General features: G+C 31.3%; 4 protein-coding genes across 8 annotated transcripts; 2 read left to right on the forward strand and 2 right to left on the reverse strand.

Moving 5' to 3' along the window:
* The first annotated feature begins 21,424 nt into the window (after window positions 1-21,424).
* On the forward strand, window positions 21,425-23,566 carry LOC137807099 (polyubiquitin). Its single transcript, XM_068607555.2, has 2 exons — window positions 21,425-21,678; window positions 21,966-23,566. The coding sequence occupies exon 2, from the start codon at window positions 21,966-21,968 to the stop codon at window positions 23,337-23,339; it is 1,374 nt and encodes a 457-aa protein (XP_068463656.1). The 5' UTR covers window positions 21,425-21,678; the 3' UTR covers window positions 23,340-23,566.
* Window positions 23,567-29,846: 6,280 nt separating this feature from the next.
* On the reverse strand, window positions 29,847-34,234 carry LOC137807103 (putative WRKY transcription factor 47). 2 transcript variants are annotated; one of them, XM_068607559.2, is made up of 7 exons: window positions 33,833-34,234; window positions 33,560-33,637; window positions 33,296-33,463; window positions 32,838-32,901; window positions 32,646-32,758; window positions 30,868-30,978; window positions 29,847-30,700 (listed from the first exon to the last, which is right to left on the reverse strand). In XM_068607559.2, exons 1-7 carry the CDS (start codon window positions 33,938-33,940, stop codon window positions 30,146-30,148), a joined length of 1,197 nt encoding a protein of 398 aa, XP_068463660.1. In that variant the 5' UTR covers window positions 33,941-34,234; the 3' UTR covers window positions 29,847-30,145. The 2 variants fall into 2 exon arrangements, with proteins under 2 accessions (XP_068463660.1, XP_068463659.1); XM_068607558.1 differs by having other exon boundaries at window positions 30,868-30,981; window positions 33,833-34,211.
* A 12,818-nt stretch (window positions 34,235-47,052) lies between these two features.
* Window positions 47,053-49,753, reverse strand: LOC137807097 (guanosine deaminase). 4 transcript variants are annotated; one of them, XM_068607554.2, is made up of 5 exons: window positions 49,706-49,753; window positions 49,103-49,162; window positions 48,538-48,728; window positions 47,526-47,630; window positions 47,053-47,429 (listed from the first exon to the last, which is right to left on the reverse strand). In XM_068607554.2, exons 3-5 carry the CDS (start codon window positions 48,592-48,594, stop codon window positions 47,241-47,243), a joined length of 351 nt encoding a protein of 116 aa, XP_068463655.1. In that variant the 5' UTR covers window positions 48,595-48,728; window positions 49,103-49,162; window positions 49,706-49,753; the 3' UTR covers window positions 47,053-47,240. The 4 variants fall into 4 exon arrangements, with proteins under 4 accessions (XP_068463655.1, XP_068463654.1, XP_068463652.1 ...); XM_068607553.2 differs by having other exon boundaries at window positions 48,538-48,720; window positions 49,706-49,751; XM_068607551.2 differs by having other exon boundaries at window positions 49,586-49,740.
* Window positions 49,754-67,401: 17,648 nt separating this feature from the next.
* On the forward strand, window positions 67,402-68,327 carry LOC150028798 (uncharacterized). The gene has a single exon (XM_090300447.1). It carries the CDS (start codon window positions 67,756-67,758, stop codon window positions 67,993-67,995), a length of 240 nt encoding a protein of 79 aa, XP_090156573.1. The 5' UTR covers window positions 67,402-67,755; the 3' UTR covers window positions 67,996-68,327.
* The last annotated feature ends 3,762 nt before the right edge of the window (window positions 68,328-72,089 follow it).

Raw genomic sequence — 72,089 nt, forward strand, 5'->3', positions numbered from 1 at the left:
TCCTAAAGAATCACACTACAATGCTGTCAAAAGGATTTTGAAGTATTTGCAAGGAACTAAAGAAGTTGGCTTGTGGTATCCAGGTAATATTTCATTAAGCTTAACTGGTTATTCTGATTCAGATTTTGCAGGTTGCAAAATTGATAGGAAGAGCACAAGTGGAACCTGTCATTTGCTTGGATCAAGCTTGATCTCATGGCAATGCAAAAAGCAGGCTTGTGTAGCTCTTTCCACTGCTGAAGCAGAATACATTGCAGCAGGGAGTTGTTGTGCTCAAACTATATGGTTAAGACAACAATTGAATGATTTTGGTATCTTACTTAACCATATACCTCTGCTGTGTGATAATACAAGTGCAATCAACTTAACTAAAAATCCTGTTATGCATTCAAGAACCAAACACATTGAAATTAGGCATCATTTTCTAAGGGAACACATATCTAATGGAACATGTGATATTAAATTCATTGGTACTGATTTACAACTTGCTGATTTGTTCACAAAACCATTAGCCAAAGATAGGTTTAATTTTCTGCTTAATGAATTGGGTATTATAAATGTCAATTGTGCCTAGCAGTGAAAAATTAAATCTGTTTATTCGTAATTGAATGTGTTTATTTTCTGCACTGATATGCATTGATGACTAGGAAAGAGAATCTCTGATCTTTGACTGCTTGACTGCTTGACTGACTTAGTGGGCATTAACCTTTGTACCTTTGACGGTTTTGGTCATGGTTATGTAATCGATTTGATGGTTTGGGTGCTCAATAAGAGTTTGAGTGTATGCATCGTGACCCTAAATATTTGGTGCATATTTTCAAAGATTCTCTGCACAAATTCAGAGCAAAAAATCTTCATGCATATCCACTCATAACTGCCATATCAATCCATTTATTCTACTATAAATCTGTGTGAATATTTGCTACCCACATTGGCTGCCTCTCTTTGATTCTCACCATTAGAAACAAGAAATATTTTCTGGTTCAAACATGGCTTCGTCTTCAAGACAAAAACAGAAAAGCAAGGGAAAGCAAACCACTTCTCAAGGTGTACTAGAAAGTTGGTTCGCTGGAAACGAAGAAGGCATCAATGCCTACATTCACGAGACAAGCAGGAAGCAGATCAACATACCCAAGGTGCTAGATTTCAACTGGCTGAAATCTGAAAAACTGGTAGAAACAAGGGCTGTGTTGAAGCACTAGAAACTGAAAAAGCTGCTAGAATTAACGGGTAATGTATATCCTGACTTGGTTAAGGTGTTTTACACTAACCTCACATTGGATGGGAAGAATGTTGTCTCTTATGTGAAAGGAATTAAGATGAAGATCACAAGTGAGGTGTGGAACTCTGTGGCTGGAATAAAATATGTTGGATTGAAAGTAGGAAAGGGAAATACCAGTGGAATTTCAGAATTCAACAAGCTGCAATATTATAAGAGTTGCATGAGGAATCCTATAGAGAGTATAAACAGGTTCCATGCTGGGCATTTGAACCTCACTCCACGCCTAGTTGCATACATCATAGCATGGCAACTGATTCCTAGAGGGACAAACCATGCTGTCTTACATGAAGAGGATCTCATTCTCCTATATTGCATCATGAACCAGATTAAGGTAAACTGGGTGTTCATTGTCAATGAACACATGCTCAAGTCAAAAAGGTTGGCTGATTACCGATTTCCCTATGCTATTCTTGTTTCCAAATTAATTGATTACTTTGGTGTTGATGTTACAAATGAGAGAAACGACCCTATCAAAGTTGTAAGTGAGATTGATAATTCAACTCTCACCAAAATGGGTTTTCACAAAATTGAAGACAAGTGGGTGGTTCTCAAGGAGAAGGACCCTCAAGCAGAACATGAGGATGAGGATGAAGCTGTTCCTATGGATGATGACTCACCTACTACCCAATCTGAACATGAAGAAGTTGCTGCAAATGCCATTGTTGCCTATCAAGCTCCAGAATACCGAGGAGAACCAATGTCTATGTTTGAGAGGCAAGTGTTGTATCGTCTTGATGTAATGTCAGCAGAACAAAGGGCGTACTTTGAGACTACTCATGCAAGGTTTCAACACCTTGATGATCAGATTGAAGGGGTTCAGGCACAACTTGCAGAGCTTTACTACAAGGATCAGTAGTTTTATGCTTTTAATGCTTTCTTTATCAGTTTTCAAGTTTCTTTAATGCTGAACAATTTGGTTTTCTGTTTCTGAACTATTATGATTATGGTTTCTGCTTTATATCCCTTTACTCCCTATGCTTATATGTTGTTTGATGAATCCAAAGGGGGAGAAAAATAGCTCACCATGCTAGGTGAAGCTAGCTGAAACAGGGAGTTAATTATGCACCTTAAAACCATGTCTTATGCTATGCAATACTGCTGTTTTTTTTTTTTGGTTTAAAATCTGGTGCAGTGCAGGTACTTAAAGCAACAAAGCTATGAGGTTAGCTATGGGGATTTGTCTCCATCAAACAGGGGGAGATTGTTGAAGATGGTAGCAGCCCCTTCAAGATTGTGTTTGATGAAGGCTTATATGTAGTGTTTGATGAAGACCTATATGTACATTTCATTTGTTTTTTGCTTTGCTTTAAGTATGTCTTAGGTAGTGCTTAGAGGTTGTCTAAGAGTGGGCTTTTTGCTGAGTAACTCACCTCATAACCACTGGCCATGTGATAAGAACAAGCATAAGTTTTCTTAAACTGTTTTTCACATGTTTTACAAAAAACACGTTTACTGCATAAAAATAAATCTGTTCTTTCCTAAATAAACAGATTCATTTTTACACTGATGCCTTGGCTAAGTCTTGTGAAAATTGGATTTTGTGCATCAGGTATTTTGACTAAGTCTTCTTCCTTTCAAAACGACTGAGTTTTAAATAGTTAAACTTTCTCTGTTTTCGTTTTGAAAAATAAATCTGTTCATCTGTAAATGAATAGATTCTTTTTGTCTCTGGTGCCATGACAAGCTTAAACGTTTTCAGTTTTATCTCTGCACCAGAATGGTTGACTAAGTCTCCTCACTTAACAGATTCTCTAACTGTTTTTTGAAAATAAATCTGTTCATTTTATTTTCAATTTGTTCATTTTATAACAGCTTTAACTGTTTTTCAAAAATCTGTTATAAGTTGGTTTTCTATAAAATGCAAACTTGTTTTCTGAGTTTAACAACAATTCAATCAGTTCATACATTTGCAAAAACGAGTTTAACAGCAGAGAATCAAAAGTTTACAAAGGATTAGCATTTGTTCTTCAAAGATTTCAAAAATCACAAAGTGCTTGTTCTTGGTTTGGTTCCAAAAGCTTGGTGTGAGGTGCTGCTACTGTTCTAGCAATCTTGCCTACTGGTTTAAGGCAGATCTGTGTATCCTCAATCAGGTGTAGTCGTTTCACTTCTCATTTCTTGTAATTGTTTGGTTGAACACTTTTCTTGATAGGTGTTCTTGAAGAGTGGGTGTGTGTGTGCTGAAATAGGTTTTTTCAGCAAGAGTACCTAAGTTCTTGTAGGTTTCAAGAACAGTGGTAATTGTACTTGGTTGTACTGTGTGTTAGTGATTTCCACCTGTTGTTGGTGAAGACTGGATGTAGCTCAGTTGAGTGAACCAGTATAACTGCTTGTGTTCATTCTCTCTCACTCTCTGCAATTTCGTTTCTGCATAATTGATAAAACAACAAAGAAATAAATATGTTCAATTGAAAATAAATCTGTTCTTTCTGGGCACTGTGCATACTGTTCTTAATTTCTGAAAAAGTTGTTTGAATCTGATAAGAACATATATAATCTGCTAAAAGCCATTGGAACAGATTGGCTGTGATAGGTTACTCAAGAAATTGTCAAAGCTATTAATTGAACCTTAAACAATTGCTTAAAGTTGAAGCTTGCTGTTATGGGATTCATTGTTCTTGATTTCTGAAAAACTGTTTGGTTTCAATAAGAACACTGATAATCTGTTAAAGGCTAATAAAACAGGTTGTGTGTAATAGATTGTCTCACTAATTGTCAAGCCCTTAATTGAACCTAAATCACACGAATTGGAATTAAGGTTTGCTGTTTTTGTGTTACACTGCATTTCAATCTGATATCTGTGTGTGTGCATCTGGAAATTCTATCTGCATAATCTTGTGATTAACCTTGCTGAATTAAAAGCTTTTCAAACAAAAACAGTGCTGAAATAAATCTGTTCATTTTCACATAAATCGATTTATTTTCTGTAAAACTGTGTTAAACACTGTTTCTGCGAGAAAGTTTTAAAAGGTCAATTCACCCCCCCCCCCCCCTCTTGAACTTTGGCACTATTAAACCCAACACAACCTCCCTACTTTGCTAGATTGGAATCATTCAAAATAAAAATGGGTTTTAATAGCAATATGACATCTAAATATGAAGTAAATACGGTTCTGGAATACTTAGTACAAAATTGTGAATCAACAAGTGTTAATGAGATAGAGTGCTAAAAGTCTTGTCCATGTCCATGTTATGCTCTCTTCGTAGCTTTATATTGTAATTGTCTTGTCTATGGTGTTTTTGACACATTGGCTTTGACCGATGATAAATTTTAAGAAAAAAACCATCAATATGGAGACTGCATTTGGAACACACAATTTGCAGTATTTAATGGAATCTTTTTTGTCCTGTTATTCAATTTTTACTTCATTTTTTTTCATTACCTTCTTTCTTCTTTCTTGAAGTGTTCTTGTATAAAGGTTTGAAAATTTTAAATGCAAGTAAAAATAGAAAGTGAATGATTGGAAGATACTACATTACATGCGATGATTTCAAAACATATATGAATAACTAAAGAAATAAAAACAAAATTTATTGATAAAATTTTGGAAAATTAAAAAATAATTTTTTTTCCTAATTAATAAAGATATGAAATATAAACTAATTTAAGAGACAAAAATAATTAGTTACTATATTTACTAAATTAAAGACCATTTTATAAACTAAAAAAATTATTGGTGTCTAAAGTAGTTTCTATTATTAATAAAAATTTATAAAGTAGTTTCTAAATTGGTATCTAATCATTAGCTATTAAGGTTTTATCTACTAATTAGTTATATTCTAAATTAGTCCCTATTAGAGACTAATTTAGAATCTAAAATATTAGTAGCTAAAATCTTGGTAGCTAATTTAGATATTGATATGATTTCAAATAGAACTAAGAGTATAATGTGAAATTTAGGGTTACGGAATGGAATCAATTAAAAATAGTAACAATGAAAATTTGGATTCCCTTTGTATTTCTGTACTGATGTTGCCAAGAAGTGTTGAGTGATCTTGAGAGGATCAAGATTAACATTCTTAGTGTGATTTTTGTCAAGGAATGGTGTGTGTTCTTGAGGGGTTCATGATGAGAATAAAAAAGATGCTATTAATAGGAGGAATGGACAAGGGCCAAAACATTTAAAGTTCTTCTAATTAGTCTTTTCAAAAGATGAGGCTCAAGCCCAAGAAGCCCAAGCCCAACACATGAGGAGCAATTAAAAATATTAGTAGCTAAAATCTTGGTAGCTAATTTAGATATTGATATGATTTCAAATAGAACTAAGAGTATAATGCGAAATTTAGGGTTACGGAATGGAATCAATTAAAAATAGTAACAATGAAAATTTGGATTCCCTTTGTATTTCTGTACTGATGTTGCCAAGAAGTGTTGTGTGATCTTGAGAGGATCAAGATTAACATTCTTAGTGTAATTTTTGCCAAGGATGGTGTGTGTTCTTGAGGGGTTCATGATGAGAATAAAAAAGATGCTATTAATAGGAGGAATGGACAAGGGCCAAAACATTTAAAGTTCTTCTAACTAGTCTTTTCAAAAGATGAGGCTCAAGCCCAAGAAGCCCAAGCCCAACACATGAGGAGCAAGGCCAAGCATTAATAAATGAGCATCAATGGATGTCTCTTTTTGTAATTACTTTTGTGTAGTTTTTAGTAGAACTTTAAAAGGAAGGTGTAGATATTAAATAAAGGGTGCTAATGTACAAAACAAAGTCACACCTTCCATGTGACATAAAAGAGTAGGTGTAGATATAGTTTTAGGAGGTGCCAAAGTAGGAAAGCAAGTCACACTTCTCATGTGCCTTTTGTTGTTTCGGTTCATTGTGGAATGGCACTCAATCTTGAGTTTGGTTCATCTATTAGAAGGCTTTGTACTTCAATGATGATTCCTTAAGTTCCTCCACTTGTTCCTAATTGTTTGTCCTTGTTTTTTAACTCTTAACTGTTGTCTTTCTTCACATATATTGTTGTGTTCATATGCTGAAAAGTGTCTATGCTTGATTCAACTCACATCAGTTAAAGATCATTACTCATGGTGTGTGTAGCTTGTAATCTAGGGTTGATTACATAGTGTATTGTCAGTGGCTTTTGAGAACTGGATGTAGCTGAGGTGTTGAGTGAACTAGTATAACCATTCTGTGTGAATCTCTCTATCCTTACACTCTTTAAACTGCTTTAACTTTGTTTTTATAAACTGCTGATAAAAACAACTGGTTGTTTCTTAAAAACAATAGATTGATTTTCTGCATCAAGCTTAAAAGCAGTTTTATATTTGGCTGAACAAATTTTCCATTGATTAATTCTTCATAGCCTTTCACTCTACCTTCATTACTTGCGAAAATCTTTCAAAAACAATTCACCCCCTCTTGTTTTAGCCCTATAATTCTAACAAAACCCTCTATTAAGTAATTTACTCAGGGTTGCAGTTTCATCCGCTAAACCACCTCTAAGGAACATGTTCCCCGGGTTTTTTTAAACCCACATAATATACAATGGGTTTTAAGACATATGTAAAATACCATAGGTTTCAAAACCTCCGTTAAGTATCATAGGTTTCAGAACCTTCGTAAAATATCATGCGTTTCAAAACATTTGTAAAATACCATGGGTTTCAGGACCTCCATAAAATAGCATAGGTTTCTGAACTTTCGTAAAATATCATAGGTTTCAAAACTTCTGTGAAATGTCATAGGTTTCAAAACCTCTGTAAAACACCATAAGTTTCATGATGTGAGATGATTTAGTAAACACAAACATCGATTTTTTGGTTTCTCTTGGATTAGGATTTTGATTACAAAATATGGTGAAGACTAAGGGAGGACCGCCACTAGACACGAACTTAACAAGTGCTTAAGTAAGTGTGAAGGTTCAATTCAATTAGCAAAAGGAAAAGACACCCACAATGAAAAAATTGAAACGGAAATTACACATTCAAAATAAGAGACAATTGACGAAATTGGAAGAGAGTGAAAAGAGATAAGAGGAATGGAAGACTTATGTTGTTATAGACATCCATGGTGGTGGAAGGGTGGTAGATTCATGCCACTTGGGGGAGGAGAGCTCCAAGATGAGTTATGAAGGAAGTTGCCACTCGAAGCACTATTTGGCAAGATAAGACTCAGAGGAAAAATAGCTACTCAGAGATTCACTCCAACAAAGTTTCTTTACTCAAATTCTAGTGTCCATTACATGAAGCAAGACACTTTATTTATAGCCTAAGGTGTCATGTGAATTAGAAAAGGGAGGGAAATTAAAATTCAAATTAAGCTTAACTAAGCCTCTAATTAGGCACTACTAATAGTGGATCTAGGAGAGTCATGTTTCTCACATTTAAGCATGTGCTTAATGTGAGAGGTGTGACTTGGGCGACACATGGGGGACTTTTTCTATAAGCTAGGTTTAATTTGGGCCTGGTATAAGCCCAATTTATGCTATTTAAATCCTATTCTACAGAAATACAAAACAGAGAAAATAGTTGGTGCTCAGGTCCAATAATTTGTGCTCTGCTCTTGGTAGTCCTTTGAGGCATAATGGGCTCCGAGTCACTTGCTATGGAATGAGTTTGACTTAGCCCTGAGTCCTGTGTCATGCTCCCGGTCATCCTTCTAGAAGGTTGGGCTAGCTTAGTGGATGCTCAATCATTCAGGGTTTCATCATTATACAACCTCCGTAATATATCATAGGTTTCAAAACTATAAACATTTACTTTTTACTCATTTATCATTTAAGCATTCATGTATTTTTTTCAACCACAATTGTTTACATCTATTGTATTTATTTATCAATGTTTTCTAAAGTACTTTGTCAATAAATAAAACAAATAAATGAATATAACATTCATCAATTGACAAAATAAATTATAATTGCAGTGTGTGGACGAATGAGACAAAGGGGACTCAATAATAGCTTAGGCTTTTCGCAACCCCAAAACAATTGCCATATTTTTCATATTCAATTTTTTAATAATAACATTAGCTAAAATCTTTATGTAAAAATAGTAAATAAAATTCATGTGTAACTCAAAATTTATTTCTTAATTTTAATCCATGTAAAATAAATATCCACAAGATAAACATGAAATTTCTTGTATAAGAATCCTTTACAATTTTAAAATCCTCCATCCAAAAGATTATCCATTTTTTTCTCCCTTTAATATTTCAAAAATTTGGTCGCCTATTAGAGTAGTTGAGGAATTAGGAATCAATCTTATATGATCAGATTTTCAAACATAAAACTGTGATTTACTCTAAAGATTTCTTGTTCTCTATTTTTTCGTATGAGTTTTTCATCAGTCTTGGTGGAGTCAATTGATAAAAGTGATGATCTCAATTTTTTTTTTATGATGTACTGAGATTATGTTATGCTTGGGTACCTTACTTTAGCTTTGAATCTAATTATGTTTTTGGTAGAACTTAACACAAAGAATTTGGGTTTTAGAAAGTGTATGGTCACATTTCTTGATGTTCTAGGAGAGGTTGTGTGTTTTTTAATATGTTTTTAGTATTTGAGTTTTGAAATGAAATTTGTGTAGTTGAATGAATCAAATTTGTTGTGTATTAACGTATTTGTGTTAGATTACTACACTCGATACTTGTATTTGTTAAAATGGTTTCAGATACAACTTTAAAAATGGGTTATGCTCTTGTAGAGGTTAATTTTCTAATATTTTTGCTAATGTGAGATAATTATCGCTCAAGTGAAATAAATTTGCATTTAAACTTATTTTTATAGATTCTTGCTCAACCGAAAACAACTCCAAAAAGCCACTATCAGCTAAATTTTTGCTCTTGAGCTCAAGTAAGATCACTCTCACTCAAGCTAAAAAGAGAACTTTTTTTGTCTCTTCAATGAATTGAATTATGTATGAATACTTTTATAAATATAAAGTAAATATTAGTTTGTATAGTAAATTAATTTGTGAAATTCTTAAATGATGTATATAGTATGAAAATCAGGTTATCCAATTGGGCTAATTTGTGAACTGTTATTTTGATTATGTATTAAGTATTGAAACCATTATTCTAGCATATATCTCTTTACTTCACACTGACGATTTAAGTTACAAAGACTAAGATATCATGTGATGACGATGAAAAGTTGAGCAAGTGTTCTTACACACCGTGATATATGTAGATGCACGATCTATGTAGTATTGAAATTACCATGATTTCTATAATTGTTTCTCTCTCTCTCTCTCTCTCTCTCTCTCTCTCTCTCTCTCTCTCTCTCTCTCTCTCTCTCTCTCTCTCTCTCTCTCTCTCTCTCTCTCTCTCTCTCTCTCTCTCTCTCTCTCTCTCTCTCTCTCTCTCTCTCTCTCTCTCTCTCTCTCTCTCTCTCTCTCTCTCTCTCTCTCTCTCTCTCTCTCTCTCTCTCTCTCTCTCTCTCTCTCTCTCTCTCTCTCTCTCTCTCTCTCTCTCTCTCTCTCTCTCTCTCTCTCTCTCTCTCTCTATTGAAATAAATTTTCAAGTGTAAAGACACTATATATTGAATGATATATTTTAATTAAGAAATTACAATAATTCAATTTCATTCAAATATCAAAATCCAACAACCATATAAATCACTTATGGATCTATACATCAAGGATATTCAATAAGTAGAATATGAACTCACGCATTCTGAAATACCGTATCAAACATGTCTCACGAGAGAATGACATTTAATTTAATAAAAAACTTAGATTAACAAGTGAACCCAAGAGTAATGGATCAAGGTAATTTTAATACTATCCAAGTTGTGTATTTACATATGTCATGATGTGGAAGACCCTTTCCCCCCTAAGTCTCTCACCACCTAATATCTATATGACTTAGACCATTAGTGAAACAAAAAGATCTCTGATACAACATAGGTCACTACAAGAAAAAAATGGTTTTAATGGGGTTTAATTTTACATTACCAAAGGTTAAAATCTCCATTAATTCATTTACCTAGGATTGTAGTTTCCTCCGTTAAACCATCTCTGGGAAAAATGTTACACAAGGATTTTTTAAAGCACAAGAAATGTCTTTCAAAACCCCCATTAAAACCATGGGTTTAAGAACCTTCATAGAATATCATGGATTTCAAAGCCTCCATAAAATACCATGAGTTATTTTTCTAAAGTTTTAGAATAAACCTTTGGATCTTAATAAAGGTTAAAAATATCTTCGTTATTTTGCTGAGATTTTAGAATTAACTTTTGGAACTTACCAAAGGTTAGAAAATAAAAAAGTGTCCGTTATTTTAACGAGGTTTTAGAATAAACATTTAGAACTTAACGAAGGTTAAAAGAACCTCCGTTAATTAATTCCATTCTTGGGGTTATATTAACCTTCGTTAAAACTTTTTTTTCTTGTAGTTGTTGTCAAAAATTAATACACAAATCAAACAATGGTTCACATATAATCCTAAATTTGTGACCTCAAATCATACAAATCTTATCAATATCAAAAGTACTCCAATACATCATTACTCATTAAAACAAAATGATACAACCCCACTCAACAAGGACATGACCAAGGATACCACAAACACTTCACACCTAGCATACAAAGACAAGATCCCACCAAACCTTTGAAGAGCCTCAGCAGAATAACCAAACATGGACTGAAATATAACCTGTTCTTCCTTCTAGTCCTTTTACAAGAATAGTTTAAGTAAATAAATTGAGCTCACTTTGGGGGTTCAAATAGAAGAATAAGCTAGATGAGGGTGTATGTAGTATAATTTGGGCTTGTGCCAAACCCAAATACACCCCATGTGCCGCCATATTCACTCATGTAACGTGATGTAAAATGCTAGTTTAGAGTTATAGTGATGTGATCTGATTATTAATGAAGACTTTGTAGTGTAGGTTATGTTATCTTTATGTATTTTGAAGTTGGAACTTTTTTGGGATATCCAATTAGGTATGCGATACTAATTTTATCTTTCAACAACATCCTAAGTTAGATACGAAACAAAATTTATGTGTTTAGAACTGATTGAGCATGTGTTAGTATATCTTGTATAACTTGTATGGTTGAGCATGGTTGCGAATGTTAAAGTATAACTTGTATGATTAATGAAGTGTTAATTGTTCCTAAACGATGTATAAGTTTAGAACTAATTTAAAAAAATGATGGTTGTTTAATTATAGATGTATGTTTATATGAGTAAGATAGTAAAACTCTGAATTTGGAGTAAGTGATTCAAATTAGAGTAATTGTTTTCGAAGACAAGTAGATAATGCTCTAAAAGACCAGTTTGAGTCACTTGGATCAAATTAATTGTTAGAAAGGATGGCTTTAAACTAGAGGGGGGTGAATTGTTTAAAGAGAGTTTTCGCAATTTTTTAAAACAAGAATGAAATTATCACAAGAAATAATTGATAAGAAATTTAGTTTGCCAAAACAACAATTAAAAACAGCAGTACCAGAAAAACAATCGGTTGTTTATACCAGTAAAAAACAAACAAAACTGAATTTAAAGAGTTAAGGATAGAGAGATTGCACACAAATGTTTATACTGGTTCACTCCAAACCCAGAGCTACATCCAGTCTTCTCAGAAACCCTGAGGAAATCCACTAAGCAATCACAACTAGATCACTTACACCACAATCAAGAGAATGACCTTGAACACCTCAAGACACACACTCTTCTTGGCCAACACACCAACACTAAGATTGCTGATCTTGATCCCCTCAAGAACACACAACCAATCTCAGTAAACACAGAAACGAAACTTGTTTCACAGAGTACAAGGATTAAACTTGTTACAGAAGATAATCTGAAATCAATACAAGCATAATCCTATTCCACAGACTTTGATCAATCACAAACTGTCAGCAATCTCAGCTCTTTGAAAAAACTCAAAAACTCTTAGCAAAAACTTATCAAAGATTAATTCTCAAAACTATTTTTCTGAATTTATTCAAAGATGTAGTTTGTTATCAAATCTTAAAAAACTCTTAAATTTCATTAAAATATTGGTCAAAACATTTAATGACTGGAGCGTAAGCAGTTAAATCATTTAAAGCTCAGTCAAAGATAAAATAGTTTTTCTGTTATGGTCCCAAAACAAACAATCGGTTGTTTCCTCGAATCAATCGGTTGTTTTGGTTTTAACAACTTAACCATTTGAAAAACAGTTTTCAATCTTTTTCTCAAAACATCTAAGTATAAACAATCGGTTGTTTCGACAAAACAATCGGTTGTTTTAACTTAGTTTGAAAACATTTTACTTTCACAAAGATTGAGATGCTTATGCTTTAGATTCGATCAAGGGGTGGATTACAATACTCAAACTACCCCAGAACTATACTAAACCAGCACAGCAACACCAAGCACAACCAAGGCTTCAACATCCTTCAAAGGGTTTGGATTCTTCAAAGCTTGAACACCACTTGGTTCAACAATCTCCCCCTATTTGATGAAGACAAATCCCTGATGCTTGTGTTGTACCTGATTGAATCTGAAGCAGTTCCTGCAAGATACAATTTTGAACAAAGCATAGAACTTCTGATATTTGGTTAGCACAGATAAACAGTAATAAACTTCAGAGCTAAATATCAAAAAAATATTACTCATCCAAACTGTTTTAACAACTAAAAAACAGAAACTTAAACTTAAACACAACATATATCTCCCCCTATTTGTCTTCACAAATAGACAAAGAGAAGAAATAAAACAAGATATTGTTTTGATTACATCAGAATTAAGGCAGCAACAGCAAAAGAAAAGAAAAAATTGAAAAACAGATATAACACCTAAAAACAATCGGTTGTTTCGAAGAAACAATCGGTTGTTTTTCTTCATTCATCATCATCAACAAACTGAAGATCAAAGATTTGGTTCTGGACAGCTTCAATTTGTTCATCTAGAGTCACGAAGCGTGCATCCATGCTGTTGAACCTGTTATCAATGCTCTAGAAGTTGCTTACACATAGATCATGAAGATTCCTTTGGTTCTCCCCAAAACTATCAAGCCTATTGACCATGTATCTTTCAAAAGAAGACATGGTTGGCATTCCATCTTCCTGATTTCCAGCATCAGCACTAGGTCCAGCATCTTGATAATCTTCAGGTGGATCTTCATGTTAAACATCCATATCAGCAGGTTCATCTTGTTCAAGATCAGCAGCAACACTAGTTGAGGCATCATGGTCACCATCTTTGCTAATCCATTTTCCACCTACTTTGGTAAAACCCATTTTGCTGAGTGATCCATTGTTCAACTCTTGAGTTGACTTGACCAACTCAGAAGTTTCATCTTCAAGGTTCACTTCAAAATAGAGTAGAAATTTAGATACTAAAACAGCATATGGATAGTGATAGTCACTTAACCTCATAGCCTTTTGCATGTGCTCTTTGATGATGTGGATCCAATTGATTTTGATCTTCTTCATGATACAGAAAATATATACCATATCTTCCTCAGTAAGAACAAAATGATTACTCCCCCTTGGAGTTAGAATCCAAGTCACAATGAGAGCAAACAATCTTTCATCAAGTTTTAGACCTCCAACCGAGCATGTTCTCACTTGAGTATGTTGATTCTTCAAGCAACTCTTGTAGTATTGGATTTTGTTAAAATCCTCCACTACTCCAAGATTTCCTTTGTTGATTCTAAGGCCAGAGAACTTGAGACTAGCAACAGCAGTCCATACTTCATGAGTTATCTCCATGTCTACACCTTTCACATGAGAAACTAGATTGTTTCCCTCAAACTTTAGGTTTGTGTAGATCACCCTCACCAAATCTGGATATATGTTTCCCTTCATCTCCAGGAACTTTCTGAGAGATTGATCCTTGAGCAGCCTTCTCACATTATCAAGCTTTTGACTTTTCAGCCAATCAAAGCACATAACCTTAGGGTTGTTTATCTTCTTGATACTTGTTTCATACCTATACTTCTCAATAAGATCATTGTCTCCAGAAAACCAGCCTTCTAGCCTTCCTCCAGACCTTACAGCTCTAGTTTTGACTCTCTTTGAGGTGGGAGGAGTTGATTCCATGATGGCAAAGAAGAAAACAGAGAAGAGCTCACTTCATAGATTTTTGCAAGAGATGTTGCAATTGGTTGTTCTTGTGGAAGAGATCAGCTGCACCAAATTTTATAGCAGAAGAAGAATTAATTAACATTCAATGATATGTGTGGGTACCTGATTTTCAGAGAGAGAGGACTTGACTCTGTCCTGCACAGAAAACGTCAGAAAAATTTGAAAATCACATGGTCTTCACATGTGATCTTTGACTAGTCATTAAGGCTCTTGAATTTCCTAGATTTTGGAATATATTCCTTTATGACTGTTGTAACTTCTCTCTGAACGTGATTAGTTTCAACATAGATTCTTTGACCAAGATTCTATCTTTGAATTGATCTGCAACGGATAGAAATTCAAAATAGTAATTAAAAAGATTTCTTCACAGTGCTATCAGACCTAAAACAATCGGTTGTTTCGAAGAAACAATCGGTTGTTTTTCTGCAGCAGTTAAAACTGATTTTGAATTTTAACCATGAACAGAAAGAGTTCAAAGCAGATGACATTTAGCATATTAAAAAGATTTTTAACCACGAGAAAGAACTTTAAAACAGAAATTAAGAACAAATAAAGGAAAGTCTTATCCTTATGTTAATTCTTCAATGAGCCATGTTCTTTATGATCAAGAAGCCTCTTTTCACTGTTGAGGTCTTGTGCATAGCATTGATTTAGCTTCAATGACTGTCTTTTTCTTCAAGAACTTGATCAGATGACTCAGTCCCTCCTTTTTCTTTAGTTTTCCTGCATAAAAAGATTTCAAGCAACAAGATTTGGTCCCCTTACAAATTTGGGTCCTTTTGGCTTTTCTTTGCAGTTAGAAACTTCACATCCCTTAGGAATCCATTTCATAAAACCTCTTGGAACTGAATATTTCCTTATTTTGCAGAATCTAACGGAGTGGCCTTTCTTCATGCAGTAAAAGCATGTAACAACCGGTTGTTTCGTCTTAACAATCGGTTGTTTTTCTGGCTTTCTTGAAAAACTTTTTGAAAACTTATCTTGTTTGTTTTGTGGATTAAAGCCTAAACCAGCCCTTCCAAAAACACAGTTTTGAGATGCCAAGACATTCTCAAAGTTAGATTTTCCTTTCGAAAGCTTATCCACAGTACTTACAAGATAGTGCACTTTCTTTTCAAGGTTTTCACAATTTTCATAAATAAGAGTATCACACTTGCAAGAAGAGTTTTTGAAATGTATTTCTAATTTTTAAAATCACTTTTTGCTTTTTCCAAATCTTATTCAAGTGATTTAACTCTCTTTTCAAGCCAACTGTTAAGATTTTTCAATCGGTTGTTTGAAAGAACCAATCTATTAGATTCATCATGAGTTTCTTGAAAAGCTTCAAGTAATTCACTGTAGTTTTGTTCATTTAAGGAAGCACATGAACTTACCTTACTTGAGCTACAAGAATCATCATCATCTTTAGCAACCAAGCAGATGTTTGCTTTCTCATCTTCACTTGATGAAGAACTTGATGATGACACCTCATTTTCATCCCAAGCTATGTAGACTCTTTTTGTCTTGCTTTTCTTTTCTTTGTAGCTAGACTTTTTCTCCTTGCTCTTGTTTGGACAATCTGCCTTTATATGACCTTGCTCACCACAACCAAAACAAGTATAGTTATTGGAATTAAAATCATTGGATTTCTTGTTTCCATACCTATCTTTGTTGTTGTCTTTGTTGCGGTTTCTCTTTAGCAATTTGCTGAATTTTCTTGACAACAAGCTAAGGTTTCCTCATCACTGGATTCTTGTTTTTCTTTGTGCTTGGAAGCTTTTAAGGCTATGCTCCTTGTGTGCTTGTCTTCACTAACATTGAGTTTATTCATCTCTAACTCATGTTTCCTAAGTTTTCCAAACAAAGAAGCAACACTTAATGATGTTAGATCTTTAGATTCGGAAATAGCATTTACCTTGGGTTGCCATGCTCTATCAAGACATTCCAAGATCTTGATGTTCAGCTCTTCTTTATCAAAGGTCTTGTCAAGACTCATGAGATGATTGATGATGTGCGTGAATCTTTTCTGCACCTCAGCAATTGTTTCTCCTTTAAGCATTCTGAACATCTCATACTCTTGGATTAGAGCATGCTTCCTAGCTCTCTTCACCTCATTTGTTCCTTCATGAGTGACTTCCAAGGTGTCCCACATTTCTTTTGATGATTTGCATTGAGAGACCCTGAAAAACTCATCAGAATTTAAACCAGAGGTTATAATATTTTTGGCAATGCAATCGAATTTGGCCTTTTTGCTTTCTGCATCAGTCCATTGAGACCATGGCTTCTCAATGACAGAACCATCTTTTTCAAACTTTGCGACAAAATGACCATTTTCAATTGCATCCCAAATTCCTTTGTCAAGTGATTCCATAAATATTTTCATTCTTACTTTCCAAAATTGGTAGTTCAAACCACAAAACAAAGGTGGTCTCTTAATTAAATCACCTTCCCCAAAAGGTAGTCTATCAGCCATTTTAAAAACAGTTTTAGGATCAACTTGAATAACTTTCAAGAACCAAGCTCTTGATACCAATTGTTAGAAAGGATGGCTTTAAACTAGAGGGGGGTGAATTGTTTAAAGAGAGTTTTCGCAATCTTTTAAAACAAGAATGAAATTATCACAAGAAACAATTGATAAGAAATTCAGTTTGCCAAAATAGCAATTAAAAACAGCAGTACCAAAAAAACAATCGGTTGTTTCACAGAAACAATCGGTTGTTTATACTGGTAAACAACAAACAAAACTGAATTTAAAGAGTTAAGGATAGAGAGATTGCACACAGATGTTTATACTGGTTCACTCCAAACCCAGAGCTACATCTAGTCTTCTCAGAAACCCTGAGGAAATCCACTAAGCAATCACAACTAGATCACTTACAACACAACCAAGAGAATGACCTTGAACACCTCAAGACACACACTCTTCTTGGCCAACACACCAACACTAAGATTGCTGATCTTGATCCTCTCAAGAACACACAGCCAATCTCAGTAAACCCAGAAACGAAACTTGTTTCACAGAGTACAAGGATTAAACTTGTTACAGAAGATAATCTGAAATCAATACAAGCATAATCCTATTCCACAGACTTTGATCAATCACAAACTGTCAGCAATCTCAGATCTTTGAAAAAACTCAAAAACTCTTAGCAAAAACTTATCAAAGATTAATTCTCAAAACTATTTTTCTGAATTTATTCAAAGATGTAGTTTGTTATCAAATCTTAACAAACTCTTAAATTGCATTAAAAGATTAGTCAAAGCATTTAATGACTGGAGCGTAAGCAGTTAAATCATTTAAAGCTCAGTTAAAGATAAAACAGTTTTTCTGTTATGGTTCCAAAACAAACAATCGGTTGTTTCCTTGAATCAATCGGTTGTTTTGGTTTTAACAGCTTAACCACTTGAAAAACAGTTTTCAATCTTTTTCTCAAAACATCTAAGTATAAACAATCGGTTGTTTCGACAAAACAATCGGTTGTTTTAACTTAGTTTGAAAACATTTTACTTTCACAAAGATTGAGATGCTTATGCTTTAGATTCGATCAAGGGGTGGATTACAATACTCAAACTACCCCAGAACTATACTAAACCAGCACAGCAACACCAAGCACAACCAAGGCTTCAACATCCTTCAAAGGGTTTGGATTCTTCAAAGTTTGAACACCACTTGGTTCAACATTAATAACTCTATAGATTTGTGTATACTTGTTGAGTGAGGCCCATTCTTTCTGGTGAATTTCATATTTTTAAATACCTGAGAGCATTGGTCACTAGGCGTGGGTAAATTTAATCCCACGGGTTTGGTTGTTGGACAAGCAATGTTCTCATTGGGTGAAACCCAGAGAATTAAAAATACGAGAGCATATCGTTGGGCGAACCGAACTTTCATTTGACCAACCCAATCTCGATGAGAATCAGTACACGCAACTACATCTCCGGATTCAAAGGGCCAGTGAGCGGACACTTTGTCATTATAGTGTTATTTTATTTAAAAATCCAAGAGATTTGGTAGATGGGTGAGCTAAGTTCGTTAGACAAGCCTTTTAAATGAAATCTCCTAGTGATTTGGTCGTTGGGCGAGTCACTTTTTGTTGAACGAAGTGTTTTTATGAAAACTTCCAATGGAGTAGTCGTTGGACAAACATTTTGTTTGTTGGACGACCAAAAATAGTTGGTTTTGTTGATGCCTTTGGCTGTGTGGGTAGAATATTAGTTGGTTAAATTGTAACATGTGCTCAACTCGCTGAACGAGCCAATTGTTTGCTGGGCGAGAGTGTGTTTTTTGAATTTCGATAAAAATATATGTTTAAACGTCTCTTAATGTTGAAATGTGTTTATTTTTCATTCTATTGTTATCTTTGGCTAATATATTGTATTTGAACATTTGCATGATGTTATGATTGATAAATTTCAATTATGTTATGATTGATAAATTTCAATTTGTTAGTATTTAAATTGAGTTGGACGTATATGTGTGAATGAAAATCATTGATAGTTTGATTGTGATATAACATGTGTTGTTATGTAAGCATAATTATTTACAGGGAGAGAGTATCATGTTGAGATGTCATGGGAATGTATTAATTTTTGGACTATGTGAAATAGATTATCATGGCTCTCCTGATACACTAACATAATATAGATTAAGGTGTTTAAGTGTTGAGAATCGAAGAAGATTTCCATGTCCTATCCTGTGGTTTGAGAAAGAATTATATTATGTAGGTAATAAAAAAATTACCTTGTGAGGATGAGTTTTCCTAATGACGAGACTTTGTTGTGGGGACAACTTAGTGATATGACATGTGCATATCTCTAAATTTAATTTCAATGCACGAATCTTCTAAAAGTATAGTTAAATGTCTATTATTGTATGTTAGTGGATTTCTGACACGAGTAATGAATGTTATGTGAGAATTAAGAATATATATTTGGTTGTTGATTAATATGTTGTATTATTAATTATGAGACATGAGATGATCGTTGAACATTTACCTGCTATAGAATTATATTAAAAGTTTTATAAATATTATCTTATCCTATTTTCTTGTCTGTGTTTATTTTTTCATAATTTGTAATAATTGTATATTACACGAGAATAGAGACTACATGCAATAAGAAACTGAGGAAGTAGTATATAAATTTGGATTTTTTATTTTATTTTATGATGTATATATTTAAAAATTTCTATAAAAATAAATTTATTTTACAATATTGTATTATGGACATATAAATTATATGTATATATGTTTAATTGCTTGATATAATATTTAGATAGGATAATAGAGAATGTCAGGTACGATTATAAGAGAAATTAGAGAATTGTTATGCCATGTGTGAAAAGTAGACAAAATCCTTCGTAATAAAAATTGTGTAATATAAAAAAATGAAACATGGTTATTAAAATAGTTGACAACAATCAAAAAGACATATTTATGTAAAATAAGTATCAAGACCAAATACAAGTTTAATAGAGAGATTAATTACTTTAAAGGACAACTAGTGACAAAAAGGTTCCGAAAATATACATGTATAGATTATTTTGAGATATTTGTTCCTTTTCCAAGGTTGGACACAATTCACATGATTATTTCTCTTATTGAACAACTTTTGGTATATGTAATTTTAAAGAAAAAAAAATTAAGTTTATAGAAAAAAAAATTAAGTTTATAGATTTAACAAAATTATATGAACCGAAAGAAATACTAAGAGCATAATATAAGAAAATTATATCCTATGATTTTGAAGAAATATCCTTAAGACATATTGTAAATACGTATTTATGTTGATAATTTAATCCTCATCCAAAATAATTCAAGAAAATTGTCATTTAGGGAGATAATGATAAGCTACTTTGAGATGTTAAATTTAGACCAAATTGAATGTTATTTTTCATATTAGTTGAAAAACAACTAGAGCTCGTAAGAGAAAGTGGAGAGAAAAAAAATGAAATGAGCAAAAAAAATTTTAGGATGAGTTATTTGACTCAACTTTTCTTACTGATAAAACTGATAAAGATGCTCATTAGATATACAAATAAAAATTGAGCTAAAAATTTTAAATAAAAAAAAGCACGTAAAAATATATATTTAATCTGGGTATTATTGCAGTATATTTATTGTCTTCATAAAAAAACAACTAACTAGTACACATTCAACGGTATAAATAGAGTATCTTGCATCAATTGTATCAAGAGGCTTATAGTTAAAAAAATTTAGAAGTAATGCATAAAAAAAAATGCTTCCACCCAATTTTTTAACGACAAATTTGCTATTAATTAAGTAACAATATCTTTTTTTTCATGCGCAATTTAAACGTAGATATATTGTTTCACAAAATATAAAATTGGTAATAAAAAATTTAAAAATTAAGTATGTTTTTCATACTCTGGAGAAATTGATTTTCGTTTTTATTTTAAATTTAGATCTTTCTAAATATTTATAATAACAAAAAATAAATTTATAATAAAAATTTGTTTATTAATATAAATATCCAACAAATCTAAAATTTGGAGGAAGAAATATAAAGATTAGTTATTATAACATTAAAGAGTAATTTACAAAATTATTAAAAATTGAATTATTTTTCAGATTAAAAAAGATTATTGTAATGATACAATTTAATTTTAAAAGAGACAGTGATAGAAATTAAATTAAGGTAATATATATATATATATATATATATATATATATAGGCTGCACACAGGTAATTGCATTGACTACTGATACGATGAAGTTCATCTAATTTATAAATTATTCTTATTATATAACAAACTATTTAATTTATTTCTAAACTAATATAATAATGTTAAGTTCTTCGAACTATAAGTTAGATTTCAAGCTACAATAGTTGAATTTTGGATTGGTATTCAAATAATAGACTCATCAATTTCTTAAATAGCCTAACTACGAATGAAAAATAAATAAAAAGAGAAAGGGTGATTATAAGTTGTTTTATAACATTTTTACTGAATATTTAATATAATATAAATTTATAATATAATTTAAACTCTCAGTTATTTTAATAACTATTACATAATTACTCTAATTAAAAATAAATAAAACATATTTTTTCTTTGAAATTTCAACGAAGATACTAATTTAAGAGGGAAGCATTCGTCCTTAACGAAGAAGCAAAATATAGAATTTGCCAGAGCAGTGTAGAAAGAACGTAATCCATTGCGTATGGAATGCTTATCGTGATGTGAACACCGCCATACACGTGGCAAGTCTTTATTCGTTAGTTTATGGATATTTTTGTCATTGAATCATCGCATCCAAGCTATAAATACCACCCAGAATTCTCTTCCTTCATACATCGTTTATTGCAATCTCAATCTCTCAGCCCTAATTCCCCAATCTCGCAGTTTCTTGATCATTCATTTTTTCCCCTTTCAAGGTATGCCTTCTCTCCCTTTCTCATCTTAGGTTCAGTTTTTTGTTTTAGCTTATCTCATCGATAATAACGTATTCGTACCGATCTTTCTGTTTCTTTTGATTGTGTTGATAGAGCTGTCTTTTGGATTGCTATCGATTTTTTTTATGTGTTGGAATATATATCCTGATTTTTAGTTGGAAGTTGTATAGTTTCTTTTACACCTTAATTTTGAGGAATTGAGGTTTGTGGTTTGATTGAAGTGCCTATTTATGTTTCTGTTTTTGATGATTTAGTTTGTGATTGTACAGATGCAGATCTTTGTGAAAACTTTGACAGGCAAAACTATCACCCTCGAGGTGGAATCCTCTGACACCATTGATAATGTCAAGGCTAAGATCCAGGACAAAGAAGGTATCCCTCCGGATCAGCAGAGGCTGATTTTCGCTGGTAAGCAACTCGAGGATGGTCGCACTCTTGCCGATTACAATATCCAAAAGGAATCCACTCTCCACCTCGTGCTTCGCCTCAGGGGTGGCATGCAAATCTTTGTCAAGACCTTGACTGGGAAGACCATTACCCTTGAGGTCGAGAGTTCAGACACCATTGATAATGTCAAGGCCAAGATCCAAGACAAAGAGGGCATCCCTCCAGACCAGCAGAGGCTGATTTTCGCTGGGAAGCAACTTGAGGACGGAAGAACCCTTGCTGATTACAATATTCAAAAGGAGTCAACCCTCCACTTGGTGCTTCGTTTAAGGGGTGGCATGCAAATCTTTGTCAAGACTTTGACCGGGAAAACCATTACCTTGGAGGTGGAGAGTTCAGATACCATTGATAATGTGAAAGCCAAGATTCAGGACAAGGAGGGTATTCCCCCAGACCAGCAGAGGCTTATCTTTGCTGGGAAACAGCTTGAAGATGGAAGAACCCTGGCGGATTATAATATTCAGAAGGAGTCCACTTTGCACTTAGTTTTGAGGCTTCGTGGTGGCATGCAAATTTTTGTCAAGACCTTGACGGGAAAAACCATTACTTTGGAGGTTGAAAGTTCCGATACCATTGATAATGTAAAGGCAAAGATACAGGACAAAGAGGGGATTCCACCAGACCAGCAAAGGCTTATCTTTGCTGGGAAGCAGCTGGAAGATGGGCGTACCCTTGCTGATTATAACATCCAGAAGGAATCCACTCTTCATTTGGTGTTGAGGCTTCGTGGTGGAATGCAAATATTTGTGAAGACTCTGACAGGAAAGACCATTACCTTGGAGGTGGAAAGCTCTGATACAATTGACAATGTGAAAGCAAAGATTCAGGACAAGGAAGGCATACCACCAGATCAACAGAGGCTTATCTTTGCCGGAAAGCAGCTGGAAGATGGGCGTACCCTTGCTGATTATAATATCCAGAAGGAATCCACTCTTCACTTGGTGTTGCGACTTCGTGGTGGTATGCAAATATTTGTGAAGACCCTGACAGGGAAGACCATTACATTGGAGGTGGAGAGCTCTGATACAATTGATAATGTGAAAGCCAAGATTCAGGACAAGGAGGGCATCCCACCAGATCAGCAGAGGCTTATTTTTGCTGGGAAGCAATTGGAGGATGGTCGTACCTTGGCAGACTACAATATTCAGAAGGAATCTACCCTGCACCTTGTCCTTCGTCTTCGCGGTGGTTTCTAAGTATCATGTCTCTTTTGTCCAATGTCAATTGAACTCGTGTGTTGCTGCTCTTGATTGGGTGTTTTTCTTATGTTTTTTAAGACTAGTATGTGTGTGTAATTCAGCAAAAGAATGAAAAACTAGTGCCATCTCTGTATTTCTCTATTGTTCTTAAACGATTACTTTATATATGTATGTGTATATGTGTGTGTAATATTTTTAATATACTATATATGTGTTTCATACTATCTGATTTGTTGCTTTGAACAAGCCTCCTGTGTATATCAGCTTGTGCCGTTTTTTGTTTTATTGTCTCGATGATAGCCTTCCGCTTGAGGCCGTGTTTTTTGGTAACATTGTCTTTGTATGGTCTGTGTGTAGCCTTCTGCTTGTATCAGTGTGTATGAAGACATGGTCTTTGCATGTTTTCACGATCAGACTTTTCATTCATCTACATATCATATACATAGTTTAAATGGCATGGTTGCATTATGGTATGTTCTGTTTCCGCTGTAGCCATTTTCTTCCTCCTTCATTCTACAATTTTGCTTTTCTTTAGTGTTACTTAAAAAATGGAAGTATCATGGACCAGTCCTTCAATCTCTATCCAGTCCCTTTCACATCTTGGGTGATTCTTGTTATTTCACAATTTGATGGAATGACAACAAGATTATCCCCTCTTTGATGCGTGGGATAGATGGACCGTGATTACATGATCTTTCAATGTTCGAATTGTCTAAAGTACTATTTAAATGTTCGGATTGCCTAAAGTACTATTTACACCAACAATGCAAGAGATATAATTGGAATAGTTTTTCTAAGTAGATCATTTTAAAATTTCAGCTCTTCAAGAATACATTTTATTAAACAAGAGGAAATGGGTGTCTCATATTTAAATGTTTTTTTGGGGAAGATTTTTTCTAAGTAGATCATTTTAAAATTTCAGCTCTTCAAGAAATACATTTTCTTAAACAAGAGGAAATGAGTATCTCATATATATTGATTTTAAATGGGAAGAATTGGAATTCTTGAGACTCGTTCCAGATTGTTCATGCAGTCGTAATTTGATGAAGATAGTGGCTAGATACATGAATTTAGAGCATTTGTATGTTTTTTTAAGGGACTTGGAGAAATTCACCATTCTAATCAAGAAGCATATATTTCTTATGGAACCTGTTCCAAGAATAGTAGAATTTTCTTCTTAATTCTTTAGCAATAAAGACAACTTATCAGTTATTGTTATTAGTCACTGTCTTATTGATGTAAAAATCTTGATAAATGCTATGGGTGGGCAAAACGCAACCGAAGGGAAAGATCACAGGGACATGGTAGAAATAGTTGAAAGTTGGAGAACTCAAGAAAGAGGAAGAAATTCAATTTATACAAAATAGTACAGTTATTATCATAACACAACATAGATGAATGTTACTCCAAACAGAGCTTTCTACTTTTGCACATAATTTTAGGAACTGTTTACTTTTTCTGAAACTTTTATCAATGTTGAATGTACTATACATACCTAAATTTGATCTTATTTTGGTTTATTATTTCATTTATTGTTAAATTGTGAATATTTTTTTAAAGCATTTGTCAGATTCAGGAATTTATTTAGAGTGGTTCCTATTACTTGTAAAATTTAAACATTTCTTCTTTTGTTAATTACATTTCCATTAATAATTATAACTACACAAATGATGATTTTAATATTTGGCATTATAGATTGAAACATCTTCAAATATATATTTGTAAAACTTTTCTTATATAATCAATATATTGAAAAATTTGTGATGCTCGTTTAGTTAAACAACATAAACTTCCTTTTATGTAAATACTATTTTTCTCATGTTTTTTTTTTTATCTCTTACCATGTTTGCATATGGATTCTTTTGCAACTTCTTGTATTATGAACATAGATATCTTTTTACTATGGTTGGCAATTTTATAAAATACACTAAGTTATTTCTTATGAAGTTTAAGATTAAAACAAGATGTTTACTGATAGATTTTATCTTCTTTTTTTTTGTTAAAAATCAATTTGGTCATAATGTTAAAATTATTAGAGCAAATAATGCTCAAGAGTTTGCCTATGATGACTTTTATAATTGGAATGAGATTATTCATCATAGCACTTGTGTTAAAACTCTTCAGTAAAACTTTGTAGTAGAAAGGAAACACAACATATCCTTAACATACTTGCAACCTTTTCTTCCAGTTTAATCTACCAAACATCTTTTAGTCCTGTTTTGTTTTTCCTGCAGTTTTATTTGATTAAGAGGCTTGCCTCATGCATCTTAAGACTCTTTTGAAATACTTCATGGATTTTGAATTTTTGTAAGACTCTTCTTGATCTAAAGGTTTCTGAATTTTTGTTTGTTTTACTTTTATCATCGAAAATAATAGGTCAGAGGGTTAGAAAATGCATTTTTCTTGGATATAAACTAGGAAAAAAGGTTATATTACTTTTGATATATTTATTAGAGAAGTATTGATATTTAGGTTTGTCATGTTTTATGAGCATAGTTATCATTCATAAGCTTAAATCACTATTTGATATTCAAGGCGAGTATACAAAATTATCTACATCTCCTTGTTCCATTTATTTGATGAATCTCAATGGGTATTTGAGTATTAAGATAGTTGAAGTCTAATCCTTCACAAGTATCTTCTCCCCTTCAAAATCCATGATTCAAAGGCTTTAATAATTCTAGTTGGACATCATGCATTAACACTAAAAAATCTACCATCATTAGAGGTTGAGTACCACCACTTGTAAATTACAATAGCTAAATTATCCTTGGTGATTTTCATATTTTGCTCAGTCTATTAGGCTACTAGGCACATAACTAACAACTCCAATTTTAATGAGAGAGTTAAACAGAGTGACATTGATTGTGATGTGGTATACGTGCCATATTAATAATTTTTATTTGAATATTTGTTTGAAATTTTTGAAAAGGATGGCTGAGAGAAATATTTTTAGCGTAACTTGTTTAGAATTTGATTTCATCAATTTGTTTATTAGTTAGGATCAATGATTTTTATGTAAATATTAATTAAATTTTAATTTTGTACCTCTATTTGTTATTTATAATAAGCTTAACGATGGAAAAATATTAACAATTGAATTTCTTTAGCATTTAATTTTACAAATTTATGTTTTAATTAAAATTTATAAAAACTAAATACATTTTTAAAGAGATTATTTTTTTAAAATGATAATTTATTCGTTGAATTTATTTGATTTTTTTAGAAAAAATATTTCTATTAATATACAATCTAATTTCAATTATTTTTACAATCAATATATTCAAAAAAAAAATTAGATTAAAAAATATTTGTGAGTTTTTTTTATGTGGATATTAAATAGGTAGTGCGACTAGCAAGGAGACAGGTTTAGATGGAACGCACCATACGTTGGATCCATAATTTCTATAAAATGTTTTTTTAAAGAATTTAAACAACTGAATATTGAATTTATATTTATATTTATATTTATTTCACTTTTCACCAACTTCTTTTTTCATTCTTTCCAATTCTTTTCTGGTAAGTAAACTAACTATGAGTATGAGTTCTTTTTCTTAAATAATCATATATGGATTACATTCATTTGCCTTCATGTTCTGAATCCCACCATTATTATTTCTTTCCGAATCATAGGCAAAATATTCACTCCTACCCACCACTTAACCCATCATGCATTAATCAAATTATAAAAAATGTTACTTTTCACAACGACATAATCAAATAATCACTTTACAATTTTTAAAATTTGTTCAATGTTAATAAATTGTTGGGTTTTTTATTTTTTTTATCAGCAATATATAAATAAATTAAAGGTGAACAATTTAGGGGTGTCTCAATCCTTATGAAAAAAATTTACAAAATAACAAACATAAAGATCTAGGTTTCTTTGGTTCTTGTTTTAACATAACAAGAAAGAGTCTAAAATCATCTACATAATAGATGACTATAAACATTTCCAAAGAACAAGGACACGCACTCAAACAAACTATGTTTAACACCCTACTAAACCTGAAAACATCAGTGCCTAAGCTCCAAAAAGAACATCAAAAGCACTTTAACTACAGCAAAAACAACATCAAAACAACACCAAAACTGCAGCAAAAATCAACATTTATACAGCATAAAACTAGCAAAAAAGCAGTACCAGAACTGTAACAAAAAATCAACATTTGTACATCATAAAACCAATACCAAAACTGCAGCAGAAAACTAACATTTATACAGCATAAAACCAGCAAAAAACAGTACCAAAACTGCAGCAACAAACCAGCATTTGTACAACATAAAACCAGCAAAACCATCACCAAAACTACAACAAAAAACCAACATCTATACAACAAAAATCAACATATCTTCTTTGGCCGAAAAAAAATCAAACAACAAAAAATTGCATAATTCAAAACCACCATGGGGCCTCTCCCTTGTGTTTTTCCTTCAAGAAAAACAAGTTCCCGCAGCATAAATCAAGTCTTCCTTGCCCATCAAACTTGTACTCTACAAACTGACGCTAATCCTTCCTTTTATAGGACACTCTTAATGCAAATTAGGGGATTCGAATGTCAGTCAGAAAAGGAGTAGTTAAAACCATTCACCCTGTGTTTCATCCAAAGCCATGTTTTTAATTGTGCCATTTGGAAAATCTCCTCCGCGTTCACCTTTTCTTGCCTAAAAACAATATGGTTCCTTTAATCCCATATAGACCACACAACTGCCGCCCACATACCTTTCCACACCAGGTTTTGTTTTAGAGAGCCATAAGGTAAGACAAAATTCTCAAAATGACTCATCGAATCATTATGTTGGACAAACGTAATCTCAATCCATCTGAAACACTGAACCTAAACCTGTTGAGCAACAATACAACCAAGAAAAAGATGTTGTGAGTATTCATCCGAGTCTTGGCACATCACACAATTTAAAGGGGTTAACACTCCTCTTCTAAATAAACTCGTTCTTGTAGGAATTTTATCCATGAAGTTGTTGGGTTGTATGACTCTGAAATTATAATCAATAAAGATATAGCAACATCTAACATTTTTCAATTTTTTAACATTTTAAATAACAATATAAAAATAAAACAACTTTTTAAATGTTAGAATTAGTTTACAATTATATTTTAAAAGTTTATGTGAAAGTGTCTACCTAATTCTTATAAAAAAATGAGAAGGTATTGTCAAACACAAGAAAGAAAAGAGAAGGTAATGTTGTCAAACACAACAAGCTCTTGGAGAGTTATATCAAGAAGAAAAATGGCAGTTGAACGACCGGAAATTGGTAGCGTAGGGATACAACTTTCCATGTGATAATAATATTTTAATTGATTTGTAGAATCTACGGTATGTGCTGAAAATGGGGAAAATTTTGAAAATTTTTGGTGATTCTGATTTTAGGTTTAAATATTTTGAGGTGCAAACTTACTTCCTCCACTTTTTTTATTTATTTTGGTATCGTCTATTTTCTTTCATTATTTGTTCGGTCTTCTTGAGTTTTTATACTGGGTTCTCATCTATTATTGTTTCAGGGTTTGTCTCACCTTCACTTTCTCTTGTAGCCTTTCTCTTTCACTCTTTCTCGTTTGTCTTTGTCAAACCAATTCCTCTTATTTCTGTGTCTATTATCAGATAAAATATTACTGAATTAAAGATCCATCAAATAATTCCTAACATAAAATAAAAAAATACTGTCAGCAAAAAATTGACTTTAGTCACCATATAATGTTACAAGTATCATCACGGAGCAAATAAAATGGACACACTTTAGATTATTTATCACCTAACAAAAATTAACAAGATTCAATCTTTTACTTATAAACCAATGATAAAAAAATAAATCAATGAATAAAAAATGTATCACTTTGCTGAAATTAAACAGAACACATCAATGTAAGGTTAGCAATAGCACCACCCAAACATCATGAAAAGGGATGCAGAGGTTCCGCTTGCAAATACCGATGTGGACGAGGACGAACGAGAAAGCTGGAAGAAAAGGTGGAGGATTGACAAACCTTGAAACAGATGCTGGAAGAGAACTTGGAACAGAAGCTCGAGGAGAAGACCTAACAGATACTCTGGAGGAGAAGAAGGCACCGAAGCTAAAAAAGTGGAGAAGAACTGAACAAACTAAATTCAGAATGTAATTTCCAAAATATTTTAACTTAAATTCAGAACATAATTCTAAACACCCAAATTTTAAATATTTTTAGAATATTTCAGCCCATCCTGTGGACCTTACAACATAATTAAAATAATATTATTTTTAGTCACATAGAGAATTGTATCCTGGCTCATCCAATTTGGGATGTCTAAATATTGAAACTCAAGAAGAATATCGGTTCAAAGACAAGTAATTAAATTTTTTTATCAGAAAAACCACCTATTCATATATTATCATCATTGATTTTCTGAATTAACTTACACCTCTCACATTCAATGCTAGAAATTGAAACGAAGATCTATTTAAAAGTTTCTCTACATCCTTAAGAAATATGATTATTTGCTAGCAATATCATACAATATATTATACTTATTATATATAAATATGTTCATCTCTTTGCAGGGGACCAAGACAAACTTTTTTGGACAGTTCATGCTAGACATTACTGTAAATTTTGACTTTGACATCTCAGCAAATCCCAACTATACAAAACCAATGTAGAGAGATGAAATGTATTATGAAAAAAGGCAATACAAAATACAGGATACAGAACATCATATCACTGAAAATCTACCCTATTCTCAACCTTATGGGCACAATTGCTGTCTCGCTTGCTTAATTTATTAATTTCTTGGCAATCATTATCAACTCTAAATCCGTGAAGCTTCAGCAGACATCTTAGAAGAAGGGTCATAATCACTCCTACTAAGTTGGCCATGGTTACTGATGTTCTGAGAATCTCCAACCAAAGAGGAAACGGCTGCTTCTAATGCTGCCCTAAGAGAAGGATCCCTGGTGATGGCAGCACTAAGAACATCCACCAAGGGAAGCTCTTTCTCCAAGGGTAATCCCTCACACTGTTGAGGGTAACCGTTCAATGAAAGAGGGAAAGTTTGAGAATGGCTTGAAGAAAGAGCAGTTGCAGTTAGGAATTTGGGGTAGTTCTTAGGGGGCTGGGTTAAGTCGAGTGTTACAGTTAAAGAAGATGATGCAGATGGATAGTGGGTAGAAGCAGACAGTGAAGAGAAAAGGTCATGATTTGAAAAAGTGGTGGCATGTGAACTAGTGGTTGAGCCAGAAAGGAACATGGTGAGTGCTGCTGATGTTGTGCAAGCCATGGATCTGGCTGCTTGAGGGAGTGAATGATTATGGTTCCCTTCATAGGTTGTGATCATAACACTTTCATCAGTAGCACACCTCTGAACCTGTTTCCAAGTAAATAACAACATATCTTTAAGTAAACCTGCAAGACACTTTCATAGACACTTTTGAAATGTTCCAAAATCTTAAACAACATTAACTTCAACGAGTATGTATGTTATGTTAATGAAAAAGTGTTTGTATTTGTGAAGTAATATGAAGGAGAAAAGACCTGCTTGCGAACTGGACATGCTGTTCCCATGTTGCAACGATAGTAGGCTCGAGGACAAGGGTTACCCTTTGATATCTTTTGTCCATATTTTCTCCATAGACACCCATCACCCTTCTAACAATAACATGCCAATGCACACTTATATACATATATATGCACCATTATGGCTTGCATCAAACAATTATAATAATATAATAATATTTTTAATTAAAAAATAAAATAAATATAATTAAAATAATAATTTATTAGTGTGTCGAGAGTGTAGGTATGTTAGTGTATAAGTGTTAAAGTATTACCACTTATTATACAATTAACCACCTAACTTAAGATAAAAATTATATTTTAGTTCTATGGGTTCAGTTTTTGATAATTAAATCACACTTACTTCACGGCTTTAAAAGTAAATCAATGCTTGCTTTATTTAACCTTTTTTTTTTCTTGAAACAAATGTCATTTGCTTAGAAAAAACAACTTTAATTTTTTAAAAATAACTTCAACATTAGTTTATATCCCTCCATGAAAAGTTGCTTAACACTTATACTAATTAAACTCCAGAATAATCATTTACTGGCGATGCTACTGAATTAATGTCATTGAAAGAAAGTAATGGACATGTTATGAAAATGAAGAATTAAGGATTTAACTAAACTAGACAGTGAAACATTAATTGTGGTTTGTTGTCTGCAATTTTCTCTCCAATAACATTTAATCTTTGCCTTAAAACTTGTAATATTATCCCATGTTTCAAATTTATATATTATAAATGAATTATTTAGGCTGTCTAAAGTAAAAGGATATGAATTAAAAAGAAAAAAAAATTATATAGAAAAAACATGAGAAGAGATCTAATAAGAATAAGAATTACACGGTATATTATTACAGTATAATTTTTAAGTAAATAAAAATTAATAAATTTATTATTGGTGGTGATTTTATTGAATAACAGTATAAAGTTATTTAAAAAAAATTAATATATAGGACTTTTAAAAAAAATAAAGATATAAAGACAGGAGAACGTGTAAAGAAAGTCCTCTCTAACATATTTATGTGAGTGAAAAAATAATAAGCATAAATCAATTATGTAAAAAGATCAAACTTCTTACTATAATAGTCTTTAGAAAAAAAAACATTTAAATAATTTTGTATTTTATATTATATAAATACTATTGAATATTAAAGAAATTTTACTTCCACTAGAACATCAATAAATAGAAACCAATTTTAGAGACAAAAAATAATTAGTTGTTACAGTGATTAAATTAAAAACTATTTTAAAGACTTAAAAAGATTATTAATTTCTAAATTAGTATATAATTAGTTACTCAAATTTTTCTATCAAATTTAGAATTTAAATAATTGGTAGTTAAAACCTAATAGCTAACTAGAAAGATACCAATTTAGAAATTATTTATTAATAATATAAATTAATTTAGAAATCAATAATATTTTTAATTATCTAAATGTTATCCAATTTAGATCATATAACAACTAAGTAATTTTTATCTCATTTTTATTTAATTATTTTATTATACCGTTACAACGAAAGTTTTTTTTTTATGATCACTCCATTTTCACCTTCCAACAAAACAAAGAAATAGATTAAATTTAATATTTACATTTGTGAATACACTCTTTCTAATCATTGATACCAAACTTTTCATATCAGAGTAAAAAATCAATTAAATTAATGCATATATAAAATGATAGATGTTATAAGAATTAGCAATCCAATTTATAAAATAAAATTCTACAAAAATAAGATAGAAATTCACACATACCAAAGATTCTGATCGTGCTCTTATGGACACTCTAGCTTTCTTGCAAGAAGCCTCAAATGCCTGTTCTTCTATCATTTTTGCTTCTTGTTGTGTTACTTGCTTATTCATTTTACCTTCAACATTGTAAATATATATATGTCAGGTTTCTGCCTACGTTCAACACAACTAAAATACTTCTGAAGGGTGCCTTACCACTGTGTAAGAACTGCCACGAGGGTAAACCTGGCTTCTTCACGTTATCTTGCCTGCTATCCTTCTACAGACATACCAAAACATGGTTTATGCATTTAGATCATTTCGTTTAAAATAAGGTAGAAGAGTATATAAATTTTAATTAACTATTCATACGTCTCCTATTATTGTAGATTACTGATAATAATACATGTGATGTTAATAATTAGAAAAAAGAACTAAATTTTTGTTACCTATGTATCATTGTGCTGCTAAACTTATTCTCTCTTTTTTTATCAACAAAAAGGATGAAATAAATTAAATTGACTATTTGGGTGAACAATCCATATACAAAACATTTCTAATTAATAAAATTGTATTTCTGCCAAAACTTACTGGAACAATATGCAAGTGCAATACAACAAAACGAACTATTAGTCAAATAAGCATATATGAAACAAATTCTTGGTCAAACTTGCCTGCATGTCCTCATTATTCTGAGGTGATGAAGATAGTTTCTTTGGCCGCATCGCCAACAATAACTGATTCTGAAGAGCAGCGTAGTGTTCAGTGATCTTATTAAGCATTGACCTTAAATTTTGATTCTCCTTCTTCACCTCCTCTAGCTCAATTTGCAACAAGCCCAACTAAAATCCAGTCACAGAAAAAAGACCCAACACAGGGGCATCAGTCAAAAAATTCATCCAGTTTTAGATCAATTTAACTTGTCAAAGATTACCCACTTGATTCAGTGGCTGTTGCTCAAGATTTTGGGGAAGCTCAAAGTTATTAAGCCTCAAACCAAGAAGAGTAGATCCTAGCTGCACAATTCACAAACATGTATAGAACATGATAATTTAGATTTCAAAACAAATTATTAGCTACTCTAATTTATATTGTATATAAACAAAAACAAAAAGAAGAAGTAAAGATTAATAGGTAGAGATAAAGGTGAAGCGTAAGAAAAATTAGCTAGAAAGTAGTATATACACATAACATGGATGTAATTAACTTACAGTAGTTGTAATGGAGGGTTCCTGAGTCCAGTTCAGTGCATCTGTATTACTAACAGATGCCTTTTTCTGAACTTCCAGCAAGTTTTTGAATGCAACTTTGTCCTTCATTTATATAGATTTTATGGCACAGTCACAGTTACTGAGATGGTGTGATATCAGATATGCATATATATAGCTGCTGTTCTGGGGTTGTTGTATGGTTTCACTTCCAGGTCAGACTTCATATCACTACTGGAATCTCAGTTGTGAAGCAAAACCATATATATATAGATTCATATATAGTGGATGCAACCTGCTATATATATAACTAAGACTCTCTCTTCTGGTCTCCATAGTCTTTGTTAAGTATCAAGTCTGCTTCTTATCAAAGAATTTTTCCACATAAAATATACAAGTGACCTTGTCTAAGTAGAGGGGAGAAAAGATAGTGACTACTAAACAAATACATTTTTTTTTCAATTTAATTTAATTTATGAAATTAACTTTTGTAATAACTGTTTTAAAAGTTAAATCTGAGAAGGTTTTTTTATTTTTTACAATGAAAATTAAATTTATGATTTTTTCAAATAACAAGGTTAAAGCAAACCCTTCCACTGTACAAAGGACGGCTAAAAACTTGATGTGAAAATGTGAGATAAAGTCAAAAGAGCTGTCTTTTATATTACGATGATCATTAAATTAATTAATTCTTATTTCTTTATTTTACTTTAATTTTGTTGTATATTTTATTATACAGATGATGTTTCTCTGGCTAACACCTTTTCTATAAAAAAAATAATTAAAACATTTCCTTAGGTTACGGATATTAACAACTGTTTTATGAAAAATTAGAATTGCCTCTAGACTAGGAGACAATTATTGGTATGCCAATGGACTTCTAGCTAAGGTTTTTTCTTCCCAAATACGAGTTATTTTGTTTTTTGTTTTGTATTTCTTAGTTGGGAAGCGGTTTGATTATCATTTTATTGGAAAATAATGGGGAGATTTGAGAAAAAAATTAGAATAACATTCATCAATAAATCATAAATTAATATAGAAAAACATAAAATTACTTTTCATTCAAAATTTTAAGATAAATTAGTGTTATTTCAATTATATATCATGTATTGTTTAATTTATTATTATTTTTGAAAATGAAAGACTTGTAATTATACCTTAAATTAGCATGAAATAAAAGCTTAATTAAGTTTCAAGTTACTTGTAATTTGAGTATTTTCAATAATTTTTTTTTCTATTGAATATTAAAAATTTTATATTTTTTAATTGAGTGTCTATCACTAAATTTTGTTATTAATTAATTTTTAAATCTATTATAAATTTGTTTATTTTTAAATGGGTTCATTTAAAAAAATTCATTTATATTTAATATTTATAATTTTTGTATTTTTTAATTGATACTTCGTGATTATGTCACTCTCATTAAAAAAAATCATTAAATAACAACTAAGTTTAGATAAAGAAAAATAACTAGTCACTATATTGACTAGACTAGATATTATCTTATACATTAAAAAATATTGATATCTAAAGAGATTTCTATTATTAATAAAAATTTATAAAATAGTTTCTATATTAGTATTTAAATTAGCTACTAATATTCTAGATTCTAAATTAGTCTCTAAAAGACTATTAGAGACTAATTTAAAATATAAAGTAGTTAATAACTAAAATCTTAGTAATTAATGATTATATATAACTTAGATATCAGTAATTTTTTAGTTTATAAATGATTTTTAATTTAATAAAATAATAATTAATTATTTTAATATCTAAGAATTAATTTTTATTTAATGACTTTTTATAATATCTCAATTGACCACAACAATTACTCAATTAAAAAATACAAATATTTTGGATACTTGTAAAGAGTGAATATTTTTAATAAGAAATTAATTGAAAATAATTAAATTTATAAAAAACTAAAAACTTGATTAAATAATTTTTTTCATGAAAATGACGCGTAAATAACAACTATGTTTTACACTAAACAATGACAAATCTAACGATAGAGATCCAAGTGAAAATATAAGTTTTTAAAATATTTAATAGAATAATATTTTTAGTAAAGACTAAATTAAAAATACTTATAAAATAATTAATCCTAAAAGAAAAGTTGGAGATGAAAAATTTGTTTTAAAAGTGTAGTGAACAGTGTGTTTTTTTCTTTGGTTTCAGATTGGTGAGTGAGAATAGCTGAAAATGGTGCTGTACTTAAAACGCGTTCCCTTCATTTGTGCTGGTCAGAAGATCCATATTTATGTGATTGGTTGGTTGAGGCATTAAATGCATTGAATGTGTTTAGATTTATGTAGAAAGTAGAAATGCAGGTATATAATAACGTATGTCAACGCTCCATCACGACAAAATGAAAGGGAACTATGGTTGGTTTCCCTTGCATGGGAATGACATTAATAAGAAAGTAGAAAGAGGGTACTGCTGAATTAGCCTGAAATACTTTTATTAGGATGATAATGGTTCAGTGCATATGTTTTTTTTTATTAAAAACTCATATTAATAAGATGTAAAAATTAAATGTCTACTTAACTTTTACGAATTTTTTTATAATTGTCATATATATATTTTTAAATTTTCACTTATATTCATAAATAAAGGTTAAATAAATTTTAAGATCTATTCTTCTATGTGTTTAAGATCTATTTTTTTATGAGTATGGAAGGTCTTGATGTTTTTCAGTATCTTTGTCTTAGTTGTATTGTTTTTTATTTTTGGTTTTGAGCGAAGGTGGTGTGTCTACAAAATGTACTCTTATAGTATTTGAAATATAATGGTTGAGAGTAATAAATACTAATCAATGCGTACATTCATCTTGATTGGAGTACATATTTATATGATCTAAGTGGACCTCATATACTGGTCGGATGAGGATGATTTATTGAGTTAATCTAGATATTATGGTAACATTTTGTACCATGATTATGTTAATCATATCATACCAATGAACACTTGTTAGGTCCTTCAACTACATCCAAATGATATTCAACTATGGATGTTCAATTGTTTAGACCAAGAGAATCTAAGTATAGTACAATCTATATTAATAATTTAAAATAAGATGAGTATGTGAATGAAGAATATGATACAATTTAGTCATCTTGTCTTGGTATTACATATACTTATATCATATTTGTTTAATTCCATGATACGAGTTTCTCAAATAAAAAAAACTAGTAGAAGTTTATTTTCCATCTCTAATTCACACAAAAAGAAATGCATACATTTGTTAATTAAACATATAATATAATATTTTTATTTTTTTATTAAAATTCAAATCACGTTTCAATAAATTTTATTTTACAAGTTGGTATTATTTTAAAACTATTTTTAAAATTTCTTTTACCAATACCAGTCTAGTTAAGTTTTCGTACTAAAACATGAATATAAAAATAAATCTTTGACCCAAATGAATGAAAAATATATTAGAAATGATATAAAAATGTATAATTTTTATCATAAATAATATAATTCTAAGATAAAAGATGTGGGTATGATTATATTTAGCAAATTTTAGTAAAATATAAAAATCATGATATATTTTTAGTCACTAAAGTATCCAAACAAAAAAATATAAAAGGAATTATTAAAAAGTATTTAAAATAAAGGATCAAGTTATAAGATACAGTGATAAAAAAATTATAAATTATTGTTTATTTGATTTTAAAACATGATACTAGTTATTTATATTTAGTAATAATAATAAGTATATATACCTTTCATGTATATCAAGTATTGTCTTATTAGTAGTTGTGCTGGTGTTTGAATAAAGAAGTGGTTTAAAGAAATGAAAGAGAAGTAATATATAATTTTTATTTTATTTTTTTCAAATGGAAAATTCTTCAAAAGAATTAAAAAGAAAAAATCACAAGAAAAGAAAAACTTAATCATATATTCCATTATTTTGTGCATGTAATGTCATCTTTGTGGCTTTAAGGAAGTCATGCTTCATTTTTCATTGTCTTTGCTTATTCAACCAAAGACATGGATGGAGCCCATCAATTATTAGAGTATGGGGTCACCATTTGGTCGTAAAATTCAATTTCAATGTCGATCACGTACAATACAATTTCACTAGGAAATGGACTTTAAAGGCTCGGTCAATAATATAAAACCAGTCTCAAAAAATTTGAGATTTCTTTTCATTTATAACTCTACATCTTTTATCAGTGTAGCACTAGATATGTTGTGAATACTTTATCAGTCCAATAATAAATAATTCGATAAGATCAATACATTTTATTAAGATAAATTTTAATATTATATTATAAGGTGAATTTTTAGTTTAACTTAGTTTATAAAATTAAATTTGTACATGATCTAATTTAACTCTATCTATAGATATTTCACTAATGTACATAAATCTTTTAATTTGATTTTTGTTTATTAAGGAATATCAAATGATTGGCTCTAAATTATTGTGTTATGTGGAGATTGTTATGTATATGGATTATACAGTGTATTGCATTTTGCATTGTACTTTGTGTATAGAATCTTTTAGTCTTCATAAAGGTACTTTATTCTAGTCTCGTTATTGTGTTTTCTTGTTTGTTATTATGTTTTCTTGTTTGTTATGGTTGTGAATCCAATAATTGGTGTTGTCTACGAGAATAAGAAAATCAAGAAGTTAAAGACATGACACCAAATTTGACATCGAGAAGTTTTCTAGGGAGAACAACTTTGGATTGTGGAGAATCAATATTGAGGTAATCTTGATACAATAAGGTTGTGTTGATGCTTTGAAGGGTGAGACGAACATGTTAGCATCTACATCTCGAAAGGAGAAGCTTGGCATGATCAAAAAAGTCATGAGCTCCATAATTTTGTGTCTTGCTGATAAGGCACAAAGGAAAGTCGCTACGAAGAAAACTGCCATGTCGATCTGGGTGAAACGTGAGTCATTGTATATGACTAAGTCTTTAGCACACATACTATGTGTTGAAACAACACCAATTCATAGGGTGGAACAATTATCGGATTTCAACAAGATTCTGGATGACCTGGAGAAGATTGAGGTGAAGCTTGATGATGAGGATAAAGATTTACTTCTTCTTAACGCCTTGCCTAAGACATATGAAAATTTTAAAGATGCTTGGCTATTCAGGAAGGAGCAAACCATTACTCTTGAGGAGGTGCAAATCCATAAGGGCTACAAAGGTTTAGAACTTTCAAAATTCTAAGGGAGAGGATGAAGGGTTAAGTTTGAATGTGTCAAAATTGAATGGAAAGAAAGAAAAAAGTTTAAGGGAAAGAAGTCAAAGCAATTTTCGTTAAACGATTGGACAATAGTTGAATATTACATCTACCATAAGAAATGTCACTTCAAGTTGAGTTTTCCACAAAAGAAGTGATATGAACCAACTTTACAAGAAGCTAACCACAAACCCAAAGGACTATTGAAGGCTAGGTCAAACATCTCAGGTGGAGACACGGGGCCTCACCAGCCATCAAAAGATCCTCAGGAGAAGAACAATCGGGCATGGGACAGAGTATCAATTATTTTTCCTTCTAGTCTTTTTAAGACAAGTTTAATTTGTAATCAATTGGGCTCACATTGGCCCAATTAGAAGAAGAATAAGCTAGCTTATCTTCTAGAAAGCATGTGTCACCCATGTGTTCACCTTTGACCTAGATTCTAGAAGACTCCCTCATGTACTCACATTTGATCTAGTTTCTAGAAGCTTGCAGTCATTTCCACCCCTACCCTTCCTCTCCAAGGCGCTCATATATATAAACAGGGTGTCTCCCCTCTTGTAAATCACATTGAATTTTGAAGTAAAGAAACTCTATTTGAGTGAGTCTAGAGTGTTCCTATATTTTCTCTTAGTCTTATCTTGGCAGAGATAGCTGCAAGTGGCAACTCCATCCTCACTCATTTTGGAGCTTCCTTCCCCAAGTGTTGTGATTCCTCGTCATTTCTTTCCACTCACCAAGCTTCCTCTACTCCTTACTCCTTTCTTTTCAATTTTGCCATTACTCTTCATTTCTTTTGGTCATTATCTATCTTCATTTCTTTGTCTTGATTTAATTTCCGCAATCATCATCTTAGTAATTGTTTTTTCTTTTGTTCTTTTGAAGAGAACCTTCACACTTACTTAACCACTTGGTTAAGTTTGTGTCCAGTGGAAATCTTCATTGAGTTTCACCTACCATTACTAATTAAAATCATAATCTAAGAAAAACCATCTAAAATGTGCAATTCTAAAATCAACTCACATCAAGAAGAGAAATGAAAAATGCAAGAAATCTCATTTTAAGAAGAGATTTATTGATGTCATTGTAGAATCTGATAGCTACGAGTCTACAGGGCTATTAGTGGCATCTGTGTTTGATAGATAGAAGAGCTAGATCATGGACTTGGATGCACTTATCTCATGTGCCATGTGAAGGAGTTCTTTGAGACTTTTGAACTGGAAAAGGGTGGAATAGTTCTTTTTAAAAACAATAAATCTTGTAAGGTGCATGACATGGGGTCTATCAAATTAAAGATGTTTGATAATTAGGAGATGTTGTTGCAAGAAGGGAGATATATTCTAGAGCTTATGATGAATCTTTTTTCAATTAGTGTGTTTCATTACATTGGTTTAACAAACAAGATTGTACAAGAAATTATAAAGATTCTAAGGGGAGCATCTACAATTGCTAAATGGGAGAAAAAAATGCCATTTACAACTTAAACTATTCAATAGTGATTGCACATCATTTATGGCTAATAAGACGATGCATGATAAGATGAAGTTAGCATCTAAGGTTGGGACACATAAGTGAGAAGAATTTAGTAGAGTTAGAGAAGCATAACCAATTAGGAGATGATAGGATGAGGTTGGAGTTTTTGTGATCACTACGTACTGAAAAAAGTATCATATAGATTGAAGTTTGAGATTAGTAAACATGTGTCCAAAAAACCTTTTTAAGTTTGCTCATGTAGACCTATGGGTTCCAATGCCAGCTCAGACTTATGATAGAGGGTTTTTTTTCCTCAGTATCATAGATGATTACTCAAGGAGGGTGTGGATCTATATCTTGAAAAGTAAAACTAGGGTTTAAGGTTCTTAGGACAAACAATGGATTGAAGTTGTTTAAGGAGTTTTATAGGGTAGAAGGTATAAAAAGGCATAAAACTGTTGTAAGTACATTACAAAAAATGGGTTGACTGAGAAGATGAACAAACTCATTTTGGAGATGGTGAAATATATGTTGTAAAGAATTGGATTGCCTAAGTCCTTATGGGGAGAAGCTGGAAACACTATCGTCTACTTCATAAACGAAAGTCCTTTGTCTACTCTAAATTGCAAGACTCCCATTGAAGTAGGGAGTGGAAGGCCAATAGATTATGAAAATTTGAAGGTGTTGATGCTTTGGCATTTGTAGATGTCAAGAAGGACAAACTTGAAACATGGGTTGAGAGTTGTATCTTCATTAGATACATAAAAGGAGGAAAGCAGTATAACCTATGAAGGTTGGAGCCTGAAGAGGTTAGATGTTTTGTTAGCAAGGGCATCACATTCGATGAAACTTGAATGACTATGATGTGTATGGATCTAGATAAATGGAAGGAGAAAGTCAATGCTAAGATGGAGCCTTCTAATGATGGATTAGATCGTTTGAAAGTGTTACAAGATGATGCATTAGATGATGTAAACCAACATTCTAGCTTTTACTCAAGAAGGCCCATACGTGAAAAAGTTAACTTGTACTATCAACTTAAATGTGATAGGGAGAAAAGAATGATCAAACCTACACAAAGGTTTGGATATGTTGACCTTATCAGTTTTGCATTGACAACAATTAAAGAGATATAAGGTTCAGAGCCTATAAACTTTTAGGATGCTATAAAAGGCATAAAAGATCAGTAATGGTAGGTTACCATGAAGGAGGAGATTAAATCTCTAAGGAAGAATCACATATGGATGTTTGTTGATCTACCAAGAAACCATAAGGTAGTAAGAGCTAAATGATTGTTTAAGAAGAAGGAGGAAATATCAAGTGGGGAGGGACAAAAGTTGAAGGCTAGATTGGTGGCAAATTTTTTTACACAATTGGATAGAGTATACTATATTGAGAGATCTTTTCACCTATGGTAAAATATTATTCCATAAAGATTTTGATGTATATTATTAACTAGTATAATCTGATGTTATAACAGTTAGACGTGAAACAACTTTTCTAAATGGAATCTTCGAAGAGACTATATACATGCAACAACTTGAAGGGTTTGTTAAAGATGAGTGGAAGATGTGTTTTTTTTTAAGAAATCATTTTATGGATTGAAATAGAGTCTAAGGAAGTGATGTAAGATATTTAATGACTTCCTAAGGTATTCAACGTTCCAAAGGAATAATTATGGTATCTATGTCTATATCCTCAAAAGAGAAGAAAAGTCTACGGTGTTTTTACTCTTATATGTAGATGATATCCTTATAGCCAACCAATATAAAAATGAATTGGAGGAGCTCAAAGAAAAATTAAGTTCAAAGTTTGAAACGAAAGATCTTGGTCCCACGAGGAAAATAATGGGGATGAACATACAAAAGGATCACACGGTTGGGATATTGTGTCTATCTTAGTAGGGATACTTGCAGAAGATGATTAAAGAGTTTTAGGATGCATGAATCTAAACCTGTATAAACACCTTTACGACACCACACAAGGCTCTTAGTTACCCAAGCTCCTAATTTTGAGGATGAGAGAGATGAAGACTACTTTGTGCTAATGGAGTAAAGAGCATCATGTATGAGATGGTCTATAGCAGACTAGATTTGGTGCATGTTGTTAGTGTGGTTAACAAGTTCATGGTAGATCCTTAATGTGTTTATTGGGAGCCTTTTCCATGGTGTTAAGATATTTGAATGGAACAATATCCTTTAGTATAGTATATAGACGGTCCTACGCATAACAAAACTGCTATACAGGGGTTGGTAGACACTAATTTTGCAAGGAATGTTGATACCAAAATGTCACTTTTTGGGTATGTTTTTACATTGTTTGAAACTGTAGGTTGATAGAAATCCAAATTGCAATCAGTGGTGACTTTTTTTACTACATGAGAGAGTATATAGCGTTCACAGAGAGGATGAATGAGACACTGTGGTTGAATGGAATGATTGGAGAGTTGGGTATTATGCAAAACTGTGTGACTATTCATTGTGATAGTCAAAGTGTCATACATCTAGTTGATAATCAGATCTTCCACGAGAGAACCAAATACATAGATATTATATTGCACTTCATGAGAGATGTTGTTGAGTTTAGAGAGGTTAGAATCGGAAAGATAGTCTCACAGGAGAATCACGTATATATGTTTACAAAATTCTTATTAAGATCAAAATTCAAACCGTGCTTGGAGCATATTAATTTTTTGTTTAAGGATAAAGAAAAATGATATAGAGAACTCTTACATGATTTGAAGTTAAGATGGAAAATTGTGTTGATTAACTCTAAATCATGTTTAATAGATGATTTGCTTTAAGAGCTAAATAAAATGATTAGAGATTATCTAGTACAAATTATTTAATAATAGTGAGAAATATCATAATGCAGATTTGGTAGATTTTTTTATTAATTTTTTAATCTAGGTCATATATATAGACTCTTATGTAGTATATATAGACTACACAATATTGCGTTAGACTATGTCTACATAACCTTCCAATGTTATTAAAAATATTTTCTTTAATTCATACTAATAACGAACTTTGTTTTTCCCAAAAGAAATATTTAATTTTATATATGTTATCTAACATATCGACAAAGAAAATCAACAGCTTCATTCAAATATATGGAAAATCTTTATCAATCATATATCAATCTCTTAAATAGATTTTATTATGTAAAAGAAATTCAATAAATCCCTACTAACAGGCATTCTGGGGTTTTATTTATTTAAAAAGAAAGAAAGAATTGACCGTATAATCCGACGTATGTATATATCACTGAAAATGCTACTGTTCAAAGTTCAAATATAAGGTAATGTTTTTATTTTAATTTTGTCATTTTCAACCTATATTTAAATATAAAATTAGTGATTTAGGGTTGTGAAATGACAAGGGCTCCAACATAATAGACAGAATCCTCAAGAAGACTTGGAAAAAAAATCATTCTTTGCGCGTGTTTGATGAAAATTTAGAATCACTTTGACTTTGCCAGTGATGGGCATCACCACCAAGGGAAAAACTTGTGTACTCGCGTCACTAGATAAACACAATGCACCTAAATCAGGATTATCCAAATTTCAATATTTTCTAATTAACATACCTATGTGGATGTGTTTTATTTTAATAATAATTTTCCAATAAATAATATTTTACCTTGGAGGAAACATCATCATCAGAGTGACAGGAAGGAACGGTAGACACTCGAACGTAACTGGTACGGAATGCAAAACTTCATATCATTCACATGATTATACTTTTTTTATAGCTTTCGGTCAAACGACCAATATGTTCAATTATTTCAATAATATTATCATTATTAGCAACAATGACGCTAAGGTTGGAATCTGTGATTAGCTTCGTCTTTTTTCACTGGTCAGAGTTGGATCCAACAAGAAGAGAGGCTGAATTCAACGAACAAAAGAAGAGTCTTCCCTCTCTATTTTCTATTCAGAAGTGAAGTCTGTTTTGTTTTGTCTGACAGCAATCCAAAAAGAAGCAAACAGAAGAGGCAACAGGACACACAGACCAATATTGAAGAATTGGGTTGTGTTGGTTGGCTTGTAGTGTGGGGCATTGGGTTTACTCCTTCAAAATGAAAAGGATCAAAAAGAACTTTGCTTCAAAGTCATGAAAAATAAAAGAATAAGGTGGTAAAGGAAAGCGGCGCTGGCCACCACCTTCACACTCAAACAAGACCAATTCAACCAAACATATTTGACTGCAAATACCCAAACACAACAAGTTTTGAGGTAAACTCGTGCATATGATTGTTGCTAATTTAGTTAAGCTTTTGCATTTTTCTTCATTGCATTGACCTGCCAAACACCGCAATAACCGCTCAACATTTCCTTCCATCAACTTACAAACTCTATTCATCATTAATTTGGATTCAACTTTCTTTGAAAAACTCGTTCCTATAAAATTTCATTCTTTTTCCTTCACTTTTTTATCAACCTTTCTGTTTGACTGTTGAACATTTGGTCAGTGCTCTGCCTAACAAGGGGACAAAATCTATGCGTTCAACACTTAGGAAGTCTCTTGGAAAGTTCACACCAAGTTTCTTATATGTATTTACGAAAACAATTATCTGCATAAGATTATCCCAAGATTGTTGTAGTTACTCCAAAAAGACAAAATATGGCATAAAAGTATAAATAATTGCCTATTTATAACCATCATGATTAATATAAAAATATAAATAAAAAAATACAAATTTAAGCCCCTTTCCTCTCATAGAAAAAATGATATTAAATTGTTGATCATCAAGAAAAAAAAAACTAGTCATTCAGCGTGGCATATATCTCACTGTGGATAGTCCCGAGTCACAATTCAATCAGAACATTTGAATTGTTATGAGTATAACAACAACTTGTACCTAATTATCAATTATAGTTTTTACCTTAATAATAAGTCTTAATTGAACAAAATAATAAATATTTGAGTAACCCTTGAAGTAACCTTTGAAAGGTGCTTAGAGTTGGGATATGTTTCACACAACTTTTCTTTCATATTAAAAGTTAAAAATAAAAATTTAGAATTTAAAGTAAAAATTGTTCGTCATTATTTATTTTTTAAGTTTGAAACCTCTTTTTATAATATAAAATAGTTGATAAATCTTTTTAAAAACTTTGATTTTGTTTAAATGTATTATTTTTGTCCAATGAAAAAAAAAATTATATTTATGTAGAAACATTAGTGAAATTAAATTTAAATTGCGTAAAATGATTTCAATGATCATGAAAATATTAAAATCATATATTTTTTAAAAAATAAACATTAGTGAAATTAATTTAAATAGCGTAAAATGATTTCAATGATAATGAAAATATTAAAATCATATATTTTTCTAAAAAAAAATTTTAGGTGATTTGAAAATCATATATAAATTAATCAAATAAATTTAAATCAATGATAAAATATTTAACTTATTGTATATTGATGTTTAATAAAAAAAATATAGTAATTTACACGGCACCGATGTTCTCTAAAACTTTCTCGAATTACACTAGCATTCAGATTTTTTTTAATTATATACAAATTTTTCCTTTATTTTAAAAAAGGGGTGCAAGTATAATTTAGAAACCACTGGATATGTTATTCTGATATACTCAATACTTAAATACTTAAATTTAAAAGTAAAAAAAAAAAATTATAGTTAACCATTGAAAACAAAGTAAAGTAATTTTGAGACTATGTTGAAGAAGATAAAAGAACTACCTAATAAAACAATCTACCAAAAACTAATAAAATAATTTCAACCCTATAAAACTGGCTCATTTACATTTGGGTGGTCCGAGGGTGACCTGATAAACCCAACAAACACTCGCTAAGATAGGTTCAAAATAACTCTGATACCATATTACCAAATAAACTTTAAGTTTAACTCAACCTCATGAAACCGGCTCATAAGTGTTCAATTCAAAAAAATATTTGTTGAATTTTTGAAAATTATAGCACGATTCTAACACAATTTTAAAAGGTATAAATACAATAACTTTATAAAAACTCAAATTTATTGAATCAATTTTTATTATGATTATAAAAATAAGAACAAATTCTTTTGAACCAATCATAAAAAAATCTTCCTGCTCCCAAAAGAATCTGGAACATACATTTGCACATAAATATTTATTTTCAATTTATATAATTTAAAATTATATAATATATAGATCAGTGTGTCCTCCTATCTTACATTTTAAAGATTATACGTATCTTCATGTCTGGATCCGTATCGTGTCACTGTATCCATAGTACTACCAAGGTTTTGAAAGGTGTAGACTTCCTCACAGTTTTTAAGAGTTTTGAAAGGTGTAGAGTTCCTCCCAATATGTAAGCACAATTCTAATGATTATATTAGAATTTGGAAGTACACAAACCACCCACTTTATTCTATTCTACTAGTCCTAACAGAGAACTCACCCTACAGAAACATTTGTTTCTATTTTCTCTTCTCTGTTTTTATAAACCCTTGAGCCTATGTTACCAAGGCATGTTTGTCCATGAAAACGTAGCTTCAGGAAATATAAAAGCTTGATGTCATCAACAACAGTAACATGATAAATAAGTAAAGGGGTGTATTAATATTAGATAATACCCTGGTGTGAACATATAATACTTTGACAATGATATAGTCATCATCTAATACAGTTCAAATTGTATCGTGTGTATTCAAATGAGCTCAATCCACTTTCAATGATTTAAACGAAGGAATCCTGATTAGCCCAATGTGAAAAATGACAGGTCTAATACATTTGGAATTTTGTCTTTGTTTTCTCAAAGATCTCTTCAGCAATCATGGCTTCATTACCATCTGCTCTTTTGATTTCCAGTGTTGCTTTCTGATAGAATCCAGTACCTCGCAGTGCATCTGCAATGAAATCATCAAACCCAATAGCAATTGCTGCCTCAGCCTTTGCTCCATAAACTAACCTCTGTTACAAAAGAATACTATAATGAGTTAGCTCTAAATATGATAAATGTGGTATAAAGGAAACACATAGGAAAATCAGGGCATTGCAATTTCCAACCTTAATTCGAGAAAGGTGGATTGCACCAAAGCACATGGGACAAGGTTCACAGGAAGTAAATATTTCACAGTCTGTAAGTTCTATTTGGTTAAGCTTCTTACATGCCTGTAAAGAAAACATTGCATTTGTTAGTTTTTGTTTATCATTCACTGCATAATGTTTCTTACACCTAAATTATAAAAAAACAAAACATGCAGAGTAACTCAATCACATTTCAGTTCTTTTGGAAGTTAAAGCCTTAACCACCAGCCAACAACTTGTCTAATTATAAACCTGTTGTTCTTAAAGCGAGGTATCAAATCTAGTAGCATTTTCAAGTATACATTTAAATTCTTCACAAAGCAGCAACATTTTCATCTAAGACATAGTCTGCGCACTAAAATTTAAACAGAAATCAGTACCCCTAAAGCGTGCATAGCCTTATACCATTTGCATAAAGTATAATCTGGTCAAATCTTTAGGCATCCTATCTAAAATTTAAACAAATACTAACAAGAATTTAACCACTTTCCAGAAGGAGTTCACTGAAACAAAGAAACATAGGTTAAATGGTGATGTGTCTTAAATACTAACATGATTTTGTTCTACATGTATCAGATCTCAAAACTAGTTGTTTAGAGCACATGTTGTCCTAAAAGTAATCTCAAAGAGTGCTTGATAATTGCCCCCAATGAGCTAAAACCAACGGATGTGTCTAAGGTTTGAGTGGTATATTTCTATGAAATCTTGCCTGTTATGATTATGATCCATCTTTTATAGTTTCAACCATTCCTATCAGAAATTGTAAATTCTTAATCAGTAGATCCCTTTGGTAAAAATCTTGAATATCCACCAACAAACCAGTATCATTGCATTTAAAAAACACAGGACATAAGAGACAACAAAATCGACACTTTAAAAATAAACCAATAATAGACAAACATATGTTTGAGTCCGAAAAACACAAATATTTACTAAAAGAAAATGTTTTTCATGTTGTACAAGGGCATCATTTGCCTATTCAAAATCCAACCTCTCTTATTGCTGTCACCTCAGCATGAGCAGTTGGGTCTGTGTTTCTCAGAACCATATTGTGGCAACTAGCAACTATTTCACCCTTACAAACTATAACAGCACCAAATGGGCCTCCATCTTTACAATCTACCCCATTATATGCTTCTTCAACAGCTTTCGTTACAAATTTGTGGTCTGTATCCTGCACAACTAATTAAACAACGACCACATCAAAAGAAAAGCAATTAAGAGACTAGTACAAAATATCAAGCAAGCAAACAAAAACACCAACTGATGCTTTACATGTTGATTTACATAAACAGGCTTTGAAAGATTAGATATATAATACATCATTTGTTTTCAAGCCTAATGTTTGCCCTATGAATACTAAATTCAGGTTTCTTTCTATTGATGAAATGATAAGACATGCACAGGACTCTGACATCTGAAACAAATATAAAAATTGACCACGGAAAATATCAAGAAATATGAGGCATTAAACGTAAATGCATCAATGAAGTCGGCCATGGATAACTAATCGAGCAAAACTGCAACAAGAAATCTAAACTATGCAAAAGAATTACCTTCATGGTGACCAGCAAACTCAGAAGCTACTGAGACAGTCCCATCTTTAGTTTCCACAACTGAAAGAATCAAGAAAAGAAAGAAAAATAAATAAACACAACGAAGTAAATGAAACATTATATTCTAAATATCCAATACTTGTTCTGTTGTTCAATTAGGTAGGGAATTTCAATTTTCAAGGATGCATGTAATCAATCCTATGAAACTTCATATTTCCCTGGTGACTTTATATACTTCATTACTTCTAATACAAAGTCCCAAAAGAATTCAACGCTCTGCAAATATCATCAACACAACCAAAATGTAGCATGCACATATTGCAAAAAGATTCAAAAAAATCAATGCAAAGCACAAAACCATGAAAAGGGTAAGCAAGAAAAACACATAATCGTACAATCACACCCGAAAAAAATAGGAATCTGGAAAAACTAAATCATGTACTTAACATAAAAATGAGTACGATAAAGAAACAAGGTATACACCGTTAACTTCCTCCATGACAGGAGCGTTCGATTAATGAAGAAGTTGTCGGAGAAAGAAAAAAATTGTTGTCTAAAGGAGGAGGAAGAATGGTAATCGTGAAAACAGAATATGCTGAGTACCTTAAATAAAACAGAGGACATGTGAATCTTATGCAACTCTTATGATTAAAATAACAATAAATAGATTAAGTAATACATTCCCTAGGCACCATGATTTGGTGGCATGAAATTAATAATGAAATATTGAAAAAAAAAAGAAAAAGGAAGAAGAAGATGCATGATTACCGTGTGATGTGATTGATGTATCTCTGTCGTACTCGTCACACTCCCGTTGTTGTTTTACGACTTTATCCTATGCATGCATTTAAGTAATAAAAAATTTCAAAGTTTTAAACAACTCTAATTAATCACGTATCACATGGGATTACATTTTTTAATCATTCCATGTAAACTATGAATTCATTTAATGCACACTAACAGAAATTGTATAATGTACTTTTAAAATTTTAACCTTATTATTACTGATATCCTAAATTTTAATTCTTTACTCATCAAATAAAATTATAACTCAAAACATTCTTGGATTTAATTAAATTTTACCATATAATTTTTTTAAAATAATTTAGAAATTATATTAATATTTTCTAATTTGGCTTCTTTGAAATATGTTTTTAAAACAATAATAATTAAATATAAGGATTTTTCAATACATGATTCAGTTTCATATAACTAAGGACAGTGATTAATATATTAATTTCTCTACATTATAACCTTATAATGTTCTTTTTTTATATTTAAAATACATTCATTTCACTAATTTTAAATAACAATGCTAGTAAATTTAATGTATATTTTAGTAAAAAATAATACAAAATTTGTTCATTCGTCTATTAAATGGAGAGGGCTAAGAACGAGTTGCATGGGGTGCTAGAGCACGGGCGGTGGTGTGAGAATAAGGATGAAGTTAAAGATATGGTTAGAGATTTTTTTAAAGCTGGATTTGACGGGAACGAAGAGTTGTTGGTTAAGTTAGATAATGTATGTTTTAACTCGATTTCTGGAGTGGATAATCAGATGTTAGTTGGAGCTTTTTCAGAAGAGGAAATTAAGGAAGCAGTGTGATGTTGTGATAGCTCAAAGAGTCCAGGTCTAGACGATTTTAATTTGGGTTTTATAAAGTTCTGTTGGGAATTCATTAAAGTGGACATTATGGCGGCGGTGAAGGATTTCGAGTTCTGCGGTAAGTGGCCTTGAGGTTCAAATGCCTCGTTCTTATGTCTGATTCCAAAGAATGAAAATTCGCAGCAGCTTCGAGAGTTTAGACCTATTTTGTTGATCGGATGCCTGTAAAATTATTTCGAAGGTGTTGTCATTACGTCTGAAAAAGGTGAATGAAGTGTTAGATGAGATGTTTGTTGGACAACATGTTAGTTGCCAATGAAGTGTTGGATGAGATGAAAATAAGGAAGAAAAGGTGTGTCTTCTTTAAAATGGACTTTGAGAAGGCGTACGATTCTGTGAGATGGAAGTTCATTTATTATATGTTAGAAAGAGTTGGATTTTGCAGAAAATGGATTTGATGGATAAATGGATGTTTAGAGTAAGCTTTTGTGTCAGTTCTTGTGAACGGTAGCCCGACCAGGGAGTTCTTTCCGAAGAAAGGACTTCGACAGAGAGATCCACTAACTCCTTTTTGTTTCTTATCGCGGCGGAAGATTTGGCGAGAGTGTCTAGGATGGCTGTCGAGAAAAATTTGATTGATAGCCTGGAGATTGGTAAGGAGAAAGTGAAGGTAAACATGTTGCAGTACGCTGATGACACTATATTCTTTTGTGAAGCAAATGTTAAAAGTGTTTTCAATATAAAGGCGACATTGAATTGTTTTGAACTATCTTCTGGAGTTAAGGTGAACTTTATGAAGAGCAAGATAGGTGGTTTTGGGGTTGAGCAAATAATGATTCAGCGTTTTGCGACGATTCTTAATTGCAAAGTCATGACAACTCCTTTTATATACTTGGGTTTGTCGGTAGGTGGGTATCATAAGAGAAAGGCGTTTGGGGCTGGAGTGATTGATAGACTGAAGAGAAGATTGAGTAGGTGGAAAGATAGATTCTTGTCTTTGGCAGGGAGGATTTTTCTGATTAAGTCAGTATTTTCTTCTATCCCATTGTTCTATCTATCTCCATTTAAAATGCATGTTGCGATGGCAAACGAGATCATGAGTATCCAAAGGAATTTCTTATGGGGGTGGGGTTCTGATGGAAGAAAGGTTGCTTGGGCTTCCTGGAAAAAGGTATGCGGAGCTCGTGAGGATGGTGGTGTTGGGATTATAGACTTAAGGACCTTTAATTTGGCATTACTAGGTAAGTGGATATGGTGTCTGAGGTCGGATAAGGATGGTTTGTGGAAGAAGGTTATTGACTCCAAGTACGGGGGATGGAGAAGTCTAAGAGAGGGAGAGAAAGATAGCAAAGATTCTCTTTGGTGGAAAGACTTGAGGGAGGTATGGAATTTGGAAGGTTGGGGTCAAAATTTCGAAGAAGCTATCAATTGGAAGGTGGGTACTGGGACGAATGTTTTGTTCTAGAAAGATAATTGGATGGGGAATGGGGCTTTGAAGAATGCCTTTCCGAGGTTGTTTTCCCTAAGTTCGTCAAAAGCATCTATGGTGGCTGAATTCGGGGATTGTGATACAAACCCACATAGACCCCAAAACCAAGTCCACAAGAAGATGACCAAGGATACCAACTATGAAGGGTCATCTCAACAATCAAAGGAAGACCTCATCAGTAAGAGGATTGGACAAGGTCCAGAGCACTTGAAGTTCTTCCTACTAGTCTTCTTAAATATTTAGAATGTTGTAAATAAATTGGGCTCAAATGAGGGGTCCAAATAGTATAAATAAGCTAGAATAAAGTATCTTTAGCATAGTATGGGGTGTGGGTAGCATTCTAGCTTGTTCCTAGCCCATTTGAAGACATTTTGACCTAGTTTCTAGAAGGATAAGCTTAGAATACGGGATTGACTTAGTCAAACCCTATGGCTGCCCACTTTTTTTTCCCTTTTCCCATTCTATCCTCTTCTTATTTTCCAAAGCTCCTAAATCTATACATAGGGAAGCCTATCTCATGTATTGATATGTTGAATGAAGAGTAAAGTTACTATACACAAATTGTGTTAGAGTTTGTGACCATTGTCTCTCTAAACCTTGGTCTTATCTTATGAGTGTTGTGAGCTCTCAAGTGGCGGCATCTACACTTATCTAGGATTCAATTCACCATCCAAGTGGCGTGCTCCTTTCACAATTCCATATCTCCTAAGTTTCCTTACACTCATCTTTTTCCATTCCTATTTTCAATTCCAAAATATGTCTTGTTCTTGTTTTTGCTTCCTTTAATTCAATTCGGTCCATGTATTGCCCACCTTGTGTTTGCTTAAATTCCTCACCTATATTTGTCATTCATTCTCACCATTAATTGTGTTTTTCCTTTGGCCTTATGGAAACGAACCTTTACATCTACTTAACACTTGTTAAGTTAATGTCCAGTGGGAATTTTCCTTAGGCTTCACACCAATATTTTTCCTAAAATCTAAATCTAAGTAAAATGTCACTAATCAAATGAACAATCCTAAAATCAACTCACATCAGATTAGAACAACGGAAAGTGGGAGTGGAAGTTTGTCTAGAGAAGGAATTTATTTGAATGGGAGAATCAACTAACGTGTCTACTTTCTCAAGAAGTCCAAGTTGAGAGTCTTGACTTGGAAAAGGAGGATATATAGGTGGGTGTGGAAGGAATGGGAGGGTTTTGGGTAAACGGTCAAATCTGCTTATCACCGTCTAATGGAGGTTAGCGCATGGGAGAATGTTACGATGTTTAAGAAGTTTTGGAAAGTTAAAGTTGTACCTTATACACTAGTTACGGATTGGAGAGTGTTGGAAGATAAGTTAGCCACTAAGGCTAATCTAGACAAGCTAGTAAGCTCTATGTGTAGTCTTTGTGGGGTTGAGTAGGAGACTAGTACCCATTTGTTTTTCGAGTGCAGATTTGCATGGTTGTTGTGGAACCATTGCTAAGTATGGCTAGGGGTGCAGAGTGCGTTTCACAACGTCCCACTGCTAAACTTCTCTCAGTTTAGGATGTGTAATGTGTCTGCTTTAGTAAATGAGGTTTGGGGAGTGATTTGGATCGCAGTAGTCAACGAGGTTTGGAAGCATAGAAACATGGTAATATTTAAAGGGGGTATAGTGGATGTAGTGGAAGTTTTTACTTTGCTTCAATTAAAGGCTTGGACGTGGGTCACATCCAAGTCACATTCTACGTTGTTTTCCTTTTTTGATTGATGTCTTGACCCTTTGGTTGTATCAGGATGGTCTCATGATGTACTCTTTTTAGATGTAAGATTGAGCGCCTTAAGGCACCGTTTGGATTAGGGGATGTACTGCTCACGCGGACGGATGTGAGAGTCATCCCCTTGTTTGTATCTAGAGATCAATGAGGGAGGAGGGGCACAGAAAGGGGGAGAGGAGTGATTTTGAGGGCTTTGCAAAATTGAAGAGAAATAGCAAGGAAGGAGAGAAAGCCACGTAAGCATTCTTACAAATACAATTTTACCCTTCACATATAATAAAAAATAATTTAAATTACTTAATTTTATTTGATTTTATTCCATATAAATTGTAAATATCTAAAAAAGTATTTATTAATCTTGTATATCTATTTTTTCCTTATTAATCAGAATTAATAAAATACATTAATTTGAAATTTTAAGCTTTATAATAATATAATATAATTATATAATATAATAATAAAATAAATAATAATATTATAAATATTTATATATTTATAACAGTAAATTTTTATTAATATTAATAATATAAATGTTTAAATATTAAAATAAAAATAATATGTAAAATTAATTTATAAAATAATAATGTTAATTAAAATAAATTTTTAAAATAATGATAATAAATATAAATTAAATAAATTAATAATAATAATCAAATAAATGTACTAAATAATAATATTATTAATAATTATTATTTTAATTTTATATTCTTTTATTTATAATTAAAATTTTACATTATTTTAATTAACTAAAATTTACAAAAAAATATTTTTTTTATATACAAATGTAAATTTGTAATCTTACAATTTACACTATTCAAAATATATTTAAATATTCTCACAACTATCACATCATTCACGTTTTTCAATAAACTTTCTTCACACATCCACTTTAACATCTCTCAATCCAAACAACTTCAACTTTCTTCACACTTTCTTTACACTTTCACTTTTTTACACCCTCAACTTTCCACTCCCCCTCACCCTCTAATTCAAACAAAGCCTAAGTGATTCTCTCTAGATTTAGATAGGTGTTTTCTGTTAGGCTTATTTGTGAGTTTGCCTAGTATGGTAGGTTAAAGGTTGTTGTTGTGTTTATGTATAAGGGTTTGACCACCCTCAAGTGGTCCATATTTATTTATTTTTTATTATCGATAATTTTTTTTTTTTTTTGTATATTTTAGTATATTGGCATATTTATATTTATGTATTATATTTTATAAAATTGTTCATTAACAAAGAAATTTTAAATTGTATAGATTAATATTAAAACGCATACATTTAAATAAATATATAATTCGTGGTTCCTATTATTGACCCCATTTTCAAATAAACGTTCTTATAAATTATTTTAAATTTTTCTCATATTTGAATTATTTTTTCGTAATGTTTCTATAAAACAATATAACAAATGTAACACCCCGGAAAATATTATCATACTAGTCGGATAATTAAAACCAAAAATATATTCTTGTAAATATATATATATATATATATATATATATATATATATATATATAAACATCACAAAATAAAAGCATCTATTATTATTAATGTTTAGAATTTGGTTTGAGAAAAAAATAACCTGAATTAATATAAAACTTTTAACTACTACATCACAAAATTTTGTCATTTTAGATCAATGATCAATGATCATTGTTATTATTATTATGATTATTACTAAAACTAATATTAATAATCATATTTTTAATATTAATAATTATATTAATTATATTAATAATATAAATAAAAGTATTATGTTGTAATTTATTAGCATTATTGGTATTAATAATAATAATACTATTACTAAAATAATAATAATAATATTATTGTTAATAGTAATATTAATAACAATATTAAGAATATTATTATTTATATTAATAATATAAATAATAATTTCATTAGTAACATTGGTAATAATAATAATAATAATAATATTATTATTATTATTATTATTGATATTAATAGTTTTAGTAATAGTATTATTAATATTAATATTTTTAATAGTATTATTAATTAAAATATTAATAAAATTAATAATAATATAACATTAATATTACTAATAAAATTATTATTATTAATAATATTAATACGAATAGTAATAATGGTAGGAATAATAATAGTAAAATTAATATTATTATTATTACTATTGTTAATATTATTAACTTTTATTATTAATGTTGTAAATGTTCTTAATATTATTTTTATTTTTAATAATAAAATTATTAATATTATTAAATTTTATTAATATTATTATTATCATTAATGTTAATATTATTATTAGTACTATTAATATTAATAATATTTATATTATTTTTTTAATATTATTATTATGAATATTAATAAATTAGTATCAATTTTAGTTTTTTAACAATTTATTTTTTATAATTTGTATGTAAAATCAGTAGGTAACACATGATTTTACTTGTTTGTAGATTCAAATACATATGGATAAAATCTGTAGATAATTTTTCCACCTTATCACGTCAAAATTATGTACAGATTTTATCTGCGAATTATTGATGTCAAACTACTTCATTATTATATGGGAAAAAATTCGTTGATAATTTAATTTTATGTAAGGATAAGAATTTTTAGGTAAAAGTAGTATTTAAGTCATTATTTATACGAATCAAAATTTGTAGGTAATTATCTGTTGGGAACTTGAAAATTTCTTGTAGTGGCGCCAAAAGTCATGTAAAACATAGTTTATATGAGCAACATATCTTAATAGATGCAAGTATTATTTTTAACCTAACAAACAAATGCGTGTTCCTATTAGTTTTGTGTGACCGAACAAACGTAAACTTATAAGTCTATTTAACCCAACACTTTTAATTGTACATTTCGTCTTAGTTTATGTGATCCCAACTCACATTTTATGCATTTTAATATAACTAATTGAATGAGATAGGAAATAAGATCCGGAGAGGAACGTGGATAATTATAGTTAGGTGAATTTGGAAACAAAGGAAGTTAATTATTTTAAAAATGAATTTGGAAACAAAGGAAGTTAATTATTTTAAAAAATGATGTTTGGATGTTGAGGTGGTATTTTGCAAAATACATTTGAAAATGTGGACATGGATGCACTACAATTATAACAAGGCAGCTCTTTCTCTTATTAGTGTTTATGTTCAATGATTTGTATTAAAATGACAACTAAATTATATTGGCATGGATAGACGAAGTAGTAGGCACAACAATGAATGAATGCATGATGAGTATGCAAGTTATGTGTTTGTCTGGTCCGAGAATATCATTTATACGATGGTGTTTACTTTATTCATAACTGCTCGTCAACCTAAAATACATCTTATTGTTTTGCAAACTTCAATTTCCTTTGACAAAAATTGTTTGGATTGTAAAAGCAATCAACAACAAATACTCATTTTTACTATGACATTTTTCTTTTCATGGAAAAGAGGAGTGAAGCCATATGCTATGGATGCCAAACTTTAAATAGGAATGGTCGGATTTAGCTGAAACAATTGAAATATTTTTTTATGTATGATGGATGTAGTAGAGTCTTTTCAGAATTTATATTGTTTGGGATAATTAAGTATGAAACTTTATCTGTACATGTCCTTTATGCCTTCTATTATTTTCATTCTTTTTTACTGATAAAAAAATATAATTAATTTTGCTCAGATAAAGTAATACTTTCTTAGTATGTCCTCCTTCGTTTAATCCTATACCTATTTTCCTTCTTTATCATGATCTTCTTTTCCTTTTTTGCTTTCATTTTTTTTTCTAAAAAAAATGTATAATGAAAAAGGATTGTTTTACATCCTAATCAATTTTGCCAATGATTAATTTACCTAAAAGAAATCTCATGATCATTATTACCGTTAATGAAGATGAATATTCCTTGTCGATGTGGTGCATCAAATGGAGCGCACAAAATCGCAATGGAGAAAAGGAGGTTCTGATGAACCCTAATTGCAAATAAAAAATAGACAATGACTTAAGCATAAAAGAGGGAAAAACAGAGAAAAGAAAATACAAAAGAAATTCTTATTTACTTGTATATTAGAGAGTAAAATACATGGTGTATATATAAGAAAAAGATTAAGACCTAGCTGAAACAGAAAAGGAAAGTTGGGCCAAACAAACAAAGCCCAATAACTTAAAACAGAAAAACTAAATATGTTAACACCCCCTCAAGCTGGGGAGTAGATATTTGTCAAGCCCAGCTTGGATTTGAGAGTAGAGAACTGTGCGGAAGCAAGGGACTTGGTGAATATGTCAGCAACTTGCATGGCAGAAGTAATGGGCAGCGGTTAGAGGAGACCAGAGTTAAGTTTTTCACGAACTAGGTGACAATCAATTTCGATGTGCTTGGTGCGTTCATGAAAGACTTGATTGGCGCTATTTGAAGGGCAGATTTGTTGTCACAGTACAGGGTTGCAGGCTGGGAGAGAGGAAGATGTAAATCCTGAAGGAGGTAAGACAACCATTGTAGCTCACATGTGGTGGTGGCAAGGGCTCTATACTCGGCTTCGAAGGAGCTGCGGGAGATAGTTGGCTGCTTCTTTGATTTCCATGATATTAGGGAGTCTCCTAAGTAGATGGAATATCCAGTGACAGATTTGCGTGTGGTAGGACATGTTGCCCAGTCAGAGTCACTAAATCCACAAAGGTGAAGTGAGCTAGTATGAGAAAAATATAGTCCTTCACCAGAGGCGCCATTGAGGTAACGCAAAAGACGTGAGACAGCTTGTTGATGATGAGTTGTGGGTGCAAATATGAATTGGCTTAAATTGTGGACAGCAAAGGCGATGTCAGGTCACGTGTAGGTTAAGTAGATTAGACGTCCAAAGAGTCTTCTGTATTGGAAAGTTGCATCAGCATCAAGAGGGGAGCCTTGATCGGGAGAGAGACGGGAGGTATGAGTCATAGGAGTGGCCACAGGTGCAGAGTCAAGCATGCCAGTTTCGTGAAGAAGATCAAGAGTATACTTGCATTGACTTAAATGAAGACCATAACTGTTGCGAGCAATTTCCAATCCCAAAAAGTAAGTGAGATGACCTAAATTTTTTATCTTGAAGTGAAGGTGAAGGGATGCAGTAATTGTATTGATTTCCTCCGTGTCATCGCCATTTAAGAGCAAATCATCAACATAAACAAGAATAACAGTGAGTTTATCGTTATTGTTAGAATGGATGGCTTTAAACTAAGGGGGGGCGGGTGAATTGTTTAAAGAAGATTTTTGCAAACTTTTAAAACAAGAATGAATTTATCTCAGGAAACAATTGATAAGAAATTCAGTTTACCAAAAACAGCAAACAAAAAAGTACAACCAGAAAAACAATCGGTTGTTTCACATAAACAATCGGTTGTTTATACCAGCAAACAACAAATAAAACTGAATTTAAAGAGTTAAGGATAGAGAAATTGTACACAGATGTTTATACTGGTTCACTCCAAACCCAAAGCTACATCCAGTCTTCTCAGAAACCCTGAGGAAATCTACTAAGCAATCACAACTTGATCACTTACACAACAACCAAGAGAATGACCTTGAACACCTCAAGAAACACACTCTTCTTGGCCAACACACCAACACCAAGATTGTTGATCTTGATCCCCTCAAGAACACACAGCCAATCTCAGCAAACACAGAAACGAAACTTGTTTTACAAAGAACAAGGATTAAACTTGTTACAGAAGATAATCTGAAATCAATACAAGCAGAATCCTATTCCACAACTTTGATCAATCACAAACTTTCAGCAATCTTAGCTCTTTGAAAAACTCAAAAACTCTTAGCAAAAACTTGTCAAAGATTGATTCTCAAATCTGTTTTTCTGAATTTATTCAAAGATGTAGTTTTTTTTATCAAATCTTAACAAACTCTTAAATTGCATTAAAAGATTGGTCAAAGCATTTAATGACTGGAGCGTAAGCAGTTAAATCATTTAAAGCTCAGTCAAAGATAAAACAGTTTTTCTGTTATGGTCCCAAAACAAACAATCGGTTGTTTCTTCGAATCAGTCGGTTGTTTTGGTTCTTAACAGTTCAACCATTTTAAAAACAGTTTTCAATCTTTTTCTCAAAACATATAAGTACAAACAATCGGTTGTTTCGACAAAACAATCGGTTGTTTTAACTTAGTTTGAAACATTTTACTTTCATAAATATTGAGATGCTTATGCTTTAGATTCGATCAAGGGGTGGATTGCAATATTCAAACTACCTCAGAACTATACTAAACCAGCACAGCAACACCAAGCACAGCCAAGGCTTCAACATCCTTCAAAGGGTTTGGATTCTTCAAAGCTTGAACACCACTTGGTTCAACAATTATTATATTTAAGAAAAAGAGAATGATCAACAGCAGAAATAGAGTAATTATTTGATAAAAGAAAAGTAGAAAGTTTGGCGTACCATTGGCGACCAGCTTGACGAAGGCCATACAAAGACCGTTGAAGCTTGCAAACATGCGAGGGAGAAGGAAGAGAGAGGTCAGGTGGGGGGTTCATGTATACCTGTTCATGGAGATCACCATGAAGAAAAAAGGCATTATTGACATCAAGTTGTTTTAAAATCCAATTTTTGGTAGTGGCAATAGCAAGAAGAAGGCGGAGGGTAGTGAGTTTAGCAACAAGTGCAACAGTGTCTAAGAAATCAAGTCCTTCAAGTTGGGTGAACCCTTTGGCAACAACTCTAGCTTTGTGGCGCTCAACAGTGCCATCATAATGGTATTTGATTTTATATACCCATTTACAACCAATAGTTTTCTTTCCTGGAGGGAAAGGGGTAAGTTGCCAAGTATTGTTAGCAGCAAGAGCTTGAAGCTCATCTTGCATGGCAGATTGCCAAGAAGCATGTTTGGAGGCTTCGTTGTATGTCCGAGGTTCAGGATGAGAATTGATAGAGGAAATAACATTTCTAAAATTGGAAGATAAGGAATTGTAAGACAAGTAATTATGAATAGGATATCTACTACTTACAGTGTTGGTTGCAGTGTGGAAATCCGCAAGATAGGCAGGTTGTCGGTGAGGACGAGCTGATCTTCTTGGAAATTGGGGTGAGGTGCTTCCTGGAGATGCATGCGGTGATAATTCTGGTGGAGGTGCAATGTTGGATGTAGGAGCAGAGACACTATTTGTTGGAAGATCAGAGGATAATGAGGTTGGTGGAGGGACAATATTGGGTGCAGGAGTAGAAGCACATGGCTCGGCAGGAGGTGCAGTATCAGAAAAAAAGAATCAAAAGCAGAATTATATGCGTTAGAAATAGGGAGAGATAAAGTGTTAGGGTCCTTAGGCAAGCCACAATCCAATTTATATGGAAAGTGGTTTTCATGAAAGATTACATGTCTTGATATCTCTATGCTATGAAACTTTAAATTTAAGATAATATAACTGTTTGTATTTTGCGGGAAGCCAAGAAAAATACCTTTGATAGATCTATCATCTAATTTTTTCCTATGTGCAGTAATGGTACTAGCATAACAGAGACAACCAAACACTTTTAGAAAGAAAATGTCATGGTTTTCCAAACAACTTTTCATGAGGAGTGATGTTATTAAGTAATGGAATAGGAAAGAAAACAACATGATTTACAGCAAATTCCCAAAAAATAGGAGGAAGATTTGCTTGAAAAAGTAAAGCACGGGTTACATTTAGTATGTGTTGATGTTTACGTTCTACAATGCCATTTTGTTGTGGTGTTTCAACACAAGATTTTTTATGTATAATTCCCTTTGAAGCATAAAAATTTGACATAGCAAACTCAACACCATTGTTAGTACGAATCGTTTTGATATTAGTTTTGAAATGATTTTGAACAAAAACAGTGAAGTTAAATGATGTGCTGGCGCACTTCAGATTTGTTATGCAGTAGAATAACCCAAGTATAACACGAGTAATCATCAACAATAGTGAAGAAATAATGAAAACCTTGCATAGAAATTATGGAACATGGTCCCCAAATATCAAAGTGTACAAGATAAAAAATAGCAGAGGTAACATTATTACTTATAGTGAAAGGAAGTTTTCTCTATTTTGCACGACTACAAGTATCATATACATGATGAGTATCAACAGTAATAAAAGAGTATTGTTTGCTTAAGACATGTAATCTTTCAAGTGAATGGTGTCCTTGTTTATAATGTCACAGTGTTCTGTCTGTGATATTACAATTAATAAAAGGAGCAAAACAATGCGGTTTAGAACGACTAGAAGTAGGCAAGGTAGTGACAAGGTACAAGCCAGCGGTGGCTTTAACTGTACCAATCCTCTCTTGGGTGAGATTGTCCTGTATAATGCAGTGGGTTGAAGTGAAAGTCAAAGTGCATTTAAGTTGGTGTGTAAGTTTAGAAACAGATATTAAGTTTAATTGAAAATGAGGCACATATAACACATCAAACAAATAAAACTTATCAGAAAAACGTACTAAACCAGAGTATGTGTTTGGAAGATTAATTAAGACAGGTTTAATTTTAGTATAAGTAGTAAAAACGTTCAAATTGTGACAAACATGATCCGTGGCACCAGAATCAATAATCCAAGATTCTTTTATAGCAGATAGTGAAGAGAGAAACTTACCTGTTGAAGAATGCTCAGTATTGGGGATTTCATCCGCAGAGAAGGTGCCGACTTGATTAATTTGAGTGTGAGAGGCAAGATCCTCAAGGTTTTGCTGACGCAAAATGTTGGTAAGGAATTGACAGTGTTGTGATGTAAGTTGAATCCTCTTTGCATCTTGTTCTTTAGGAAAAAGCTTAGAAAATGTGTCAGTAATAATCATATTATTGACTTGGGATGTCCAATTGGTGAATTTGTAGCCAGGAGGGAACTCATGCTTTTTATAACAGGTGTCGACAATGTGGCCAAGACGATTACAAAAAGTGCAGACTTTTCTAGTAGAAGAAAACTTTGAGGTTTTAACATTACCAGAAGGAAAACCCACTTTGCGAAAACAAACAGCCTCAGTATGACCATATTTACCACAAAATTTGCATGTAATAGTGTGACTATTATTAAGACTATGAAGACTAGGGGGTTTTTATTAAAAATTGTCTAAGAGATTTTTAAACCCAATCAAGATTTTGAAAGAGAACAAAAAAGATAACCAAGAACAACAAAGGGAGAAATAAAGATTAGAGAGAAGCGCAACAGAGCTCTTCATTCGAAGAGCTCTGATACCATATTATCGTTAATGAAGATGAATATTACTTGTCTGATGTGGTGCATCAAATGGAGCACACGAAATCGCAATGGAGAAAGGGAGGTTTTGATGAACCCTAATTGCAAATAAAAAAGAGACAATGACTTAAGCATAAAAGAGGGAAAAACATAGAAAAGAAAATACAAAAGAAATTATTATTTACTCGTATATTAGAGAATAAAATACATGGTGTATATATAAGAAAAAGATTAAGACCTAGCTGAAACAGAAAAAGAAAGTTGAGTCAAACAAACAAAGTCAATAACTTAAAAAAAAAAGCTAAATATGTTAACAATCATCTTCTACTGCAATTAAGATACATAGCTTCTTCTTTTATTTTTTATATAATTATCTTTAGAAAATATTATTTTCTTTTATTTAATTAAGGTTTTATTACTTCTACGTCCAGATTTTATCTTTTTTTAAATAATTTTTTTTATTTTACTAAGATGAGAAGACCTGTCCTTAAGATTTTAAAGAAATACAATTACCTCTCTATATTTAACTATTGTTTATATTTAACTTTATTTTTTCAAAGTATAATGATATACAAATATTCATATTATATTTAACGTAGTGATTGAAATTTAGTTTAGTGTTATTACTTAAAAATTAACAACGAAATGAGGAAGTTCCTCTTAATTAAGTAGTTTGTTTTTTCGAGAAATTACTCTCATATTATTTGCAGCCCTACATAAAAAAAAAATAGAAGCGCAGGTATTAAATATAGCTATGTATCAAATATCAATGTTCTTTCAACAACTAAAAGTAATAAATATTAATTTTAATATGGTAGGATTAAACCATATTTTATGAAAAAAAAAATATTTTTTTGTTAGAAAATTATTGACACTAACGGAAGTTTGAAAACAGACGGAAATACTAAGAATTTGAAAACTGTCAGAAATATCAAGAGTTTAAAAACTGCAAAAAGTAATTGTCATTCCAAATATTAAGAAAAATCGTTAATTCGTTACCGATGCTGGATTTTTCAAAAAATAAATCACGAATATTTTTATCTCTAAATATAGAAAGTAGTTATTAATACAGAAAAATATACATTTTAATTGTAAATTTGATTAATTAATATTAATATTATAGATTTACAGAGCACGTTCCAAACTTAATATATGATGAATATTCCGTTACATAGCAATTAGCATGGTTGTCATATTTTTTGAATAAATATTTTTTAAAAATTAAACTAATCTAAATATGATAATCTAAATAAGTATCTCTAATCTCGAAAAGAGATCATAATCGGCTTCGATACCCAGAGATTACCAAATCGCAAGTGCCTTTTTTCGAGGATTATTATATATACTTGTACGGCTAATGCTATCCTACTTTTCCCTTTGTACATACGCAAACATTAAGAAAATGACCATAAAAAAATCAATTATATTTAGGATAAGATATATTCTAGATTCTTTAATTTTCGATTAAAAATAGGTCTTTTTTCATATTCTTTAATTTTAAACAATCATTTTATAGTTATTCTATAGTTGTTGGGATCGAGTAAAATCGATTGTAATTTAGGTTTGTGTAGTAATCTTTTAAGTAGATTCTACTTAAATTCCATGTGATTATCGTTTTATCTAATTTATTAGAGGCACTTTTCTATTCTATTATTATTTTCTGCAATAAAAAAGTTGAATTTAGTCCACGTATTTAAATAAGTGATAAGATTTCCCCTCTTCTATGCCGTCTTAAATTTCATATAGAAACAACATTTATTAATTAATAAAAGAATAAAAACTAAAATTATCATTCTTATAGGGTTAATTATGTTTTTTCAAACACATGAAATTGATTTTTTTTTTCAATTTCAAATTTTAGACTTTTAGTACTTGTAATAAGAAAATTATTGAAATTATTTTAGACAGGTCAATAGGCGACCTAAACCCAAAACATTCAAGGTAGTTTAGAACAAGTCTGCTCTTAACCTAATTTGTAATCTTTCTATCTGTGAGGTTTTACCTAGTATATATGGAGTTCGTCTTAATCCTGTATCTGTCGTTATGATTATTTCTTTACTGCCTGGTTAATGCTAATTAATTCAAATATCTGTTCTATGTTATTTCCTTTACATTATTCATTTACATCGGTCTCCAACCTAAATAACCAAAGGTCAGTTCAAGGTCCATAACCTAACAGAAATGAATCATTATCAAATTTTTTTCCACATGAAAAACAAATTTACAATGTAAAGTATAATAATATTATAACATTCACGTTAGTGATAAATCAACATAAAATACTTTAACAATCTAATCCATGCGAAAAATTGATTTATCACATAAAAAAAAAATGGCAACAACTCATTCAAATAATTTCCTTACTACCTAAAATTCTAAAATTTAACTTAAAAACAAAAATAATTTCACATAAAATTACAAACATATTCACAAACATATCGTTAATGTTGAATATTTATCCTCTTGGTCGACCACCTCGAACAATAACTTACCACAATGCTATTTTCAAGTAATAATAATTTTCTTTTCTTCAATCGCAATACCGACACGTACTTGTATTGAATTTAATTTTTTTTTATCAGCATATTGAATTTAATCTTATGTTGACCAGCAGCTTATGTAAAGTAAAGGGATTAAGATTGATGTCGACAGACAGAAAACTAAGAGAGTAAAAACACATATTACCTTTATATATTATAAACAGAGAAAAAAAAAGAGAATAGAATGATGCAACAAAATAGTACTACAAAAGTTGTTATTATCCCAATCAAATTATGCAACAGCAGATACGATAAATGATTAGATCCAAGAAAGCAAGATGTTTAGCAATGATTAACAGAAATGAAAGGAGTAAATTGTATTTGATGAAGTTGAATGGTGTATGAGATCTACAAGTGTGGCTTCGTTCTAGGATCCCTTAAGAATTAAGATCTCATAAAGTTAGACAGCTTGAGGGCACTCTCTTGGGAGAGGAAGCTATAGAAGAGGGTGGGACCTTTATCTTCCCCTTCACCACTCACGGTTATGGCTACCTACATATGCTTCTGCATAAAGATCAACAAGAATACACTTGCACTAACCACAAAAATACATATATTTTACTGTGTAAGGCTGCAAAGGAAGCACACAAAACTTGCTTTCCAATTTTCCTTCTAAATTCCCTTTCTTCTTTATCATACATCTATATACGTACAAAGTACGCGGTCCAACTTTACATGCATGCTTAAACAACTGCTTTAACTACTATTATATAAACCATTACTTAATACTTCTTAGGCATAGTTGCATTCCTAGCTAATTTAAGATGAAAAAAAATTCCCCCTATTCCACAAATCTTGTGTGAACAGAATAATGGTAGTTCATAGAGGGCTGTACTCTCCTTTCTTTTGACTGCAATCACAACCAATAATCTCACTATATGAGATCCGTAATTTTATAATATATTTGCATTAATCGACACTTTTATTTTTATTCAAAAGAATTTTGTTTTAATAAAATGAATTAAGATTGTTTTAGTACCTAATGAGAGCAACACGGAAATACTAGTAATATTGATTTTACATGCACTTCTCTATTATCAATCACCATTTATTCTCTATTTTTCCTTTCACCTTATCACTTATCAAATACACTTATCTTTATTTTCTCGCTGGGTGTTAAAAATGGTTGCTGCCATCATTTTTCTTGATTTTATAGAGATTCATAGAGCGAGCCAATTGCATAGAAAAAAAAGAGTGTGATAACCGTTAGTCTAATAAATCTAACAAATAAACGAAAAAATACTTTAAACCTAATTTAATATCATAAAATCTTTTACCCTCATTTATATATAATAAAATATCCTCAAGATATCTATTTTTTTACAACAAAGTAAAAGAATGTAATAGTGAGATCTCAATTTTTTTACAACAAAGTAAAAGAATCTAATAAAATTTGAGTGTGGGTATAATTGGGTCTAACTAATACATATTCAAACTACAGTAGGTGGAAAATTCCATTGAATTGTTCAAACTTCCTATTACCAAAGTGATCCGTTACCTACCTTCTAGTTGAAGTACTTATTCAGTTAATCCATAGAAAATGAAGAATTAAGCAGAAAGGAAGTAAAACCTAGGGAAATTATAAGGACGTGTATAGAGAGAGGTAAAGTGACCTATACATTCAACCGAAATGGGAGTGGACATAGTAATCTAATTCCGTAGGCATTATTTATATAAGAAAAAAAGGAGAAGGCATCTTTTGTGTGGGGAAACAAAGTTATGATATAGCTAGAAAAGCAAAGTTAGCACTGTGTATATCAGCAAGGGAGAGGACAAGAACGCTTATGCTTTTTTTTTTCAATTTTTACAACCATGATATCCATTCTTATTAGTCATTTCAGGGAATCCTGACCGTCCCTTTTGGCAGTAAAACTTGTATGTGCATCTGGTGCTTGCATGTGACTTTCCTGTACCCTATAAATACGGCCACTGATATTCCATGCCAAAACCAACCAGCACACACAGATCAGCAAGAGCTACATCACACTTTGCTAAGTGCTTCAAGTTGATTCCTTGAAAAGCATAGGGTGTGTGTGTTTTGTGAGTGTTAAGTGAGTTACTCTTGCAAATCAGAAAGAAGAAGAAGAAGAAGAAGAAGGAAAGAAGAGAGAAGGGACATAATATATATGGGGGCTAATAAGAAGTCATCATCCTTCTCCTTTTGTGGCATGTTCAAGTCTTGTTTCTCAAACAGCAAGGATGATTACTACTATAATTACGATGATAATAGCAGAAGGCACTTTGCAAGTGATGAGGATAGAGGGCGTTGGGTTGCTGAGCCTGGTATTGACAGGAAAGCATCTGCTTTCATTGCTAGATTCTATGCCTCACGAGTCAGTGACTCTGAGCATCAAATTGCATCCTGAAACACAAATTACAAACCCTTTCTTTCTTGCTCTTCATTCATCAAAGTAGCTTCCTTTAATAACTCAGACCAGTTACACTTGCTTCATACCTCTCTCCTATCCCTCCCTCTCTCTACCTGCCAATGTAATGTCACGCTCTTTCATCTGGGTGTGGTGGTTCTCACTCGAGGTGTGGATCCAAACTCACTAGATAGCTGCTAAAATAACGTGTGTGGTCAGTAATAATGTAAAAACTAATTATACTTTTGTTTTGTCTTCTCTCCATTCGTTGTTATTAAAAATAAAAAAGCCTTCAATGAAAAGTAACGTTCTTGTTACAACTTTCTTTATCATACTACCTGAGCTTAATTTTCCGCAATTTAATATGATTTCAAAATGTGCATGCTATTCTAATATCAAGGCCTTATCCGAGACTGCATCATTCCTGCTTTGGCCATTGATTTGCAGCTAATAATTATCTCAAATTTCTTGATTAAAATCCTAAAAGAAGAATATTTAGCAGCAAACTGCGTGAATTATAACATTGTTACCCGAAAAATTTAGACTCAGTAGTGATTAGTAATTTTAATTTGTATAGCCCTTCAATGGTTGTTCTTTGTCGAGGTTGTCCAGAATTGGTACACATGATCAGATTAAGTGAGTAATTTGAAAAAAAGTTGATGTCGGCACAGGTGTCGTGTTAGTTCGGTTAGCAAAATGCATATCCATAAGTTCTGCAACATTGCTGACCTAATTTGTCTTAACGAGTGTGTGGGGGCAAAGTTGCCAAGAAAATATTCAACGCCACACTCCATAAACATAAACATAAACATATTCTGGACCACGTATTTCATTCTCTTTCATCTCTAATTGCGTATGCAGTGACTGACAAGTTCAACAACTTAGGGTTAGACGAAATTCGGTTGGAGAGAATCCATCTACTACCTGGTCAAGTTTATAAGTTAATAATTAAGTCTTACTATTTATTTTTTATAAATTGAAAAAGTTAAATATATAGGTTATATAAAGATTTTGTTGAAATCTTGAAGTTCTACTATCTTACGTTTAAGAGTTTTTAATTATCCTATTGATTAGTACTTTAGTATCTATTACCATGGTAGTGAAGACCGTATTAGAGAAAAAACCCTCGTACACACTTCACTAAACCGGATTAATTACAAACAAACACTCATCAAGTCATCTCTTTTTACGTTGTTTCTTTAGCTTTTTAAACGCATATTGATGACCGTCATAATTTTGTCCAGAGAAAAAAAAGTGTATATAAATAACATTGACATCAATTTTAAGTAATGTAAAACTATATTAAACATTAAAAATAAAATAAATTTATGTATTAGTTACAATTATTTTATATATAAACTAATATTAACATATGCAATAACTAATTGGAACAAATTTTTCTACTTCAATTTTTTAAAATTTGATTTGAATTTATGAATTAATTTTAATTTATAGAGAATATTTTCAGAAATATTTACCTGGAAATTTATCTAAATAAACTTCACAAATATGGTTTAAACTTTAAGCCCTACAATAATTTTACACGTGTCTAGCTTAGGAGAGTGATGATTTATACATAAAGACACTTTGTTACAGAAAATAAAAACTATTAAAACATAAAATTAATAAAAAATTTAAAAAAATCATTAAATACTTAATACATAATTAACTACCAAAATTTTAACTATCTATTAATATATTATAAAATTGGTAGTTAGTTAAATACTAATTTAAAAATTATTTATCAATAATAAAAACTAAAAATACTAATAATTTTTTAAATTGTAAAATAATATTTAATTTAATTAATATAATAATTAATTAATTTTTATCATTACAATTAATTTTTATCACTAAAATTAGTTTTATTTAATAATTTTTTTATTGATATATGAGATTAAATAATTTATAATTTTGATTATCATTCAGATCAATTTATAGTTGTAATTTGTCATTGTAATTGGATGTAAATATTGTGATATGATTGAACCTCTGAACTAGATGTGATCCAGCTAGATACTCTTCCTTTGAATGAATCGTTGGGACAACCGTCATTAGGTTCACGTTTATCCAAAATTACCTTTGATGTGAGCATTAGCTTATTGTTTTTCAGAATCTGAAGAATGTGGTGACCGCACTGTGTGAGGATTTGTTATGAGTATTCACGAGCAAGTAACAATGAGGGTATCATGATTCTGAAAATGAATGGCATGTACATGTGTTGATTTTTTGTTGGACTCATTGTGTCTTAATGTATCATCCTCTATTACAATGGATTTTTGTAACATAAAGTTGTGATTGAAAGAGTTAATTAAAAGCATAGTTTTAAATTAAAAATTAATTGAAACTTGAAAAACCAATTGGTTACTTAAGTTAACTTATTCAATTATAAATGTATAATAAAATTACATATATATTAAAATACTTAGAATAAATTAGGGAGAAATGAATTTTAACTTTATATTTTTAATAAAATATATTTTGAGATACTTATAACTTAAATTTTTATCTAATTTTAAAATCTTGTATTTTTTATTTGGAAAATTATTATTTTAAGTTTTAACCTTTTTCTTATATATCAATTAAATTAAAATAAAATAAAAAGACATACATTTGAATAAAGGGTATAGGTTAAATACCTTAAAGTCTTCAAAGTATACAATGTTATAAATACAATCATTATGTTGATTATAGTAAGAACAAATCTTTCCTTAATTGAGAAAAATATCAATTGAATAATAAAAAATAAAAATATGTTTCACCATTTAAAGATACATATAGCAATTGCCAAAGAAAATTGTCTCAGGTAGTCTCTTCTCTTCAAAACCATTAACTTGAAAAAATACAGCTTCTGAGTATGGACGCACATTGACTACTGTGACATTTCCTTTCATCATTTTTTAGTTAGAGGTTCCTGCTATCTCCATTCTACCCCCTTTTTTTATATATATATATAAACAACATTATTATAAAATTATTTCAATTTTAAAGTGGTCATAGAAGGTCACATTTTAAAATGAACTTAGGAATTCTAATAGGGATATGGTAATAAATTTATTTATAAAAAAATTTAATTTAAAATATTTCAATCCTTATATAAAAAGAATAAATTACTAATCTATTTAAGCACAGTGCAATAATAACAAAACAGGTATGTTATAAAAACTAGTATAAAAGGAAACAGTTATACTTCAGTGTCTGTTTTAGTGGTAACTACATGTACTTTATTTATTTATATATATATATATATAATAATAATTAGTGTATAGATCCAAATACCTAATGAAAGGATGAGTTAGCATACATTTCCTTTCAAATTTTCATAGCTTCAAAACTTTTTTTTCTTTTGGTACTAATACTTAAATACATATGATTTTAATATTTACATATTTTTGTTATACGCCCTAAAAAGATATTTAAATAATGTATGTAAAGACTAAAAAAAGTTATATGTAAAATCCATAATGATGTTTTAAGTATAAAAACTTGAAAAATAATATAATTATATAAAGCAGAAAAGGAAATAATCTTTTGGATCTGATTAGAAATGTGAGTTGAAAAGAATTGGCACCATTGGGATCTTGACACGAAGAATCAGAAATCTTACTGATGGAGAAACAAAATGTGGTGCAGTGAGTGCAAAGGGTTGATGTTACTAACACAAAAGAAGCCTGTACTCTTGTTCTTATTCTGGGGTTCACTACTTTGGAAAACTATCGGTAAAGGTTAAACGGAATCGTCAAAAAATGGACATATCAGAATAACAAGATACCAGATTATCAGTGTACTTAGGAATATCATTCCAGCATCTTCTTCATCAACCAGTGTCTTTTACTTTGAATCGAGAGGTCTTGGGTTTCGGTTACTAAGTACACAACCTACTTTCACTGTTGGGAATATTGCTCAATTATATACATCTTCACTTCTTAATCTTAACACCTACCATTAACTCCAATAAAATGTCTTTAGCCCTTTGAAATTTTACTAAAAATGTTGCCATTTAACTCTTCACAGTTACAATGTAAAAACGAAGAGCTAAACTAATCGATGTTGATTTTAAAAACTAAAATGGTGTTTCTATATCATCAGTATTT

The sequence above is a fragment of the Phaseolus vulgaris genome, chromosome 3 (assembly GCF_051622355.1).
Source record: "Phaseolus vulgaris cultivar YP4 chromosome 3, ASM5162235v1, whole genome shotgun sequence".
Classification (NCBI taxonomy): Eukaryota; Viridiplantae; Streptophyta; class Magnoliopsida; order Fabales; family Fabaceae; genus Phaseolus; species Phaseolus vulgaris.

What these genes read in the sequence shown, in the direction of transcription:
- LOC137807097 (XM_068607551.2), bottom strand. An exon ending in GTTTGCTGGTCACCATGAAG is followed by an intron (nt 48,729 to 49,102) that starts GTAATTCTTTTG and finishes TTGTTTAATTAG; the next exon opens with TTGTGCAGGATACAGACCAC. An exon ending in TCCACCTTTCTCGAATTAAG is followed by an intron (nt 47,430 to 47,525) that starts GTTGGAAATTGC and finishes CTTTTGTAACAG; the next exon opens with AGGTTAGTTTATGGAGCAAA.
- LOC137807099 (XM_068607555.2), top strand. Translation starts at nt 21,966, where the DNA reads ATGCAGATCTTTGTGAAAACTTTGACAGGCAAAACTATCACCCTCGAG.
- LOC150028798 (XM_090300447.1), top strand. Translation starts at nt 67,756, where the DNA reads ATGGGGGCTAATAAGAAGTCATCATCCTTCTCCTTTTGTGGCATGTTC.
- LOC137807103 (XM_068607558.1), bottom strand. Translation starts at nt 33,940, where the DNA reads ATGAAGGACAAAGTTGCATTCAAAAACTTGCTGGAAGTTCAGAAAAAG. An exon ending in AGAATAATGAGGACATGCAG is followed by an intron (nt 32,902 to 33,295) that starts GCAAGTTTGACC and finishes GTATGTCTGTAG; the next exon opens with AAGGATAGCAGGCAAGATAA. An exon ending in GTGGCAGTTCTTACACAGTG is followed by an intron (nt 32,759 to 32,837) that starts GTAAGGCACCCT and finishes ACAATGTTGAAG; the next exon opens with GTAAAATGAATAAGCAAGTA.